The sequence below is a fragment of the Pleurodeles waltl genome, chromosome 4_2, assembly GCF_031143425.1.
Source record: "Pleurodeles waltl isolate 20211129_DDA chromosome 4_2, aPleWal1.hap1.20221129, whole genome shotgun sequence".
Classification (NCBI taxonomy): Eukaryota; Metazoa; Chordata; class Amphibia; order Caudata; family Salamandridae; genus Pleurodeles; species Pleurodeles waltl.
Genome location: NC_090443.1, coordinates 759138369 through 759210457, shown reverse-complemented (window position 1 = coordinate 759210457; position 72089 = coordinate 759138369).

Genomic DNA, 72089 nt, shown 5'->3' with positions numbered 1-72089 from the left:
GGCCACTTTAACCCATAGGGCCCAATGTTAACAAATGAGGAGTTGCACTGCAGTTTTCAACCACCTCCCGGAGAGGTGCACAATGTCTGTGGAATTACCTCATTTCCACATGTCCTGAAGAATTGAACAGGTGTTCCGAAATCGAAAGACCTTTCACTCTATGAATGTGCAGCTAGTGTGCCTGGCGGACCAGTACATCTCCCATGTCAATGCTAAGTATCCTGGGTCTGTGCATGATGCCTTTATCCCGAAGAATAGCAGCATCCCATATGTGGTGGCTCAACTCCAGAGGCACAGGGTGTGGCTAATAGGTGAGCCCTGGTTCCCACCCAGTGGATGTTGGTGTATGGGTATGGTGTGGGCCCTAAGGGTGAGTGTGTGGCTAACAGTTGTCCCTCAATATTTGGAGGTGACTTTGGTTACCCCAACCTCTCATGGCTACTGACCCCTGTGAGGAATGTCAGGACAAGGGCAGAAGAATGTTACAATGAAGCACATGGGTGAAGAAGAAGAATCATAGAGAGGACATTTGGCCTCCTGAAGGCTAGGTTTCATTGCCTTTATCTGAAAGGTGGTTCCCAGTGCTACTCACCCAAGAAGGTCTACCAGATCATCGTGGCATGCTGTATGTTACACAACCTTGCCTTACGTCGCCAGTTGCCTTTTCTGCTGGAGGACGAGGCTGGAGATGGCCGTGTGTCAGCAGTGGACCCTGTGGACAGTGAAGATGAGGAGTCAGAGAATGAGGATGAGGACAACAGTAGTGCAATAATTCGACAATACTTCCAATGACACACAGATAAAACAGTATGACTTCACATTTAAATTACTGTTTTGTGTTTGACATTGTCACTGGCAGGCTGATTTTTCCTCTTCTATGGCCACTCACTGTACCCTTTGGCATCTCTATTTTCAGATATTTGTGCCACACTATTGCCCCTGGTGTGTTGACTGCAGCCAACTACAGGTCATTCCTATGTATACATTACTGTACAGCTGTATTGCAGTGTTTATACATTGTTAAACAAATACATCGTTCAATCATTTGACAGACTCCATACTTGTATTTTTTTCAAATGATGTTTATTTAAGTACTAATAAGTAGAGGGGGATGTGCTAAGGGTTGGGCTGATGGTGGAAGAAAGTCCAGGATAGAGTCCAGTCTATGTGGATCAGAGGTGCATTGTCCAAGGGGGCATAGGAAGTGGAGCAATGGCAGTTCAAAGTGGACAGGGTAACAGAGCGGGACACAAGGGTTACAATCAGGAGAGTCTTATTTCCTGGCGTGGGTCTTGGCAATAGTCTCTGGCTTCTGCCTGGATCACAGTGACCGTTTGCAGGGTGGTTCTCCTTCTGCAGGGTGAGGGGTGCTGGTGGACTGTTGGTCCTGTGGTGGGGCATCCTGTCCACTAGCGGCACCGGAGGTGGAGGGATGGTCATCAGTTTGGTTAGTGGTGGGGTGCCACTGCCTCCTTCATAGTGTTGCCCATGTCTGTCAGCACCCCTGCAATGGAGACCAGGGTGGTGTTAATGGACTTCAAGTCCTCCCTTATCCCCAGGTACTGTCCCTCCTGCAGCCGCTGGTTCTCCTACAACTTTTCCAGTATCTGGCCAATCGTCTCCTGGGAATGGTGGCATGCTCCCAGGATCTTGGTGAGTGCCTCCTGGAGAGTCGGTTCCCTGGACCTGTCCTCCCCCTGTTGCACAGCAGTCCTCCCAGCTTCCCTATTGTCCTGTGCTTCTGTCCCCTGAACCGTGTGCCCACTGCCACTCACCCCAGGTCCCTGATTGTCCTGTGTTTGTGGGGTGGACTGGATTCCCTGTAGTGGTGGACACACTGCTGATTGACGTGTCCTGGGGAAAGAGGTATGGGCCCGCTGGGTATGTACTGTGGTGGTGTTTCCTGAGGGGGGAGGCTCTGTGGTGGCATGGGACTGTGCCTGGGTAACCGACTTTACAGAGATCCCTGATGGGCCAGGTTGGTCATCCAGATCCAGAAATCCAGAGCTGCTGTTATCACTGTGGCCCTCTTCTGGGGGGGGACTGGATGTTGCAGGTACCTATTCTCCGGTGTCGTTGGCTGGGGGACCAGAGGGGATGTAAATGCAGTGTTATTGTTTCTGCGTGTGACATTGTGTGTTGCCCTCAAGGGTTGTTATTGCCCTGGCAGCTTTGCCTTGTGTGAGTAGTTATTTGGTGGGCTTGCTGTTTCTCTCTAGTGTGCATACTTTAGTGATAGGTGTCCATGCAGGTCTGTGATGGGGTCCATGCATTGGTGTTGCATGCAGTGCTTGGTATTGGGAGGGGTGAGTTGTGATGGTGGGGTATGCAGGAGGTGGTGGAGTGATGGGAGTGTGGCAAAGAGTGGGGGTTTGTGATGGCATGCAGGTAGGGCTGGTGATAGTAGTAAAGAGTTCACTTACCAGAGTCCATTCCTCCTCCTGCCAGGCCCTCAGGATGCATGACTGCCAAGACTTGCTCCTCCCATGTTGTTAGTTGTGGGGGAGGGGGTTGGGGTCTATCGCCAGTCCTCTGTACAGCTATTTGGTGTCTTGCTGCTGTGGAATGTACCTTCCCCCATAGGTTGTTCCACCTCTTCCTAATGTCATCCCTTGTTCTGGGGTGCTGTCCCATGGCGTTGACCCTGTCCATGATTCTCCGCCATAGCTCTGTCTTCCTAGCAATGGATGCCTGCTGCACCTGTGATCCGAATAGCTGTGGCTCAACCCGGATGACTTCCTCCACCATGACCCTCGGCTTCTCCTCTGTGGTGTTGTTGTGGTGCCATGGGTGTAGTGTAAGTGGTGTGGGTGAGGGTGTGCGGGGTGATGATTGGGGTGTGTGATGTAAGGTGCGTGGATGGTGTACAGGTGATGGTGGTGTGTGGCTGTGGTCTTGTCTGTGGTCTTCCTATCTGTCTTTTGGCACTTGTTTGTATTCGTAAAGGGTTGTGGATTATGTGGGTGTGTGTTTTGTAGTGGTGTGGGTGTGGTGTGTGTATGGGTGTCAGGTGTGTGTAGTTTGAATTGTTCAATTTGGTACTGTTTTGTATGTGTGTGTGTATGTTGAGCGCGGTATGTAGCGCCAATGGTTTACCGCCATTGAATGTCCGCTGCGGTGAATCGTGGGTCATAACGTTGTGGGCGTAGTTCTGTTGGCGTAACAGTGTGGATTTTGCTACCACCACTCTATCACTGACCTTTGGGGTGGAGGACTTGTGTGTGTGGCTGTATAGTGATGGGTTGCTATGTATGTGTGTCATAATATGGGTAGCAGTGATCCGCTGCTACGGCGGTATATTGGAGGCAATCAGAATGGCAGTAAGTGGTACCTACCACCAATGTCATAATAAGGGTCTTGGTGAAGCATGGTCTTTTTGCAATTTGAATTAGTACAGCAAAGCCAGTATTAGTGTAGTTAGTTATGTAGATAATAATAAATCAACCACTTTTAAGCCAAACCACACAACCCTACCAAAAAAGTTAACTTTCAATCATGATAACACATTTTACTGATATAGTTCTATGCTTTATGGCCATCTATTCTAAAGGAGACACCTGGGGAAGTCAGAGAAGTGCATGGCTAAATGAATTAAACTTAACAAATTAATGTTGTTGTGCTCCTATGGCAGACAATGTGGTTCAGTGTGGTCCAGAGAGTTATGGAACAATTAATCATTAAACATGAATGATGCTCATGTGTCTGCTGTGCACCAGAGACAGGTGTCCAGGAATAAGTGGAATTATACCTGAATGCTGTTGTGCAGCTGTGTGCCTATGGTGGATTGATGGATCGATGGATGGATCGACCGATTAATCGAGGCAAAAAGCAAAAATATATATATATAACATAAAAAATAAAAAATATAGAAGTAAAAAATTAAAAACTAGAATAAAAAATAAAAAAGTTAAATACAAAATAAAGAAATGAAAATAAAAACAAAATAAAAATAATAATACATTAAAATATAAAAATGAAAAATAATTTTCATTTGTATGGTAGGATGAGTAGAAACCTATTGTGTGGCAAGGAGGCACAAAATAAAAAAAATCCAACAAATATATGCAATATTATATAAGCACTGTTCATCATATTCATACTATACTTATACTATAATGATCCTCAAGCATATTACTAAACTGATATCACAGCCATCCATGCAAGCCTATGGCAAAGGCACATTGACTAGATGCAGAAAATGGCTGCCAGACACATGGTCAAACAACAACAGCAAACAAGGAGGCATGAGGAACAAAGAACCCATGCAAGTCTACAACAAAGTCACAGCAGCTTGATGCACAAAATGGCCAACAGCCACATGATCAAACAACAACAGTGAGCAAGAAGGCATGGGGAACAAAGAACACATGCAAGTCTATTAGAAAATCATACTGGCTGGCTGCAGGAAATGCTCGTAAGCCACATGGTCAAACAACAACAGCAAGCTAGGAGGAATGGGGAACACAGAATAAATGTAAGCCTATGGCAAAGGCACACTGGCTGGGTATACAAAACAACTGTTAGCCAAAAGGTCAAACAACAACAGCGAGCACAGATGCATGGGGAACTTAAAACACAAGCAAGCTGATGGCAAAGGCACTCTGGCTGGATGCCCAAAATGGCTGCCAGCCACATAGTCAAACAACAACAACGAGCAGGGATCATGGGAAACAAAGAACACATTCATGCCCATAGACACAGAATACAGAAAATGGCCCCTGGCCACATGGCATGGAGAGCAAAAATAAATGAAGGTCGATGACAAACACAAACATGCACACACACACACACAGTCACTGGCCAGAAAAAGGAGGCATGTGGTAACACTGAAGACAATACTACCAAGTTTAGTTATGCAAAACATAAAAATGAACTGAGCTATAAAATGTTCCAACACACACCCTTCTATGGCTTGAAATATTACCCACTTATACAACTGTTGCAGAAAATAATGAAATGCAAACAATAGCCAACATTTTTAATTTAATTGAATTCAATGCTATCCCTGCCCTAAATGAAGTTTTGAAAACATATACCACATAAACATTTCTTTCATGCACTGATGACTACTAGTACTACTGGGCATACTTGCTAGCTGGCCCGTTGGAAGTCTAGGCCGCTTTTTAAAATAAACATATATTGAAACGTAAGCAACATGGAGAAAGGGTACTAAAGTGTGCAACCTTTTTCCTTTACAAAAGCTGAAAAATGAAATGCAAAATAAATAACTAGGCCCTTACTTAAACTCCAGGCCATCCACCACAATGAAATGTAAAACTAAAATAAAAGTACAAAGAAATACTGGTGCATCTCCTATTAAACACACCTTATACAATAGTTTTGTTTAACTGACTTGTGTGAGATCACAAAAATAAAGGCCCTGATTTAGATCTTGGCTGTATTACCACCAAGCTGTGTTGGTGGTGGGCCTGAACACCATCAAGTTGGTGGTTTACCGCATGCCGCATTGAGATGTATTGCGGCTAAGCTGACGCCGCAGCCTCCAATGCCAATGACTAGGTCTTCCGTCACCATCTTGAAGGCGGAATCCCACTAAACCTATTTAGATCACACATTTGTGCTGGCAATATATCAGTGGAGGGCCCATGATGGCAGGAGTCTGTCCTTCAGCCCCGTGCAGTATAGTACCATGGCTGTGGCCGTTGGTTGGATGCAAGTATGCCACACCTGTTGTATATTGGACAATTGAGAACATCTGCAAAACACACTCTGAAACAAATCCCATTCTAGACCTTGATCCTTTACCATTCAACTGCAGCAGATCATTCAGGCACCCTTTATTTCTAACCGGGAGACAGGTTATGGTTTTGTTTTATTTTCCTTTCCCTCTGAGTTTTTTTGTACAATTTTACTTAATTTCATTATGTTAGAAATGGAGTCTTTGGTTGGCAGTCAGATCACCCCCTGTCCAAGCAAGGACCCTCACTCTAGTCAGGGTAAAGGAGAATCACCCTTACTAAGTAGCTTGGCACAAGCAGGCAGGCATAACTTCGGAGTCTACTTGTAAAGTATTTGTACCAACATACACAGTAACTCAGTGAAAACACTACAAAATGACACAACACAGGTTTAAAAAATAAGTAATATTTATCTGAACAAAACACGACTAAATGACAAAAATCCACCATATACAAGTTATAAATTAAAAAGCAAAAAGAGTCTTAAATCCTTAGAAAACGGTGCTAACGCTGTTAACAGGAAAAAGTACCTGGGTTGCATCAAAATAACACCGCATGGGCGAGTGTGCGTTGAAAAAGGCCAGTGATGCGTCAATTTCTCACTTGCAAGCGAGACCGTGCGTCATTTCTCCTCCTGTCAGGTTGTTGAAGTAAGCCTCAGCAAGGCCTACTAGTGCAAGGGGTTCACCTTTCTCTGCACAAAGTCCTCAGACCATGTAGGAAGAAGTTGGCACAGAAACTGGAATAAAAGACAAATGTTTATTAACCTCATGAGGTGGTACTACAGTTCAGACAGCACCCTTGGGTAATGTCTGAAGAAGCACACTGAACTGAGAGAGCATGGTCCTTTTATACCCACACAGGGGCTAAAAGGAGATGGTACAGTTATGGAAGCAAGACTTGTATACATGTAAGGTCATGTGGAAAATGCACAGTCGACAGGTAGGAGGAGCTAACAGTTTCCAAGGACTAACAGCTGCAGACCTTACTGAGCATGTGCGAAAGTAAGAGATGCTAAATATAACTTGTCACTAGGCAGATTTCAAGAGCAGTTAACAGAAAGGTAGGACAGAGCACATGGTGAGCCCATGGCAGCATGTAGCAGAGAAAATGGCTGCGATGAATACAAAATGGATTCCGCAAAATGTTCACAATAGTTACTAAATACAAGATGCCTTCTGCTAATGCTTAATCTAATCACTGCTAAATTACAATAGGGTTGGTGGGCTTTGCGTTGTTTTTCCGCACCAAGCAAAGTTTGCATCGAAAATCCTGCCACACAGTATTAGAAAAACTGCGCTATGTGGGTTGCAACTTTATCAGCCTCCGTCCGGGGGTGCTGCATGTAGTTTCTCCAGCTGCGTGCATCGATCTTCCAGCCGTGATGCAGGTGGAGCATAGATTTCAACCTCAAAGCCGGTGGTGCATTGTTTCTCAGCGGCGTCTCAGAAGCTGCATCAAAATTTGCCCTGCACGGCAGTCTGTGCTTGTATTTTTAGTCTTGGTCTGCGAGCTTCACCCTTCAAGGCCCCAGGAACTGGATAGGACACAACTTGGCAGGGCAGATGGCCCTGAGAATTCTACAACAGGAGGCAAGCTCAGGACAAGCCCTTGGAGATTTCTTCACAAACAAGAATGCACAACAAAGTCCAGTCTGTGTCCCCTTGCACAGGCAGAAGCAGCAGCTGCAGGATAGCTCCACAAAGCACAGTCACAAGCAGGGCAGCACTTCTTCTCAGCTCTTCAGCTCTTCTCCAGGCAGAGGTTCCTCTTGATTTCAGGAAGTGATCCAATTTTTCAGGGGTTTGGGTGTTCTTCCTATACCCATTTTGGCCTTTTAAGTAGGCTTACTTCAAAGGAAAGTCTCTCTTGTTTATGGAATCCTGCCTTGCCCAGGCCAGGCCCCAGACACACACCGGGGGGTTGGAGACTGCATTGTGTGAGGTCAGGCACAGCCCTTTCAGGTTTAAGTGACCATTCCTCCCCTCCCTCCTAGCATAGATGGCTCATCGGGATACGCAGGCTACACCCGAGCTCCCATTGTGTCACTGTATAGAGAGAGGTGCAAACAGCCCAACTGTCAAACTGACCTAGACAGGGAATCCACAAACAGGCAGAGTCACACAATGGCTTAAGCAAGACAATGCTTTACTTTCTAAAAGTGGCATTTTCAAACACACAATCTCAAAACCAACCTCACTAAAAGAAGTATTTTTAAATTGTGAGCTCAGAGACCCCAAACTCCACATGTCTATCTGCCCCCAAAGGGAATCTATGCTTGAATCATATTTAAAGGTACCCCCCATGTTAAACTATGAGAGAGAGAGGCCTTGCAACAGTGAAAAACGAATTTGGCAATATTTCACTGTCAGGACATATAAAACAAATTAGTATATGTCCTATCTTAAACATAGACTGCACCCTACCCATGGGGCTACCTACTGCCTACCGTAGGGGTGTCTTACATGTAAGAAAAGGGACGGTTTAGGCCTGGCAATTTGGTACACTTGCCAAATCGAATAGGCATTTTAAAAACTGCACACACAGACACTGCAGTGGCAGGTCTGAGGCATGATTACAGGGCTACTCATCTGGGTGGCACAACCAGTGCTGCAGGCCCACTAGCAGCATTTGATTTACAGGCCCTGGGCACCTCTTGTCCACTGTACTAGCGACTTACTAGTAAATCAAATATGCCAATCATGGAATGCCAATTACATACACATTTATTTTAGGAACACTTGCCCTTTAGCATTGGATAGCAGTGGTAAAGTGCCCAGAGTAACGAAAACAGAAAAAATAGAGTCCAGCGCATCAACAACCTGGGAAACAGAGGCAAAACATTAGGGGAGAGCACGCCAAGGATGCCAAGTCTAATACACTACACTCATTTAAAAAAAAAAAAAGAAAAACTGCAATAGCAGGGTGAAGGAAGTTGAGTTCTGAGCTGTGATATTAAGCCAAGTCAGTGGATAACAGGTAATACTATGACTTAACTCTGGTTCCCGCAACACCCAGGATTGATTTTCGTCTTGGTCCAGCAGCAGCAGGGGTATCATCGCCATGATTGGGTTCATGTGAGCAGTGAAGAGGAAAAGGTGAGTTTTGTGTTCATATAGCTCCCTATCCACCAACTCAGGTGAGGAGGTTTAGCCGCCACAGTTTTGTCAGCAGGACTGCACATCATTATTGGTTTGGCAGTAAAAGGGTCTATGATGCCGTCAATGCAGGCAGTGAATCATGGCAGTGCAGTGGGCCATCTGTGGTCTTTTGCCTATAAACCCATTGACATCTAAATACGGCGGGTCTGCAATCATGGCAGAGGGTGAGTTTACAGTCTGAAAACCGATGGCAGGACCGTTACAGCCAACTTCTAAATTAGGCCCAAAGTCCTTAAATCTAAGATTATATATCCAGCAGACAAATAGAGTGATCCTTCCACATCGAAATCCAAGTGAAAAGTGACCATAGATGAACAAAGCAGTGGGAGGAGCCTGCTTGACAGAAGCAGGTATTTGGGGTCTCTGGGGTACTTCCTTCCATTGGAAAAGAAAATTCACTTGCAAACATATTTTTGACCAGATTTAACTGCTTCTGGTGTCGAAAATGTATTCGAGGTGCATTGGCACTTGCGAGCAGCACCGTATTAGTTACATCAAATCGGAAGCCATGCAAGGGCGTGTAAAATCTTTTGGTGCTTGCTAGACACCTTAGACTATTGTAGCACTCGCAAGTGAGTGCCAAAAACTAATCTTGAACGCACAAATGGAAAAATAGCTCCACTTCACACCAAATGGTGGAATTTGGGAATTCTATGTATTGATAAGTTCCCGAATTCCCCAAACTCTGCTAGCGAAGTGAAGTTTTGTGCCCAGGACACTTTCACTTTCCCTAACTCAAAGACTTTCAGGACATTTCCTTATCACTTGTCTCTTGTGGTAGGTCTCATACACGCCCTGGTTCCAGTTCATGTTGAGATCATCAGAAGGGAGGCTTGGAGAAAATGGTGGAGTACTGTTTCTTTTTCTTGCTGGTGATCAGGAAGCCAATGGTTCAATATTGAGAGCTACCTCTTGTTCGGTAGGAAGCTCAACCTCCTGTTCTACTCCTAATTCAGGAAGATGTATTGTTGGCTGCATCTCTTTTTGTCTACTTTGCTCAGCTTCCGGTGATGATTGGGTCATTTGCAGCTGAGACAAATCCGATAGAGGTGACTTGCTTGTTGCACTGTGCTACTTTCTGGTAAATAGGCCCCATAAAATTTTGTAGCAAGTGACTGTATAGAGTCATTAAGCCATTGTTGCTGCTTTAAGAGAATTGCTAGATGTATTTAAATTTTAGTGTACATGTAAATTTAACCTGGACCTACTACAAACAATGGTGCTCCCTTCATCTATACTGATTTGTCTCCACTATTTGTGCTCCTTTTGCTCCTTTTGAGATGACTCAGCATAATTTCCTCTAGCAGTGCATTTTACAAATATAGAATTTGTAGCTCAGTCCCAGACCCCTCTTGTTTATGTCCCATACTTTAACCAAATGTTGTCAGAGTTCCCACTCTATCTCTTCTTCAGAATAGTGGACTTTTGAACATTAATTAGTGTTGGAAACCTGGCGAGCAGGTGATGTAGGAAGGGAATGGATGGGAGCAGGATGATTCTTAGTTCTATGGATGCCAGAGAAGAGTTCAGTTTGTGTTCACTTAATCTGATGAGTTGGCCTCCCCGCAAAACAGGCTTCAGGTAAAAGTAGCATAACAGTGACATATTTAGCAATTCGTTTTTGTGCTTTGAAAACTTTCTGTGTCCCTGTATGTCACAAATGAGGTGAGTTAGGCGACTCTTGGAGTTAATTGTTGTCCTTCTTCTGGTCTTCTCAGGGCCACTAGTGATGTGATTTTACTTTTTGAGGATGCCATCCATATAAATAGTGGCAGCTTATGGGTGGGCAAGAGTACATTGTCAACACAAAACATGTTTGTTGAGTTCCTTTCTCCTTCTTATGCTAGTGTTTTTCCTGCCTAGTGAAACATTCCTGAAGGGAGGCCTGGTATCAGCACCCTTTGTGTGTGCACTGTTGAGTGCCATTAGAAATGCAAGCTGAGCAGGTTCCAGCTCCACCTCACCCATCCTGGCAACATAGTCCAGTTCCCTTAACACCCAGCAGCACTGTCTAGTACAAATATAATTTCAAGGTTGACTGAAAATCATACCCCAGGTCCAGCAGGAATGTTACAGCCAGGCTCCTGAAAGCTTATGCTGCACATTGTCAGTTGTTCTAAAGGTGTCATTTTCATGCTGATAAATTACATTTCAAATTTTGCATTATGGCAGATGTAGCATTATTATCGAAAAAGTTCAATAAGCATCCGTTTTGAAATTCCATGACTGGTTTTAACAATCATCATGATTAATGAAGTTAATAACTACCACCAGAGACCTACAAATACTTAGCCAGAATCATCCACACCCCATCACTCACCTATCACAACACACAGACCATCAACCAATCACCCACCCAAAGAACTCCATCAATCAACCATCCAAACCCACAACCTCACCCAAGCACAAAACATCAAACTACCCTCACCCAAACCCACACCCTCATTCAAACCCAAAGTTCCACCCAAAACCACAAACCTCAACCACAATAGTCCAGGGAATAGAACTCTGCTCTGCTGGTAGAGTTTTCAGAATTCAGGCCCTTCACCATACGTGGGGTAGAGCAGAGTTCCAAAAGTCCACACTATGGAACAGAGCAGAGATTGTTCGTGCTCATTGTTGGAAAATGGGTTATTGGACAGAGCAGGTAAGTACCTACACTTAGCAACAGGCCACTAACCTCCACTTAGGTCTCAATAAATTAAACCTAGCTCAACCCTTGGTAGCTTGGCAACGATCGACAAGGCTTAACTTAGGAGACGTGTAAAGTATTTACAAATCACAAAACAGTAAATAACTAAAACACAAAACTCAATAAAAATCCAACACCAATTTATCAAAACAAATAATATTTTTCTTTTTAAAATGACACCAAAACAAATAAAATCGGATAAGGGGAACCGGAGATATGAATTTTTAAACAATTAATGTTTTTTAGCGCTTAGAAACTAATTACGCCAATCTGGTCATCTGATCGCAACTTGACCGGGGCAAAATCAAAGTTTGAGACCTACCGCCATGGAGCTCTGCTTGGCTACAGCTCACGGAAGGCCTCGGTCAAAAGTTTACTTTCGGACTTAGTCATTTTTCTGGAGATTTTGTTCAGCGGGACCAAGTCGCCAGCCCAATTCGACCTCCTTCGGACTTAGTCATTTTTTCAAGATGAAAATCCAGAAGCCTGAAGCTTGCCCTGTTCGGACACACTGCCTGGGAGGTCCCGGTCAACTTCCTACGTTCAGACTTAGTCACTTGTTTGGAGATTTTCTTCACCGGGACGAACCTGCAAGTCAGGCCTGGTCACGGTTGCGGCAAGCTGACTAGAGTTGCCGTGGCAGGTCGGTCCCTATAGGGAGCTTTTTTTTTCCAAAAGTTCCCCAAACTTCTCCAAACTTCTGGATCTTCCTCTAGATGTTCCTTGAAGGATCCTTTGAGGTCCACAGCTCACACCAAGGTTCCAGAAGGTCTGAATGCTCCTTGAGGGTGCGGACTACAACTCCTAGAATGCACCTGATGCAAACTTCTTTTTGGCCACTGGACAGTATTCAGCTGTTCAGTTTCTTCAGGAGTCAGTGCAGGGGACTCTGGTTAGCACGTTTTCACCTGTAGCAAACAGGGAGACCCACCTTCAACCAGTTGAAGCCAGGAAAAGTCCTTTTTGTGGTGAAGCCCAAGAGTGCAGCTGGTGCAGTTCTCCAGAGAGCAATGTCCAGGTGCAGGTCAGGGGTCCAGCATGGCAGTCCTTCTTCTGTAGTTCTTCCTTGTTGGAATCTGGTAGAAATCTGAGGTGTGGGTACAGGTCTGATAGTTTGTGAAAAACTGTTTATCCAATCAGGTGCAGGGTCCTTCCCCCTGTGATCATCACTTCCTGGGAAGTGCGGGAAAAATCAATCCCAGGGAGCAACATTCCTCAAAAATCCATCATGGCTTAAAGTGATTTTTAGGGGTCACATCTGGCTGATCCCACCCACTTGTTTGGCTATAAATCTTAAACACACTCTTCTCCTAATCTAATCAGGGGGGCACCTAAATGTCTGGTTTTGCAGGATGTGAGGGAGGTGCTGGGTTGCTCCAAATGTCTCTCCCTGCCTTTGAAGACCAGTTTGGCAGGCCTCCCACTTCTTGCTACCCCATCTGCTGAGGGAAGGTCTCCTCCCCCAGGCACACCTCGTTGTGTTGAGCCAGGCAACTTCACACCTCATCAAGGCAGCCTGGTTAGGCTGTCAGAGGCTGACCAATCAGAGCAAAGCAGAAAACCATTGCAGGACTGAAGTTGGCAACTTTTCAGGTAAAGTTTAAAACTCTTTACCTGAACAAGTTATATTAAATTCAACAATTGTAAGTTGTGGGACTTCTTATAACAATTAATTTGATACCAGACTCAAGATATCTGTCAATTGAGGGGACTTCATAAATTAAAATAAAGCCTCCCCATTCTAGCCTATGTAGGCCATTCACTACAATGAGGGAAAACTAAATTGGCTGTTTTACCTCACCAGGGATTATAAAATCTTATTTATAAGGTCCCTGCTTATAGCTATATGGAACCCAACCCTAGGGGCACATAGGGCACATCTTAGGGGTGACATATGTAAAAATAAGGCAGTTTAAGACGGAACTACTTTTAATTAAGTTGAATTTGCATGTAACTTTAATTTAAAAGCAGCCTGCAAGGCAGGCCTTCTTTTAATATGACACAGGGCACCTTAAAAGGGCACCTAGGGGGGCACCACCTATGCTGGGATCCCTAAACCCACATGCCCTACCATATGCTGGAACTTATAGGTAGGTTGACTTAACCAATTCTAATTAGCCTAATTTGCATACTCATTTATTACAAAGCACAGGCCCAGGGACTGGTTAGCAGTACCCAGGGCACAATCAGAGTCAGGAAAACCCCAGCAAACAAAGTGAAAAATGGGGGCAAAAAGTCAGAGGGCCTCTGCAAAGAGCCCTGATTTCTCACACAAGTCCCCCAGCCCACACGGCCAGGAGACTCAGTCCAACCCTGGGAGAGTCTTCCTGGCTTGTTAGGCAAGGAAGAAAGTGAAGAAAACTGGCTGTCCCTTTGCAGGGCCTACTCTGCCTAACATCCTCCTGTCATGGTCATGAACCCAACCCAACAGTGGAAGGACCCATTCTAAACTGAAACTACCCTCTCGGGGGGTCTTCCTCCTCTCTCTCTTCCAACTTGGGTAGTGAGGTGCCCACCTCCCCTATCCCTAACTTTCTTAGGGTGACACCTAGCTTAAGCAAAGAGGTCACCCAACACCTGAGCAACCTCACCATGACCATCAGGGTCAGGGGGCCTACTTTGCTTTTGGTCCTGGGGTCTGCCTCTGAGGCCAAGTGCAGTGATGCCATGAAGGCCAACACCCAGCAGAGGTTACTGACAGATCTCAGGACCCAGAACCACACCCTAAGCTTTGCACTGACAGGTGGCTGAGCTGCTTTAGGGGCAACTGAGGGATCCTGTTACCCCTCTTGCTGAATAGAGTGGGGGGCTATCACCTCCTGTGGCAGAAACCTTCCTTCCACTCTCCCTTCTGTCAGTGCAGGGGCAACACCATGCAGCTGGACAGCTGCCTGACTACTCAGGACTTCCTTGGGGTCAGGTGAGGCCTCACCAGTGCCAACTCTGGGCTCTTCCCCTACTGGGGCAAGTGGTCTTTGGCACCCTGGAACTCTCTTTAAGAGTGGCCTTCCCTTCCTTTTCTTCTTTCCTTTTCCTGGAGACCCCTGTCTCTTAACTATAGGGACTAGCTCCCCAGGACTTTGGGTTAACGACGCCCTAGGCGACCACCCCGTCTGGGTCCAGACTCACCTCTGGGAGGTCATTGCCCAGGATACAATCTAGTAGGAGGTCAGCACTGACTACCGCCCTAAACCAGTCAAGGGTACACTCCCCCTCTAGGGGCACTATGGCTACAGGTTTGGAGGTGACCTCCCCTGTGGCTATCCTGACTTTCCTGGTCTCGGCTGGGATTTACATGTCTGGGGTCCCCAGCCGGTCACTCACTATGGTGTGACTGGCATAGATGTGTCTCAAGCCAGTGTTAGGGATCCCATTCACCTGATTGGGGTGAAAGTGCCTACTCCCACTCTCAGAGATCACCAGCATACCATCTGGTCCTGTCTCCAAGCCCAGTGCTATGAGGACTTCATCATCTGAGGAGTCCTCCTCCATGGCTACACTGGACAGCCCAGTACTAACCACTTTCCTTGGACAGGCTGCATCGCCCCCGAAGTGACCTGTCTGTTGGCAGTGAAAGCAAGTCCAAGAGCTTTTTTAACCCTGGGTCTCCCTGCCTCTGCTTGTCAGAGTGGGAGTGGGATTTACTCCCCTCCTTCTTAGCATTCTGGGGTACAGAGGGAGTCTCTGTGGTGGGTTTACCACTTCCCTCCTTAGGCTTTTGGGGACCTGACTCCCCCTTCTTGGAGTCTTCCCCCTGGGACATGAAAACCACCCTGGTTCTTAACCTCTCATCAGCTGCCTCCCCCAGCTCCCTGGGGTTGGTCAACTTAGAATCCACTAGACGCTGGCATAACCTTCCTTGCATACAATTGGTCAAGATGTGCTCTCTCTCATGATCAAATTGTATAACCCCTCATTAGGTTTTACTTTGTTATCTTGAATCCAGCACTGTAGTGCCTTAAGTGTGGTGTCTACAAAATCAGCCCAAGACTGTGTAGTGACCTTTTGGGTGTCCCTGAACTTCATCCTATACTTCTCTGGGGTCAGACCAAATTTCTTGGTTAAGCACCTCTTCATACTAGGGTAAGAATCTGCCTCCTCCCCACTTAAAGTCAGAAGCCTATCCCTCCCAGAACTGGGGACCAACTCCCATAGAAGTAAACCCCAGTATTAAGGCTTAACCTTTCTCATCTGGAGGGCCCTCTTGAAGGCCCCTGGACACTTGTCTATGTCATCCCCCTCTACATAAGCAGGAACCACCCCCTTGGGTAGTCTGGGACAACCTCCAGACCCATCAACACCTCAACTTCTCTGTTGCTACCACCATCTCTCTGTTCAATTCTTGCCCACTTTTCCTCCTCCTGGTCTGATACCATAGACCCTCCCCTCCCACTAGCTATGGATGGGGCCCTAGCTGCTGAGATAACTGTGAGGCAATCATCCTCCTCCTCCTGGAGGTCGGAGAGGATGTCTTCACTCTCCCTTCCTAACTCTGAAGCTTTCTCTGTCTCTTTCAGCGCTACCCAGGCTTCAAGGAAATTGACCATCAGAGCCTTCCAAAGGATGTTAGCAGCAGGCAATACCCTCTTTCTGCACAACACCCTAAGCTCAGCTGCAATAAGTGTAGGTAGGCTAGCCAGATCAAGCTCCATGGTCTCCCTTAAGTTTTGTGTCACTTAAAAACAAAAAATTGGCACCAATTGATCAGTACAATTTAGTAAAATAGAAAATGAAGTAATTTAAAATTAGTCCAAATTTGAAAAATCAAAAATACTTTTGCTCTAGGTCAATTTAAAGGATGTTTAACTTATTTCACTTAAAACTGTACTGTGTCTTTAAACACAAGTTCTGGATCCCACCACTGCGCACCAAAAATGTTGGAAAATTGGTTATTGGTAACAGCAAGTAAGTACCTACACATAGCAACAGGCCACTAACCTGCACTTAGGTCCAGTTTGATCTCAATAAATTAAACCCAGCTCAACCCTTGGGAGCTTGGCAACAAGCGACAAGGCTTAACTTAGGAGACATGTGAGTAAACCATTTAAAAATCACAAAAGAGTAAATAAGTAAAACACAAAACACAGCAAAAATCCAACACCAATTTATAAAAACAGATTATATTTTTATCTTTAAAATGGCACCAGAAAGGATAAAATCAGATAAGGGGATTTGGAGACATGAATTTTCAAATAATTAATGTTTTTTAGCGTTTAGAAATCTGGTCATCTGGTCCCACCTCGCCCTGGGCAAAATCAAAGTTTGAGGCCCACCATGATAGGGCCCTGCTTGGCTACAGCTCGCGGGAGGCCTCATCAAAAGTTTACCTTTAGACTTAGTTGTTTTTCTGGAGATTTTCTTCAGCTGGACCAAGTCGCCCGTACAGTTCGACCTCCTGGAACTCTTCCTCGGATACGCATCGAGGTAGCCCTCTGTGAAGATTTTTACCTTCGGACTTTGTCATTTTTTTTAGAGGAAAATCCTTTGACTGGGCCAAACCTGAATCTTGATCCGACTGAGCCCTCTTTGGATACACTGCCTGGGAGGTCCCGGTCAACCTCCTACGTTCTGACATAGTCACTTTTTCGGAGATTTTCTTCACCGGGACGAACCTGCAAGTCAAGCTGGGTTTCAGTTGAGGCAAGCCGGCTAGAGTTGCCGTGGCGGGTCCGTCCCTTTATGGAGCTTTTTTATGAATGTTCTCCAAACGTCTGGATCTTTTTTGACATGTTCCTTTAAGGTTCTTTGGAGGTTCACAACTCACCCCAAGTTTCCAGAAGCTCTGAGATTCTCTTTGAGGGTGCTGAGTACAACTTTCAGAATGCACCTGGCGTAAACTCCTTTTTGGCCTCTGGACAGTGGTCAGCTGGTCAGTTTCTTCAGGAGTTGGTACAGGGACCTCTGGATAGCATGTTTTAATCTGTAGAAAACAGGGAGTCTCTCCTTGAACCAGTTTAAGCCAGGCAAAGTCCTTCTTGTGGTGAAGCCCAAGTGTGCAACTGGAGCAACCCTCCAGAGTTTAGTATCCAGGTGCAGGTCAGGGGTCCAGCAGGGCAGTCCTTCTTCTTCTCTCATTCTTCCTTGTTGGAATCTGGTAGGGATCTGAGGTGTGGGTGCAGGTCTTACAGTTTTATCCTTGCTCCTGGATGAAAAACAGGGGGGTCCTGGTTCTCCATTCAGGTGCAGGGTCCTTCCCCCTGTGATGACCACTTCCTGGGAGGTGTTGGGTTGCTTCAAATGTCCTTCCCTGCCTTTGAAGACCAGTTTGGCAGCCCCTCCCCCTTCTGCTGACAGAAGAGCTCCTCAGAACAGACCAGCTACTTTAGTTACCAAACACATACCTACACAAAGTACTCCGGTTTTGTTTCTCTCTTTTTTCTTCAATAGCAGTGTACTTCACATGTCTACCTTGCTCGGTCTGGGATTGAGATAGAATTACTCAGAATCTGGAGGTGGAGGATGGAAGGACTCAGGGCAGGACTCCCTCAACAGCTGGTAGAAAACGTTATCGACTTCAAAGAGAAACCAAGATGATGGAGGAGACTCTGAGGCCTGAGTATATGATATCTGCATTACTGCCTCTAATGCAAAACTCCTCTCTTATATTCTTAGTCTGCATCTGGGTCTTCTTGGAACACTCCTGACTGCTCATGAAGCTTACCCTGCTTCCTTTTCTCCTTCTCCTTTGCTATATAATGCAGCTACTGTTTTTTTCAATATGCAGGCCTTCTCATAGTCCTCTCCTGCATGAACAAAACTTGGGGAAAGCGCAAGACTCCAGCTTACCTACAGGACAGGTTCAGACAGGCACCCAGGAGTTCCAGACATTCCAAGAAGAATGGAGATGCATCATCCAATTAGACAATACAGTATCATTTTCCTTTTTACAGTCATCATTTTTAGAACAGGGTGGGTTGAATTCAATCTTCATCAATTTGTATATTTCAAAACTAGAAGACATAACATTTAGGCTATACTATCTGGGGTCTCTCCGGGGCAGAATGACTGTTTGCAACGCGTTTAACTAAATTGTGTCATACTTATCCCTTCATTTATTTCCTCAACAGATTGAAGATGCTGTGCTACTCAGCGCCCCAATTAATTTTGCTATGGTTTCTTATGTGTAGTGTTTGTCTTTGTCACACCTTTCCCCAAATCCCCTTTCCCATCCATTCATTGAGACCCTAGCCCTTTTTAACTAGGCTGTGTGACTTATGGAGGTGTGACTTCATTTTATACCATAAACTTGCTGGGACGGATGCAGTGAAAGTGACATCAACTCACTGCATGACCTTCTATTTCCTAAGCAACCTAATCACCATTCCACACCAGCCCTATTACCATCAGCATTTCTGTATTGTGTGAGTGTTCTGTAAACCCTTAACCTTGTCCAACCACTCTTGAGTCTGAGCCCACATCTCCCGACTCCATGATTTCACTTCCTAAGTTTACTTTTATAGCTCCTCGCTATTGCTCAGAAGAAATTGATGTTGCTAGATTTTATTGTCATCGCAGTTATTCTTTGTTGTATGTCTAATGCTGTCATTGTGGTAGTCCGGTCTCAGTCATCCTAATGTTATGATGATATATGACCCACTAACTCTTTGTTTTCTTTCAATTCAATCTGCTGCTAGAATTTCCATAGGTGAAAGTAGCATCTTCAGTCTTCAGTGTTATTATGCTAGCCTGCTATTACTACTACCTACCAAACCCTTAAGATGCCACCTTAGGAAAAGCCCTGCAGTAAGAAGACTCTCCCTCTTCATTTATTCATGTAATAGAAGAACTATGGATTGAAGTGAACTTATTTAGTTAGTAAATAACTCCTACAGAAGAATATGTCTGCCTGTACTAGGTTTTTGTAGACAAAACAGGCAATGGCAGTCATCAATTAGTGGTCAATATATAATTGCAGAGGGCAATAGAGCAAGGGGCTATGCAAATATCATACACTATTTTGGCAGATTAAAAAACAGGCTACACTAAAAAACAGCAGTGCAAACTAAAAGACCAAAATAAAGATTTGAGGTGCAAATGAAGTAAAACAAAATATCCCCTTTAATTGTTTATAAAGAGAAAATCCTTCCTCTCCACCCACAACAGTCTCACAGCTTTCCCTATACAAATAATAACCCCATGCCCAAAAACTCCTCTGAAAAGTCCAAAGTCCATCCCAACTCTCTCCCCACCCTATCAACCCAAAACAAGTCCCTCCCACCAAAACATTATTATTAGAAAAGGGCTTAGAAGAGGCACTGTTAATAAGGGTCCAGAGCTGGTCCAAACTCTATTCACTGCTGATGAGCCGGCTCTCCATGCCATTCATTCACTGCTGTATGCGGTTCAGCAATGCCCTGTTGGACCAGAAGAGTGCAGCAGCAGGTGCAGACAGGTACCATTTCTGCTGACAACAGCACTGGTGATGTACTGGCCAAAAGGCTGGGGCTGCCATGCTGCTCTGCTGGGTCTTGAGTCTGTCTGTTTCGGCCTCTAACTCCTCTTTGACCACCAGACGCCAATATTCGGGCTGGAAGTACTCCAGCCTCTGCTGCCACAGATAGGCTACTATCTCTTGACTGGTTGGTGGTGGTTGTTGGGCAAGAGTAGCTATATTGCGAAAAAGAAGAATTGATAAGTTAAATTGTAAATAATGCTCTGAACAAACACTTCTTCAAAAGTAGGCAGTGGTGGCACAGTACTACTACATTGTCGGTCTCCTGGGTACATTGGAATTTGATGTGATTATGATTAGAAGATTCATTGGGCCAATTTTATTTGTTTACCTACACATGCCTCACATAAAAAACACTGTCTGTCTGGTAAAAAAAAAAATCAGACAGAATAACTCTAAATTAAAAAACTGTGATTTCAATTATTTTTTTTAAAGGCTTTTCTAGTAAATAAACAGACAAAATTAGTGGAAAAAATGAATTGTCTCTCATTTAAGAGGTGTAAGGCATTATGCACTATGGAATACAAGTTGCTGTGCCAAATTATTGGAGGCAATATAGCCAGCGCTTTGAATACTTTGCTACTGTCTGTAGGTGATGCAGCTGTAACTGATAAATATCTATCTTTAAATCCAATAGTCCTGCTTTTCCCCATATGCCTTTCACTGCGTTTCTACCCTGGCTCCAAAGAGGCAGATGAATAAATATGATACGTCATACATGTCATGTATACAATGTGGATATATTTATCCTGTCTGCCGTAAGTAGATGGTTGGGATAATGATACACTGCACTACAGGGAAAGGAATGGGCTATATAGATTGTATTTGGTACTTTCATAAGAGAGTATCCCTTACGCCAAACTTGAAATCAAATTGAGAATTTACTAGTCCCACTTTACTCCCTGGCCTTTAATCATTGGGCAGTAAGGAAAGGAAACTTGACTTATTCTACTGCAGAGTAAGGCAGAAGGATTAGGCAGGTAGGTAGAATGTTTGCTATAGAAAAATACAGGGATGTCACTGATCAGCGATTCATCATGTGCCTAAGATTTGGCTTATTCAGTCACTATATAGCGAAAGTCTAAAGATAAAACTCTGAACAGTTGTAAAATGAATCTGTTATGGGAATACTGCACTGCACTGCACTGCACTTCTTTGTTCATGGGTAGCAAAATGCCATGGGTAGGTAGGATGTTGATGAATCATTATTGGATACATATCTGCCTTATCTAACAAATAGAGTGAGTCAAGGGATTAGAGAACATGTTTAAAATACACCCCACTTTTAACCAAAGCTTTGATAACCATAAATAATAACACACAAAGTAAGCGAAGGATGTGATCATCATGACTCTCTACTGAAGAGTTCCCCTCTTTATTCATGCAAGCAATTATTCAATCAACTTTTCATTCTTCCTACTATATTCCCCCATAGCCACCATGATTTAAGCTTTACTTTCTCTCGCCCAGTCTTTCACCCAAATTCACAATCCTTTATCCATCCATTCAGTACCCAATATCCACCCTTTCTTTCAATCATCATTTCACCCATCCATCTATTTACCCAGTACTCACTCACACATCCTTTATCATCCACCCATGCATCCTTTCTTTTCACTGATCCTTTCTTTTAATCTTCTGTCATTTCACATTTCCATCAAGCCTTCATTTTTAGCATATATTATGTGTGCTTTTGCTAAATTGAAGATAGAAGAGGCCATAAGTAACCCAACCACTGATGTAGCTGTAATGCGGGGAGTTCATGAATCCGATCATGACAACACCCTTTTAGCTAGTGAATAATAGTAATTGTCAATAAGCAAGCATTGTGACTTACCATCTCCCGTCCCTGCAGCCACTTCTCCAACTGCTCCTGCTCCTGTAGAACTTGAACCACCTCTACTGGTCACACTGGTCAGTGTAGCTAGAAAAAAACACTTTAGAGTTTTTAGATGCCAGGTACACCTCCCCTTCTTAATTTTATTTAATCAAACAAATGCAACCACAATACCTTGTTACAATTTGGTTAGCACTGCAGTATCTTCTATCAAAAATATCAGTCTGTGCATTTTTTCGGACTCTTAGAAAAGCCAGGTTGTCAAGACAACCAAAAGCTTTGCAAAATGGAGGTACAGAGCTATAGCCTATGGCAATGATGACTCTGAATCACTGAAGAACAAGGAAGGGGTGGAATAAAAAAATGGTAATTGAAAGACTGATAATGCAGGGATAACAAGAATCAATTAAAACCTGGAAAAGGAAGTTGGAAAAAAGGGAGGCAGTATGAAAAGGGAACAAGGCAAAATGAAATCTAGTAATAAAGTGAGGAGAGGTAAAGGTTAGGGAAATAATAATAATAATAATAATAATATATAATAGGACATACTGGGATGAGCAGAGCCATCAGCATCGACACTGGTGGTCGGCTCGTCCCCAGCTCCTGCTGGACCCACCTGTGTAGTGCCCCTTTTCTTGCCCTCGGGTGCTGATGTAAGATATAAAAAAGATGAAAAAAAAACATTAGTGGTACCATTAATCTCCACAAAATTATTATATGATAGGCAATTGCAATGGCATTGTACTTAAATCTGATCACATATGGTACTAGTTTAATCGACTATAGTTGAGGTGGCTATATTCCTGAAATCTCTATTCCAAATTCCCTTAACAAAAACTACATTTGGAACTAATGCATTGCAATGAATGATCTTTGATCCTATTCTCATTTCTCACCCCTCTTAATGGACCAACCCAGTCTCCCTCCTTTGTAATGCAAATATGAATACTTGCATCACTGTGAAATTGTTTGGGACTGTAAGAGCTACATAAAGCCACAAAAAATGTTAACTCACTGATGTCACTAATTCACTCTGGAGACAGGAGGACAGAGGCATCTGCATTACAATGGCTTCTTAAATAATCAGCCAAAAAGAGTGCCTACCTGTAGCGTCAAGCACTTCCTTAGCTCTAACTGGATCACATACTAAATAATATTCCTAGCATGAACTAAATATAAGTGACCTCTTAGTGCAAGCTACATGCCATTCGGAAAAAAAGTTAGCATTGTAGAACACAAGCACAAAAATATAATGCTCTCCAAGCCCTTGAATCTCAACACCTGTCAGGTGAAGCAGGTACTGCTCACGGTTGATTATATCCTCCCAGGGGTGCGTCAGCTGCTGGGTGGTGCCCTGGGTCTGGAAGGTGGCCCTGACACACTGGCGCACCCTAGTCTGACTCAGCCGATGCTCCTGCAGGGTGTAACCTCTGGCAGTCCTGCTGCCCTATGCCAGCATTGAGGGGAAGTGGTGCTGCAAATAAAGATCAGTGCTGCCACCTCCACCTCAGAAAAGATTGGCCAGGGCTGCACCCCTTGGCAGTGGCACTACTGCCAACCACAAGGTAGGCAGCTCCTGGCTGTCCAGGGGGTGCTGCTCTTCCCCTGATCACTGGCACCGCTGTGCTCTGCCGTGAGACTGGATGAAGAAGAAAAAAATGTATAGGGAGAAGGAAGGAAGAAAAGGGAAAAATAATCAAAAATACAAAATGTTGAAAAAAACAAATACAGCGGCACAAAAATAGATGCTAATAAAATAAATAAGAATGAGGGGTATTTAAGAGGGTGGAGGATCACAAAGATAAATTTGGGATGAAAAAACAGGCCAAGCACCATAAACAGAGTGAAAAACAAGAAGGCTGCTCCCATGCAAACCACGTGGTGCCATTCACGTGGGATTTTGAACACGATTATACACTTCACATTGCGTTTGATATCACATGCAACGTGAACGGGTGTGAAAGAGAACTCTACCCGCTCGCGGAACTCCATGGAGTTTTTTTCTACTTCGTGGAGTTCTATGTGCGACTATGCGCACTCTGCCCAGGCCTAACTCAAACCCAAAGACTCATCCCATACCACCACCACACCTGAACCCACCATACAATACACACACTTACCCCAACATACACAACCGTTCCAAAATACCACACCCATCCCAGCACCTTCCAAACACCCACTTCACCCACCCAATCTCTCCTTACACCTTCCTCACAGACATCCACTTCTTTAATCAAACCCCTCATAAAAGATGCTACCTATAATTCTTAGAAGTACCTGATTTACAACAGCTCTTGGAGTGACAAAAGCCCCTTTAGGAGAAGGGACCTTTCGTACAAAGATTAGGAGGTTGGAGGTGTTTTTTTTTGCAGTACAAAACTTTTCTTTATTATAAAATTTAAGATTTAAAACATTGATATAAACATTCAAATTTAAATATTTGTTTATGTAAAAGAAGGAAAGATATAGGGCCTGATTTAGGTCTTTGTGGAGGGAATACTCTGTCATAAACATGATGGATATTCCATCCACCCTATTAAGATCCCCATAAAAGACAATGGGATCATAACAGGATTGAATTGGAGGGATGTTGGTCACTCTTTATTACAATTGTAACATGGAGTTCAGTGCAAATTTCACCAACCACCAAATCTTTGAGTTTCTATTTGTGTGAGCGACAATTAGAGTCCCCTACTGTGATTTTCGGGGGCTAGGATGGCACCCAATGAGATTTTCGAACCGTGGCCAGTTGCAGGCAGACGCACCGATTCGTGCTGGGAAGCAGCCGATCGAGTGGAAAATCTATTTGAGTAAAACCAATTCAAGAAGAAGCACCCTCTGGCACACCACATTGTGCCATTTACACTGATTTTGCAGTGCGGAACGAGTTCCCAGCACTAACAAATCAGAGTGAGCAGTGTGATGTGCAATTTCTGCTCATTCGCGGAACTCTGAAGAATCTAGTGCACTTTTCAAGAAACTCTGTGAAATTCTGCAGAGTGAAACTCCCCGAGTTCTGCCCACCCCTGGTAACAATTTAAAATCACTATATGAAATTGACAGTATAATTAGATCTTTTATTTTTAATTGGTTTAAATTTTTTGATGAATGATTTTTTCCAAATTGATTTTTGTTTCCAATTTCTGTATTTTAGCTATTTAGGAACATGGAGGTGGATCTGTCTGCCATGGAGAGTCTTATCATCATAGAGCTGAGGCACATGTGCAAGCCGAGTTGGGTAAAGCTGAGCAGGAAATCTAAGAAGAATGATTTTTACAAAGCACTTAAGGACTAGCAAGAGGTCCACCATCTACAGGTCACCTCAAAGGAGAATGAGGAGGTGGAGGAAACCCAAAAAGAGGTAGAGGTAAAGGCAGGAGAAATCCTGCCTCAAAATGGACTCTCTTGTGCACTTCCAGGACTGGGAATGATGCAGATGCTAACAAACTAAGCCCTTCTGAGCTGGCCATCCACCAGACAGACTACACAGACAAGCAGTCAGAGAGGAAAATTCAGGCCAAACTGGCAGTTCTTGCCATTCATAAAAAGAAGTTGGAACTGGAGGAACAGAAGGACAGATTGAGACTTGTACAGGTCAATATGATGACAGCAGCAGAGGTTAGGAGTCTACAGTGAGGGATGCACACATCTATCATTTGCCAAAATAGAGGGTACCTAGCTTTCTATAAGGTGATGACATTGATAAATGGTACACTCTCATCGGGTATACAAAAAGCACTGCCACCCCAGCATATGCAGAAATAAATTAGGCAAGAATGACCAGTTCCTGCACATTAAGTCCTCCTCCTCCTCAGTTCTTGAATTCTGCAAGAAACTGAAGACCTTGCTCTTCTCCTCGCCCTGACCCTGGCTTAGCCCACAAAGTTCCTTCTTCATCACCAGGATACCCTCTGGGATGAGTTGTGCACCATACAAATACAAATAACATAGCACGACATAGTGCCTCTATATGGTATCAAAATACTCCTGACTCTGGAAAAAAAGGTAATTGGTTCATACACCCTAATGAAGGATGCACAAAGTCTGACATTTTGTTTCACTCCAGAAGAATACCACAAGTATGTAACACATACACAACAGGCCCAAAAAATCTTTGGTTGATTTTGTATGTATGCCACGGAAAACATTGCTAGGCTGGGTAAATAGCAATACAGTGAACACTTATGATGGGTTATACAGTTTGGTTATGCAGGAGCATATCTTGAGTAATTATTCTTCAGAGTTCCACCAGCATCTAGTGGATTCCAATCTTAATGACACCAGACAGCTTTGAAAGGCAGCTGATTTGTGGGTGTGCACTAGGATGTCTAAAATGTCCCAGGACGGTGATCCCAAGAAAAGGGGGGGGGGTTAAGCCTTTCCCAGGGAAAAGAGGAGAGAAGCAAGAAAGAGAATACAAAGAAAGAGTTCTTTCAAGAGCCATATAAGTCTGAAGAAGAGGGAAACCACATACCATCCCTAACCACTGTATGGTAGGTATACAGGGAAAGGTATTGATCCACCAAAGGCGGTGCTGTTCTATGACTAAACAACCAGGTCACAAGAAGGGAGACTTTGTATTTTTGGAGAAGCTCAATACTGGTGGGCAGTTTCAAGGCACTGCCAGTGTAGGGACTGAGGTGTAAATTTGTCCAGGGGTAAACAAGGGTTGAACTGAACCCACATTATTCTCTGTGAGTGGGATGGAAATTGAAATAATGGGCACCCTGCCTCTCAGCTTGGTGAAGAGGAAATACAAGATGTGGAAATGATTAGTCAACAACCTCTACTGGCCCATGATGCACAAAAAGGTAAGGGAGTTCTGTTGTTCCTGCTGCACCTGCTAAGCAATTGGCAAGACAGGTGAACAGCTCAAAGCTTCCCTTATACAGCCACCAGTGGAGAGACATAGCATGAGAGGGTTAATATTGCTGAGGTCCAAGTCCCCATTACAGACTCAGGAAATAGGTTCATCCTTGTCATAGTGGATCATGCAACTAGGTACCCTGAATCCATACCTCTTCGACCCAAAAATGTGGTAGGTAGGGCTCTACTTGGTATCTTTACCAAATTAGGGCTCACCAAAGAGGTCATTTTAGATGGCAGAACATAACCAATTACTTCAGTGGGGTCTCATCCAGTGGCTATCTGGCTTTGAGAGAACTTTGGTGAATGCAGCTTACAACCCTCACTCAGCTGGAGGATTTCCATTTCTATTTCAATGGCTAAGTCAGAAAGTAAAATATTTGGCTTAAATAACTCTGCTTGCCGAATCGCTGAATCTGACACACTTCACCGAAGTCTGGCTGAAATTGCACCTAGGTTGTGGTTAACTGGTAGTAGTAACTACAGTTTGACACTTTACTATTTCTTGGCATGTTTTGCCTTTATTTCTTTAAACATTCATATTGTTGGTTTCTCTTGTTGGATTTTATGGTGTTGTGTTTTACTTTATAACTGTTGTGTTACTGCTAGATGCTTCACACAGTTTCTTAAGTTGAGCCAGTGTGACCTGTGCCATAGCAACATTATAGAAACTGTGTCTTATCGTAACAAGTTATGGCCTTATTCTTTGTGGTAGAATTCCATTCACCCCAATTAATAATCCACTTTCTTATGTTCTACTAGTTGTATACTGGTAGCTGTGAATTTTCAATTGAAATGTAAAATTGTCTCAGCATAGAATAATTTATTTTACATAACTGAGTGCTTCTTAAAGAAAACCTTCAGAAAATGGAATCACAATTAAAAAGAAAACAGTCAGGAATTCCATTGTAATACATTTTTGGAGGTAGGGACCCATTTTTTAATTAAAAAATACCATGTGTGACTATAAAATCAGGGTTAAAGAAATTTAGAGTCAGTCTCAGTGAGACACAGACCACACAGGGTGTTTATGTGGATAACAATGCATCCACAAGTAATAGTTCAAAACATATTGCATTTACATATATCAGATAATAAAATTATTAAACTAAGAATTCTTATCCATAGTTTAATATTTTGCAATTATCAATAATACTACAGAAAAAGAGTGTTGAGACATCTGGTTATCTAACAAACCTAAACCAAAAGAACTTTGACATTGCTGGAAACATATTTTTGTTATGAATTAGATTAAGGAAATGAGGAGGTAATGCAGATCTGCATTAGAAAATGTCAGTAACAAAGCTGGAAACTCAATAAAACCCACAAGTGAACTACTGAAGAAATGTAGTATTCATTTACCACAACCTATAGCAACCCAAGCTCAGCCAATGCAAAATATGGAAACAATAGTGAACTGCAAACACCAAATACTTATTACTTACCAGCAGTTTCTAAAACACATTTATCAATAAGTATATTAGGCAGTCGGGAATTAACATATAACGAAGTTACGATGAGTGCAATTCAAAGAGCAAGCAGCAAATAGCGTACCACAAGGTTTTTTACGCATGATGCAGAAACTGAACATTTTGAGATCCATGTGCAGAGCAACTATTACACAGAAAATGACGGGAAACTAAAATCTAATTTAGACTGTTATACAAATATCTTGGTTGGACATTAGCAAAGCCTTGTTGCAGATATCCACCGAGTTTTTAACACCTTAATGGACCCGTCACTAGAACAACATTCAATGGGAATCCAAAACAAACAATGCAGTTTAAGGATGGCACAGTTCATTCCATGCCGCCATTGGAAAGAAGACTCCAACTGCACTATGCACAGGTGATTTGTAGTATCCTGATCCTGAAGGTTTACACATTATAAACATAATTCTTTAAACATTAAGGGTTGTACTATCTAACAGTGCTAGATTGTGCACTGGCATAGTATATTAATTAAATCAAGTAAAAACACCCTCAACATGCTCTGCAAAACCAAACATTAAGAAACGCACAACTAAAAACTATTTTAATTTACCATAATTAAAATTGACAAATTCATAAATATTTTGCAAAATTCAGAAGATGCCGAAATGCATTCTTAGTGCTTTGTCATTTGGTACGCCTTGATTTGTGCTATTGAAACATTCAATAAGCAAAATAAATGCAAATGTTACCTCTTAGAGTAAAAGAGCAAAGAGCAATGCAGGAACGTAAATGAAAGTGTGTTGTAGCCAGGGAGGAAACCATATCCTTTAGTGGGATTGATAAGCCCATATTTACACCAAAAATGGACCGTGTCAAATAGGGAAGTTTTAGAACATTCCTTTCTGATGATTCTTTGGTCACTTTATAATTTTACTTCGATAAAGAGGTGGTCCTATAAAACACAGTACTGTTTCTATCAGGTGAAATACCACCTCATTGACCGGCCATTGCAGGTATCAGGTCTTGAAAGTGGAATATGCAGGACGCTAGATTTCATTGCCAAAACAACACGTTTTCCACAAATCATTTTCCACTTACAAATTCCATCTGTCTTGAGCAGGTGGAGTTTTTTGATCCGAAAATCAAGTGGTAACATTGGACGTCGTATTACTGGCTACTCTAACACAACCTTCAGTGCCATTCCCATTAACACCTGCACGGATACAGACTGGTAACGAAATACTACCCCTCACTTCCTGCACTATTAAATCAATTATCATACAATTTATTTTTAGGAGAGCAACAAGCATGAAACTACAATTTAAGTTTCTGACACTGAATAAAAATGCTTAAAAAAACAAAACAAAAAACAGATATACAGTTTTTAAAACCAGCAAGGTAAACACTTTCCTCACCCATTTAAAGTTATTTTGCTGATTTGGTTTTCTAAATTTATGAATGTAACCGTGAACACCTAATTCAATTCTCTCTAAAGTGAATGTCATAAAATGGAAGAAGCTCAAGTAGTTTATTTCGGACCCTACAATACAATACAGGACAGTTGTAAAGTTTAATCTCTTCAATAGCTCTTAAAACGTCTAGCGTATTCTGCGTTATGATGATGTCGGCATTGTGTGTGAATGCTTAAATAACTGGTATTTCTGAACAATTTTATTGAGGAACAGTAATCTTAAGATTCAACATCACTGACAACCTTTATTGTTTTACAACCTCAGATTGGCTTTTATGTGTGTATTGTTAAGGAAAGGTTGATAAATGGAGCACTACAGATATTCTAGAAACTGTTTTTTGTTGAGAAGGTCTTTGGTGTGTTTATGCTGTAGAAAAAAAACATGCCTCATGATGGACCCTACATTTCGAGCTGTGCTGGTGGCTGAAAATTACATTCTGGCCACATTGTTGAATCAACATTACAAAGTCGGCCTTCAATCCATGCTTCCCTTAGGTGTAGACTTTAATGCATAATAAGGAAGCACTAATCAAGGAAGTGCCCGGAGGAACAGATAGCTAATAATACAGCTCCGATGCCTGCTGGTTCTGATACCACTGCTTTTACATCCTATCCCAAATAAGATTTTGGACACGGTCGCGCCACATAAATATTGCATGTTGAGTTTTTTAGGCTTACTTAGGCTCAAGTTTCTGAGACTTGAACAGTTTAAAACATAGCAGTGAAAATTATATTTTTGGAGAACATTATTTCTCGCACCAGCTGGAAGGTTAAACACATCACATGGAAAAAACAGAAAAAAAAAGCAAGTTTAAGTTGGATGTATGATGCACTGGAATAAATTGAACGAAACGCAATAATTCTTGTCAGAAATAACTATTTTGACTTGCTTATGACACATGTAAGCATATTTTAATTCAATGTAGGGCCTGATCAATTTTTATTAACTGCTAACTAATTGCAAACTGGTTTATGACTGCAAAAATACTCTGTTCTATAAGTGACAACCACAGTTAGTAGAAATGTTAGCTATTTGGAAATCTAGACATATTTTCTATTTGCGAATCAGAAAATACGATTCACAGTCCATATGTACTATAGATTTGCAACTTGGGAATTGGAAAACTGGCATTTAGCCCTCACAAATTATCACCAAATTGAAGCAGAGGTTAATTCATGAAGGAACTCTCCAACCCTAGCTCCAGCACCAACGACATCGCACATTCACAAGACCTCTGCGACTCCCTTTCCACCTTCTTTCACAGCAGGAACACAGACATCCACAACAGCTTCAACAACAAGACCCCAAAAGCAGCTACCAAAAATTCCGACTCACCACCCCCCAAACACACCAACCTCCTGCTCTCCTGGACACACGTAAACAACGCTGACACCACCTAAGTAATGAACACCATTCATTCCGTCTCTCCATCTGACCCCTGCCTGCACTACATCTACAACAGAGTGAGCTCCATCATCGCCCCCCAACTCTGTATGATCATCAATAGCTCCTTCGAGACTGCCACCTTCCAAGAAAGCTGGAAGCACGCCGAGATCAACGCCTTACTCAAGAAACCCAACACGGACCCTAAGGACCTCAAAAACTACTGGCGCATTTCCCTGCTTCCGTTTCTGGTGAAGGTTCTCAAGAAGATCGTCAACAGGTAACTGACCCACACCCTGGAGAAAAACAACACTCTGGACCTGTCCCAATCCGGCTTTTGCAGCAATCACTGCACCGAGACCACCCTCATCGCTGCCACCGGCGACATCCGGACCCTCCTGGACAAAGGTGAAACTGCAGCCCTCATCCTCCTTGACCTCTCGGCCGCCTTTGACACCGTCTGCCACCACACCTGCGCACATGCCTCCATGACGCAGGGATCCGCAACAAGGCCCTGGACTGGATCACCTCCTTCCTCTCCGACAGAACACAGAGAGTCCGCCTCCCTCCATTCCTATCCGAAGCCACCAAGACCATCTGCGGCGTATCACAGGGCTGCTCCCTCAGTCCGACACTCTTCAACGTCTACATGGCACCGCTCACCAAAATTGTCCAATCTCACAACCTCAACATTGTCTCTTACGCCGACGATACCCAGCTGATCCTCTCCCTCACCAAGGACCCCGCCACCACCAAAACCAACCTCCATGAAGGTATGAAGGCCGTTGCCAACTGGATGAAGAACAGTCGCCTAAAACTAAACTCAGATAAGACATAGGTCCTCATCCTCGGCCCCACCCCCTCCGCTTGGGACACCTCCTGGTGGCCGCCCACGCTGGGAGCCACACCAATGCCCACCAACCATACCCGCAACCTGGGTTTCATCATTGACTCATCGATCTCCATGACCCAACAAGTCAACGCCGTCTTATCCTCCTGCTTCAACACCCTCCGCATGTTCCGCAAAATCTGCAGGTGGATCCCTACCAAAACCAGAAGGACAGTTACCCATGCCCTCTTCAGCAGCAGACTGCACTATGGCAACACTTTCTACGCGGGAACCATGGCCGCTGTCCAGAAAAGACTGCAACAGATACAGAACTCCTCCGCACGCCTCATCCTCAACATCCCCCGCCACAGCCACATTACAGCCCATCTGAGAGACCTACACTGGCTCCACATCAACAAAAGGATCACATGCAAACTTCTAACCCACACCCACAAAAAATTCCATATTGCCTGACCAGCATACCTCACTGATTGTCTCACCTTCTACCCCAAACCGTCAGCTCCATTCTACCGACCTCACCCTCACCACCGTCCCACGCATCCACAGTACAATAACCAGCGGCAGATCTTTCTCCTACCTCTCAGTCAAGACCTTGAACACCCTCCCCATTCACCTACATCAGACCAATGACTTACTGACCTTCAGGAGACTCCTCAAGACCTGGCTGTTCGAGCAGTAGCAGCTCCCCCCCTCAAGCGCCTTGAGACTCTCACAGGTGAGTAACACACTCTACAAATGCAATGATTGATTGATTGATTGCATAGGACTACTGTTGACCCCGGGGTGATTCATTCCTGAAGCAGCCAATAGAGCTAGCGCTTGCTGCACTTCCTGTGAAACCAATTTCCTAATACAGTGGTTCCCAACCTGTGGTCGGTGGACTCCCAGGGGTCCGTGACACATTTCCAAGGGGTCCGCAGGCCTGGGCTGGGAGGAAGGCAATTCTCCAGTTGGGGGCCTCTGACAAACACGTGCGTGCTGTTTTCATTTTTATTACTTCCTTTGTTGAGCAGTTTTAAACGCACTGCAAAGCTTCTTGTACTGCAAAAATAAAAGCGTCAAGCTAACTCAAGTGATTAATGTATCTGCTGGAGAGTTTGAACTCAAAGGTAGTGCAGATGGCTACTATGCCTGCAGTAAAGCATGTGTATCATGGAAAAAACAGTATTTTATGTGCATGGCACAGTGGGTTACTGCTTTTGTCACAGAGATTCTTTTGTTACTATGCAGTTCATAATCGTAATCTAGCACAGTGAGCTGTGAACTTCCATTAAAGATCTGCATGCAAACAGCATGGCACAGATTAGAAAGTTGTTTTTTTCCTAGTCTTTCATTTTCCTTATACTGCTAAAAAAGGTTTGTTGTGTAGAAATACATTCTTATTGCTAACGCAGTGCTTAATTTGTGCTTGTTGTTTCCGGTGCTGAGCACCAGCACTTATTTTTGAGGGCCGAGGCTTATTCTTCTGCCTCAAGAATTTGCTGCGAGCAAAAGACACATATGGGAAAGACGGAGGAAGGGAAAAACGAAAAAGCATCACAAAGGGAGAAAGTAGAAAGCTGCTAGTGAGCAGAAGTGGCAGGGAGTGGCTTTATATGGATTGAAGGGGCCCGAGATGGCTTCAGGATTACGCCGCCTCAGTATTCCATGTACCCACATTTAATTGCAGCAGACACGCGTTTAAGAGGAGGGCTTTGGGCACCAGCACCTTTTTATTTACAAATTAAGCACTGTGCTAACGTCATCGCTAAACACTGTGCAGTGTTCTGAATCCTAAGTTTGTGCTTCTCCGGACCAAGCACTCCTCGAAAATGCCTACCAGTGTGGATGACATGTAAATCCTACACCTTGTAGTCCCCTGTAAAGTGCCCTGACACCCTACAGTGGTATGAGAGGTGCTACAAAACAAATGAAGTACATGTGACAGAGAGGCTAGGGCGAGATGAGAGGCCTTTATGGTTTACTTCCTTTCCCATTCACTTATTTATTTGAAAAAGCTTTCTCAGATCTTGCATACCTAAAAAATAAAAACAGAAATCGCTCCGTAAATGTAGAATCTGACCTGAGGATTCACCTTTCCTAAATAAAACCAAACATTGAAAAGGTAGTTGCCGAGATGCAGCGCCAACCTTCCCAAGAGAGTGTTTTAATTTTTGCATATTTTTTCAATACAAAAGAATTTTATCTTTAGTAATTTGAGTATTTGTTTGGTGTGTACTTGTTATATTTTTTGCGAATTACTGTTTGAATGTTTGAAAATTAAATCGCACAAATTGCTGGGGGTCCCCGGCTTCCAGTAATGATTCATTGGGGGTCCACAGGAGTCAAAAGGTTGGGAACCACTGTCCTAATCAATTCCTCTTGGGAATTCTGAGCACCTTCGATCTCTGACATATTATAGTCTATCAAACAAAATAACTTTAATCAGTAAATCATAGGTATTTCTTCAAACGCATTTTGTAATCAAGCAATTTCCTAAATTAATATTTGCTGTTGCCAAATATTTTTTGCTCAAGAAAGTGCTTCTCTGAATTTGTTAACCTTGGACAAAATCACCTTGATCATTGCTAAAAACGCAGCTGTTCAGGACGCAACCTATGCAATTCTGAAATATCCACAATACAAGCCCTATATCCTGAAAACGCAGAGCATCGGATGCAGTCTGACAGTACGCATTAGCCTCAAGAATGATGGTTCCACTGAGATGATGCTGAAATACCCATAATACAAGCCTTACATCTTGAAGAAAAAGGGGTGTCGGATACGCACAGCATCAGCCTCATGAAAGGTGGCTGTGCACATACTGAACTAGTGCGCAACTGAACATGCCTGCACTCGAATGCTGATTTTAGCTTGTGTGATCAAAATATTGGTAGGTAGGCCTGAATTTTAAAAAACTGTCATTCAAAAACACTGGCCAAAATATTACTTACCTAAACATATCTGGAATACTTTAAAAAGCGGCAATTATGCACATTTGGTTATGAACAAAACACTTCTTTACATGAATTAATCCCTTATCAATATAAAAAAACAGATGTACCACATACAATTATTCCCTCAAAGAAAACACCTGTAAATTGAGTTTATCTTGAAAACAACATCCTAAGGAATAACAACATTAAATCTAAGCATGTAATAATTAAACAATTAAGAAAAAATACATATTTACAAAAAGAAAATTAACATCAGGATACTTATCTGCTCAGAAGCAGCAAACAAAAGAGGGAGAGTATGGAATGCAGTGTCTTTATAAAGACTGGAGTGTTCTGTTTTGATTTGTGGTGTCATTGTGTTCTAATATTGGACCTTTAAAAGGTTGCTTTTCAGAAGGAGTGAATAAATGTATTAATCCATAATGCTAACCTACTGTCTTGCCCTACAATTTAACTCAAAATAAATATTTGAACAGTAATGATATATATCAGAGCATCTGGTAAATGTATTCAAAATTTTCTTTAACAGTGATTATTTTATTTTTATCATATACAATCAATCATCAAAATATATCACAAATACACACATCACCAAAGAAAGATCAAGCTGCCTGAAAGTCAATAAAGGGTGCAATCATATATTCACATCCTCCTTCGAAGGTGTACAACACTGGACAATTAAAACAGGCAATATACTTTTTGGTGGAACAAAATCCTTTACATGGTCACACCTTTATCAGGACTGTCCACAATAACAAAATATGTCACAAAAGATTAACTTTAATTCCATGTATTTCTTGTACAAAAATCCGAATGAGCTGATCTCAGTGGGGCCTTTCACATAAGGAGTCAGTCGACATCATAAGCTTAGGAACATCAGGGAATAATAACACATACCACTCCTACGGAGTCTGGCAACAATATCTGCTCAGACAAATTATATAAAATGTATTTTTCTTGAACATAATTTTTTTTCTTTTTTGAAAGGTGAAAGATTAACAATATCAAATCCAGCAGTGCTTTCATCAAAATGATATTTGCTTAAAAACACGCAAACAAACATTAAATGCTATAGTTGCATGTATTTATTTAATGATGACTACTGTAGTTACTCCATTGACCTCTTCCCCCCTCTGCCCATTCACTCTTGCCCATAGAGTAGTAGTGGCAGCCGTAGTTCCATGCTCCTCTGAAATGTGTCTCCTAGTACTAAGGGCCACATGTACAAAGATAAAAATTTGAGAGTCGGAAATTGCGATTTCATGTGAATCGCAATTACCGACTCGCAAATCAGAATGTACGAACAAATAGCAGACCAATTTTGCGATTCAGTGCCGAGTCACATCTCAATTTGTAAAATTGCAAATTGTGATTACCTAAATTGCACATGGGGGTATAACTGAATTGGAATTTGCGACCCGGAATCGCAAATTGCCACTGAGTCGCAATTGGCAAACGGGTGCAAAGGGACCGAGAAATTACAATTGCTGGATGATGACCTCAGAACCAGAAAGTGGCTCCCATGGAAGTGGGAGGAGTCTAGCCAGGACTTACAGCAGAGCCACATCCAGCTGAGAGGAGCAACTGCAGCCATGGCAAGACAAACAAAGGAGGCAAACACTGCAGGGAGGAAGAGAAATCTCAAATTCTCAGGCAAAGAGTTGGAGGTCCTCCTTGAGGGTAGTGCTGCCTACACCATGAGGTCCTGTTTGGGAAGGCAGTAATGAGTGTCCCTGACTCACAAAAAAATAAAATCTGGCTGAACATGCATGGTAAGATCAATGCCATTGGGGGCAGTCACGACTCCATCAAGGAAGTGTGCAAAAGATGGTATGATCTCAGGTCAAGAACCAAGGAAAGGTTTGCAGAGCGGATGAAGGAGGCGCATGGAGCAAGTGGGGGACCATCCACAGTACCACCACGCACAGACATTGAACCATGGTGGAGACCACACTGGAGCCAGAGGCTGTTGTTGGAATTTGGGACAGTTCAGCACCAAATAGTTCCATGCCTATATGCCCACCTCATGTTCAGTGCATTGTGGGTAATTCCATACATTAGTCCATATTTTGAGGAATTATTATTTTGATAAGCCACACATCTGAGAGGCACTGACAGTGTAGCCCCTGTATCCCACAGGTCTCCCTCAGGTATCCACTGTTGACCCCAGTGTGGAGGGAGGTGATGAGGCCACCATGGCAGCAGACGAGAATGTCAGCATTTCCGCAGAGGAGTGCAACATAACACCAATTGTTCCCCATGCACGTGAAACAACAGAGGACACAGATGTGGACAATGAGCCAGTAAACCTGACTCCCGTGCCACAGATGGGTGAGAACCAGCCACTGAGATCAGCAGGGTGTGGGCATAGAAGGCGTGGTCTGACGCATGATGCAGGTGAGGAGGAGTTCAGTACACAACTATTCCTGGGACTGGAGGCATCCCTACTCAGCAGTCAGCACCTGCAAAACAAACTCTTGTGGTTTATGAACCAGAATCTACTCCAAATACAACAGACTCTCACACAGGGATTTGGTAATGTTGAATCACAATTATCCACCATGAACACCAACATGGTCAACCTCACAACTGTCCTTATTGACCTATGTAGGGAAATGGTCGCAGATCGGGCCCATGTAAGGCGCAATGAGCACAACACAGCTGCACAGTTGGACTGGCTCAGTCAGTCCATTGGCTGCCTACCCACGACAACCACATGCCTGTCAAGGCGCACTGTCACGCTCCAGGTTGAACTAGGACATTTTGCTGGAGATGTGGCAAGGTGACTGGGCCGCATTACTGCTGCTGTGGACCTTATTCATATCTCCCAGCCAGCAAGAGGCACTGGTGACACCCCTCAGGACAGTGAGAACTTATCGAGTGTGAGCAGCATTTCTGCCTCAGATACCCGCATCCTGCATAGTAGCAGTGTCTGCCAGACATCTGTGGACCAACCAGGCACAGGCCATGGTGGTCAATGCTGTAGGAGGGTGTGATGTTTTGTCACTAGGTTTATCTTAAGGCACATGAGTGGAATGTGTTAGGTTTTGTTACAAAATACTTGTTTACTGCTTGGTATACACCACAATTTACATAATGCACTTCTGACATTAAAGGATATTTTTGTTTTGCACAACCTGGCTATGTGTGTCTTATAGTTGTGAGTGATGTTACAGTTGGCACATACCTGCCAAAGTAATGAGTTGCTATGTGATCCAGTCTCCGTCTGCCCTCCATTGCGATGCTACCATCACGAGGCTGTCATAGTGGTGGCACCTGCCCCTCATCCTCAGAATCTATGTCATCTAGGGTGAGATGTAGCCCACATCTGGTTGCTATGTTGTGTAGGATGGCACATGTCGCCACAATCATGCATGCAGTCTTTGGGGCATACTGGAGTGCACCTTCACTTTTGTGCGGGCATCTAAAACGTGACTCCAACATTCCAAAGGTCCTTTCAATGATGATTCTGGTGCACCGATGTCCAATGTTGTAGCGCCTCTCATTCTGATTAACAGGTGTTAGGTATGGAGTGAGTATCCATGGATTCGGAGCATATGCACTGTCACATGTGTAACAAAGCAGCAGATATGAGCCTGGCTTCACATGGTTTTGCAGTGACACGTATTTATGACATTGGTAGGTACTACACAGTGCCTAATAAATATTCATCATCAATCTCCCCACGTTCTAGGCGTTGGTGTATCCCACTGTGCCTGAAAATGTATGCATCATGTGTGCTCCCTGGAAATTTTGCCACTATATTGGTTATGACAGTATGGGCATCACATATCACCTGGATGTTGAGTGAGTGAGTACATTTCCTATTGCAGAACAGATATTCCAGAGTTGCAGGAGGACATGTGGTATATGTGTTCTGTGCACACACCCTATTACATGGGAAAAGTTTGCCATTCTGTAGATGTCAAATTTTGGGTTGTGTATTTCCTCCGTATTCCTGGGAAGGTAAATGTATCTAGACATGTGTGCGAGTATGGCATCTAAGAACTGTGTAAAGAATTGTGACAGGGCACTTTGGTCAGCCCACCGGCAACAGCAATCACCCCCTGGTAGCTACTTGAGGCCAAGAGGTGCAGTGAGCAAAGCACTTGCACATGTGTGGGGATGGAGCTGCTGCGCAGGGTTTGGCTTTCTAGCTGAGGTTTTAGCAGTTCAATGATCTCTAAGATGAGTGTGCTGCTCAATCTATATTTTTCATATATTTCCTCCTCAGTCTGTTGAAATATGGTCTGCCTGGTTCTGTATATCCTCTCCTGTCTCTGTCTCCTCCTCCTCTGTTGGGCAGCCTTGACTCGCCTCCTCCATGAAATAAAATAGAGTGCAGCCATTTTGAAAAACCCAGATACCTTCTGGGTCTGCTTTTATACTTTGGATCTGCTTACCACCTGTTTGGAATCAGGGCTAATCCGGGTGTGCAAAATGGCCTATTTGCGAATAATCACAATTTGCGACTGCCATGTACATTCGGTTTGCGAGTCGCAAATTGTGATTTCCTATTTTCGAGTCCCAAAATCCAGTCGCAAATGTTTGCGATTCGGTAATTGGTCGCATTGCTAATTGGGACTCGGTAATGGTATTTGTACACACCATTATACGTTTTGGACGGTTGCAAATAGCACTGCGACCAATTTGTGAGTCGCAAAACATACGTACATGTGGCTCTAAGTGCTGTAGACATTTCATGGACAATACCACTACTGAGGACACCTCAATCTCTGCAACATTAACTCACTCTGTGGTTGTAGCATGGCCAGTTAGCAATTTCTCAAGAACTGATGTGAACTGTACCAGACCCTTTGAAGCATCCCCATTGAAATGCGTCAAAGGGTCAAAAAGTGACACAAATCCAGCGCTAAAAAGTATAAATACGGGCCTTAATATCAACAAAACAGTAAATAAGTAAAACACAACACACAATAAAAATCTGATACCATTTTATAAAAATAGGAAATATTTTCATCTTTATAATAACAATAAAACAACAGCAATCGTAAGTAGGGAACTAGCGACATTATGTTTTAAATATTAAAAGTAAAACTAGCACTTAGAAGCAAATAGCTTTCAAAGGGTTAAAAAAGGTTGCGCAGGAAAAGGGACAAAGTCCAGAGTTAAGGCCACCCATGATGTAACACTGTTAACTTACGTTCAGAAGTGTTTCTTGATTCAGGAAAGTGCTCCAGAGCATCCGCCAAGGGTTTAGAGGCTCTGGTTTGCCTCTTGGGGTCTGGGACTACAGCTCTCACAATGCACCTCTTCAACTTATTCAGCTTTTTACAACAGTTGCTCCAAACATCTCCAAACATCTGGATCTTCTTCCAGAGGTCCTTTTTTGATCCTTGAAGTGTGCACAAACTTGGTCCAAGGTTCCAGAAGCTCAAAATTGTTCCTTGGGAGTTGGAACGACAATTCCCAGAATACAACTGGTCAGAATCCTCAAATGGCCACTGGATCCTGGTTAGCTGGGCTGTTCGTGCAGGACTTGATGCAGGATACTCTGGGCAGCTCCTTTGTACATGTAGCTTACAGGGAGTCCACTCCATGAGCTGCAGAAACAAGGCAAAGTCCTTTTCTTGGTGTAGCCCAAAATGTGTAGCATGTGCAGTCCCTGTGAGTGCAGTTCTTCAGCTTCAAGGTCCAACATGGCAGTCCTTCTTCTCCAGAATCTTTTCCCAGCAGTTATCTGAATTGTGGGGCAGCTCTGCCATATTTATCCTTGTTCCTGGGTTGGGAGTTGGGGGGTTTCCTGTCCAATGGGGTGCAGGCCACCACCCTCTGGGGTGACCACTTCCTGTGACGTATGGCAAAAATCAATACCAAAAAGAAACATTCTCTAAAGATCCAAAATACAGAAAATTCCTCCCTGGGGCATAGATCTGGCTTAGTCCACCCACTGGTGTGACTAATTCTCCCTAACACACCCCTTTTAGCCCCCTTCTAATCTGATTATTGGGGCTCACATTTGTCTGGGGGAGCAGGAAATGGGGAAGGTCCAGTTTCTGTCCCAAGTGGCTTTCCCTCCCTTGAAGACTAGTTTGGTTACTTTTCCTTTGTTCTGTTCAGCCGTTTGCTGCAGCAGTTCTTCTCTCACCAGATGCTCCCTTTGTATTAGCCCAGGCCACTTCACACCTCATTAAGGTAGCTTGGCTCAGGCCAGAGGCTGACCAATCAGGAAAGGGCACTACAGGGCTGAATTTGGTAAAATTCAAAAAGAGTTCTAAAACTCTTTCTCCGTTCTAGTTATAATACATTCCACCTTGGTAAGTTGTTGGATTTATTATAACATTTAATGTGATACCAAATTTGATATATGTAGCTCCTCTCTGTCAGAAATAAGCCTTTATTATTTTAAAATAAAGCTCCCAATGGCAGCCTATGGAGCCCATTGCCTAAATGGGAAAAAACAATTGTAGCTGTTTTTCCCTAACCAGGGCTTATAAAATATCTTTTATAAAGTCCCTGCTTATATTTACAGTGCACCCAACCCTTGGGGGCACCTAGAGCAGACCTTATATGCAAAAATAAAGGCCCATATTTATACTTTTTGACGCAAAACTGCGCCGGCGCAATTTTGCGTAAAAAATATTACTGCCGGCTAACGCCATTTTGGTGCGCCGTGCAGGAGTCATATTTATACTTTGACGCACGGTGCCGCAAACCACAGGTGGGAGTCATTATTTTTGACCCACACCGCAGCGTCAAGTCGTAAAGCAAAACGACGTTAACGCAGCGGAAATGACTGTGGGTCGATTTACGACCCCGCAAACCGGATATGCGCTGTTTTTTGATGCAATAGCATTAAAAAAAAACGTGAACACTGCCATCTCACCAGAGGAGAGCCAAAATGGATCCCAGATGCCACTACAGACCCCAGGAAGATGACAGCAGACCAGGAACCAGCCAGGAGGACCCACACAAGAACCAGGACACTTTTAAGAAGAAAAGAAAGTGTCGCTTTAGTGCAGAGGAGCAGGAAATTCTGGTTAAAGAGGTGACGGAACACCAGCACCAACTGTTTGTCACCTCAAAGTTGCCAGTCAGTAGTAGAGAGGCTATATGGCAACAAATTGTTGACAAGATTAACAGTGTGGCTGAAGTACGCAGAACTGTCATTGAGTGCAAGAAATGCTGGCATGACTGCAAGCGCAGGACCAAGGAAAAGATGGCCAGGAACAGGAAGGCAGCACTGCAGACTGGAGGGGGTAGTCCAGCACACCACGAGGCCCTGGACCACATGGAAGAGGTGGGCGCAGCCGTCATCCCTGAGGAGATCGTCACAGGGATTCAAGGGCAGGACAGCGCAGACTACCAGGAGACAACGCACATGCAGGGTAAGTCGCATGGGGAATTATAATGCAATAATGTCAACTGTGAGCAGGGGGGGATACCGACCACAAAATGCATGGAAGTCATCTTATACATGGAGTGGCATGGGTAAAGGGGCACGGCAGGGGGGCATGGCCCATTCTGAGAAGACCTGGGGCACACTATTACACAACACCAACAACAGTCCCATGGGGGCATGCTGTTATGCCAACGATGGAGCAAAGGGAAAGCCACGCCAGGAGGGAAGGCCACAACGTCAAACTGACATCCCGGCACACGTCAGCCACCATACCCCTACATTAACTAGCACCCTCTTAACAACCTCTAGCCATACCGACAACTGGAATGTAACTGCGACTACAGTTGCCACTACCACCTCTGCTCTGTGTGCAGCTCAAGTAGCCAATGGCAGTAACCTCCCCATGGATCATACACACCTAAATTAGGGGGTGAGGATGACAACTTCAAAAATCCCCAGAAACAAGACAAAGGCCCCAGTACTGTCAAATGTCAATGCCCATAGTTGTCGCAAACATCAGCCAATGTAAACAACAATAGGAGCTACACAGTACTAAGGACACACCCATGCTGCATATGTCTGTGCCTGGGTAACAATGTAACATCCCAAATGTCATCCTGCTCAGACAACAGCATTGAGGGGGGCAACACATGTAACTGGTCACTGAAATACACCTGCACAGTCAGGGGAGGAAATAGGACACTGATACGATTATCAGGGCAATCCAATGTAACACACATTCCCCAACATCAGCAGGACACATTACCAATGTCAACATCCATATCAGGTCATAACATTGCCATGCATACGATATGCCACATGTCAATTACATTTAAGTGGATGTGAAAGATCAGAGATTGGGGCAGGTCCAGATTGTTAAGTGTGCTGCCAGGGCCATCAGTACACCCACAGCCAGTGAAAGGTCTCACCATGAGAATGGATGTAGACGGAGGGTTGAGTATGAAAAGAAGGTGGCAATTCTCTATTTGGCATAAACTAACACCTAGAGGCGATGAGGCTGACAAGTCGGATAACTCAATAACATACATGTGACATGGAGGTGGGCCATAGGCCTGGAAGAATGCCCATCTGAAGGACTGGAGAAATTAACACAAAACAAGATCACAAAGTGAATTCATCAAAAAACAGGCACGTCACATCAAAATTGCCACAACACAGACACACTAATTGTACCCGGTTTCATTGCAGAGGAAGATGGATCTCCTGTGGATATGCCTGTCCCAGATTTCCCTGATGACATGGATGACGAGCCGATAAACATTCCCCAGGAGACTATCCAAAAGGTCCTTGAAACCCTCCAGACCCCACCTTCAGTCACAAGGAGGTGCACAGAACAAGCAGCCATCGCAGAGGATCCACCCACCACCCCAATTGTAAGACCTGCAAGCTCCAATACAGCTGAGGACTCAGACGACACTGGCACTAGCTTTGAGAGAACTGTAGTTGGAGTACAGCTGGAGCTGGCCAAGGAGGTGCGGGTGGGGATGCAAACTATGGCAGCCAGCCTTTAGGGGGTGCGTTTGTGCATGATGTCATCTGCAGATCAGGCAGCAGCTATGCAAGCCCTAACATCCATCCTGCAAGGACTACAAGAAACTGTCAAGGAATTCACCACTGCAATAAGGGAGTTGCCACATCACCTCGCACCCCAAACCTTCCACTGCATGCACGAATGCAATCATGACCCCCTCAGGGCCGACCTGGCTGCCTACCATCGTGATGTGGCTGCTATTCTCAAGAACCAGCAGATCCTCCTTGCTGCAGTACTGCCTTTAAGACCTTCACAGGGAGCAGCGACCAGGATGTCTGACTCCACATCTTCTAACACTGAGGTGTGTGTTGCCCCTTCACAAACAACAACAACAAGGACAGAGGAGACAACACACACATCAGAAGAAGAAGACATGGAACAGATCACATTCTCAAATGACCCGGAAGCACTAGTCCCTGCCACATAGCCCACATTTACCAAGGTCCTGCGCTTTGTAACTTGCCAGTCTTGCAACAACTTTACTCAAGCACTGTTCTGTAAACCACTGTATATCTTGTCACCTAGCCCAGTGATTGTCTCTCTCCAACTCATTGGCAAATTCTGTCCCTCTGCACTGTCTGAAACATCAACCCCAGTATGTCAAAAGCATTTTGGTAAACCCTTGTGTTGGATCACAATGTAAGATGTCACTATAATGGACTCACAATCATGGACAATGTACAGATAGCACTACAGCACTTTTCAATAAATAGCACTTACACAACAAATCTGTCTCTGGGTAATGTGACATATCAACTGTCCAGTAGATAACTGAAATGTGCCTACTGTCAAATTACGTAGCTTGTCAATACAACTGTCCTGATAATATGTAGTCAGAGAAATCTGCACAGTGCCCATGATTGCATCATACTCTGCCCATCCTGAGGGACAAATCTAATGAAAAGAGAAACCATACACCATCATGCTGTGTTGGACAGAAGAATGCTTCCTCAGGGGATAACTAAATCATCAAATAGTGGCCGCAAAATGTTGTCAACATGCAAAAATAACACAAATAACATGGCACACTAATCTAAGCAAACACTACAAAAACTGCATAAATGAAGATGTCTGAGTTTACATACAAATAGGTAATCATGCTGAACTGTGTCACAAATGATGTATGAGAGTCATGAAGACAAGAATGAAAGATTGCCAATGAGAACTCATCTTATAAGGGTATCCATGATCATCACACTGCAGTCAGACCTAAAACTGTTTCCCCAATACCAAGTCTGGAAGCACTGTTTGTGACTCTCAAAACACACTTATCAACAGAAACACATTGTCATCCATATTAACTGTGATTGGTGGTTGCAACAAAGGGTCAACACTTTGCAAGGTAGCTCTGGGCTAGCTGCCAATCGTACAGCTCATTTGGGATTTGTTTGTAGCATAGGACACAGATGTTATAGTACAAAATTGATGTACACTGAATTCAAACCCACGATCAAGTACCATTCAACACATACTATTAAGGGTTAACCAAATATTTATTAAATGCTAATCACACCCACAACTGTCCCTAACTAACCTAAGCTACACTTACTTATCACATGTAACGAAATGTTCTAAACATCTACTCCCCACCCCCCTTATGAGACGGGACACATGGAGGACAACACATACTAACCTAAACACATACTATACTATCCTATACAAATATATATATATTTTTTGTTTTTTTGTTTGTAATTTTTTTGTTTTGTTTTTAAAACACACAAGAACCCCAACATAGCCCCCAACCCACCCACCAACACACTTAAGAAGTAAATATATAAAGATTGTGGACCCCCCCACCCACTAACACTAACTAAACTAAAAGCCTATACTAACCTAACACTAAGCCCCCTAAGCCCACTAACTATAAGAACAAGGAAAGAGGAGGGAGGGGAGGGAATCATGTCCATCTAAAAATGTCTAGAGGTTGGCCCTCTGGAGGGTCCTCTTAATAGACTTAACACGCCGGTTAATGTGGCACACATCCCGGCTCAGGTGGCTCAACTTGCGCAGCACTCTGTCCATCTTACGTTCCATTTGGTTAAAGGCTGCAGGGTCAACAGAAGGAGCTGTGGCAGTCTGGATACCAGGTGGAAGAGGTCTGTGTGGGTGTGGTGCCAGGCCTAGTGGGCTGTCCTGCATCGGTGGCAATGCTGGGGCTTGGAAGTCCAGCAGATGTCGGACCAACAGTCCCAGCTGTGGGTGGGGCCACCTGGCTCGGATTGGTGGTTGTGCTGGTGGTGGCTGTGGTGGGAAAAGTAGGCCTAACCTGTGGGAAGGCTCTCCATGCCCCAGAGGCCCGTTCATGGCGATATCGCCGGGCCATCCTCCGGAACCCTGACTCCACCAGCAGGATGTGCTGGTATCTCATGGCCTGGCGCTGGAATTCACAGACCTGGTCTGGAGTCATGTTAGCAGCTGTGAAGACAAATGCAGATATTCTACATTAGCAACTGCATTGTGTGAAATGGCACAAGAAGTTGATCAGAAAATACATCTACTGTACTTTTAACAGCTCATATCACAATACAGATCATTGAATGTCCCTGAGGAAGTACATGGCAGGCCAGACTACAAAGGTCACATCACACACAGCACATCCATAGCCTACAAGATGGGTAACAACTGGCTTTGACTTGCAATCTGAGTTCTGCCAGTTATCAGCTAAGAATCATGCTGCATATCCTCCGCCAAGACCTGGGCTACAAATGTCAGTGTACTGAAAGCAAAACTAAAGCCACATTGTCTGCAAGTTGTAACTGGACTTGCCAGTATGGTACCAAGTGCCAAACCTGAGTGTGTATACTAGTTTGCAACCAAACCGTCACTTATTCACATGTATGTGTAACATACTGGTAGCATCAGTACTAGGTACCCCATTCACAAACCAATGCCTGTGTTTGAGGGTGGGGGGGTGGATAAACAACTATAATTTGCCACCAACATGTACACCGAGGAGTGTATAGAAAACTCACACATGTTTGTCTCTACAGACACACCACAGGTAAGGTCTATCAACAATTAGGAGTCAGCAAACCCTAGAGCAATCCATAGGGCCACACATATCAGGAAATGCAGAACTTGGTGCACAACTTATACTTCCATTGAGGCCTGACTTACATCAGACACATAGGTGGTCATTATGACCCTGGCAGTATTACAACCGCAGGGCCAAAACGACGGGAGCACCGCCAACAGGCTGGCAGTGCCTCCCGGCGTATTTTGACTGCGGCGGTAGCGCCGCGGTTGCACCGCCGGGGCCGGCGTTTTTTCCGCCACAATGGTCCCGGCGGATGTAATCCGCCTGGACAGCGCTGCTTGCAGCGCTGCCCAGGGGATTATGAGTCCACGACCGCCAGCCTTTTTCTGGCGGTCTGAACCGCCAGGAAAAGGCTGGCGGTATGGGGAGTCGTGGGGCCCCTGGCATTGGCAGTGCAGGGGCCCCCTGACAGGGCCCCATGCGGCTTTTCACTGTCTGCTGTGCAGACAGTGAAAAGCGCGACGGATGCAACCTCACCCGTCGCACGGCCGCAACACCGCCGGCTCCATTTGGAGCCGGTTCCTATGTTGCGGCTGTGATTCCCACTGGGCCGGCGGGCGGAAACCAGGTTTCCGCCCGCCGGCCCAGCGGGGATCTCCAAATAGCCGCAGCGGGGGTGCAGCCGCATTGGCGGCCGCATGGCAGTCAGATCTTGGCGGGTGGCTGATGCCGCCCGCCAAGGTCGTAATGACCCCCATAGTTGCTAGAACACCCATGATCATGAATTGTATGCACACCTAGGCCATTGCACTCAAGTTCCACATACTTGTAGCACTACATGTGGAAGTACATGCTGCTAGGAGGTTCTACCTACTGTTTCATAATTACGTAGGTAAATAGGGAAGCAGATATCTATTGGAAAGCAATTTGCTGTACCAATCTTGGAGAATGTGGGTCTGACAGGCTGACTAAATCGGAGCTGATTTCCAGTACGACTCTTGGTGATACAAGTGTCATCCACATGACTAACCCCTGTACTCACAGTGGGGCCTACAGGAATGGCCTATAATCCCTACATAATACCATTGGATACGCATTGGCCAACTCAAAACATGTGAGAAACTGAATTCCCACTCATGAAAAAGAGAAAAGCTTGCCCAACGCATCACACCTTGCTATGCGTTCAACTCACACAAGTCCATAACCAACAAACACAACACATAACAGACATATCAACACTTACTGGAGTGGTCTGGGTCCTCAAATGTCGCCACCTCTCCCACAGTGTAGGGTGCCGGTCCACCTGTAAGGTATGGAAGGAAGAAATGTGCTTAAAATCTGTGCACAGCGCTACAATTTCATAAACATATACAATGTGTAGGCTGAATAAGGAAATGGCAGCCATTCAGACATGATGGTACTACATCTGATATATCACGGCCAACTTGTACATAGCATGGGTCTCCTGTGACAGTTACACACATATCTGCACACATACATTGGCCCTAACTATCATGTGGTTGCAAACATGCCCGTAATGGGTGACCAGAGCAAAATATGGAGTGTAAGAGTCTCATCATGTGCATCCAAGAGAGACATCCAAAGCCTGGTTACTTGAGGACTGCATTACCAGTCAAACATGCCTTGTGGCCATGACACATTAATGACACATAGGTACAATGTACAGAGGGAGGGGCAGGGACTTTTGTAAGCCCCCCTGTTGTTACATTTGATTCAATTGATGTGGTCTAGCTATGGTGATTTGCACCAACCATGGAGATGTGAAGCCATGTGCATACACTTGGACTGCCATCCATATTTAGAATGTGGCACAACTAACTCCAACAAACATTCTAAGATGTTAGCTGAGGGCACCTTACACCTTTTCACAATGTTTTCAAATCCAGATCTGACATGTATCCAAAAAGATCAAGCAACACAATAATCCCACACATTCATAGTACTTCCGTGAACGCTTTCCTTCCACACTCACCAGACTCACATGAGACATATGCCTGAGCCACTTTGCTATTATCAATTGACGTGAAGGCAGCACTAATTTTCTGCATCACGTAGTGATTCTAAAGTCAGTCTAGCAATTGCGTCAACAAAATTGGCCTAAATGTTGGTACATCTGTACTTCCCTGTCAATAGTACCCTATATAGACGTGATTGGCTCCTATTTTGTTTGCTTTTCTGGCAAAAAGGCCGCACCAATTTCCTTCATGGAAAAGTATCCTGTAAGTTTGCTGAGCACCTGCTACCTGACAGCTAGCCATTGTGATCCTTGCCATAGTGCATCAATTATCCCTTTATGTTTCCCCAGCATTACACACAGTCAGCAAGTTAGCTGGCAGACATTGTACTAATCTAATATGTCACTACAGAGCATTTAATCATGCACATTAACATGATTCGTACTCACCAACAGTGCCACCATCATGATTCACAGGTGGTCCAAGAGATTCTGCTCCTTGGTGATGAGGTCAGCCCACCGGTGCTTCAGCTGGTGGTCACTCCTCTGGCTGGCATACACATGCTGCCGGTGATGCAGCACCTTTCCCCACCGGATTCTGCGCGCCTCTGTTGGATACCCCTGTATCACCCTGCCTGGATCATGAGTGGCAAGAAATGGCACAGAAGCCAGATGAACCCCCCAACTCATCTTCCCCCATCCTGCCAAGACGTGGCCTACCAGACATACTTGAGAAGTGAAAGGGGTAAAAGAAATAGAAAGGGGAAAAGGGGGAAAGTATGGGTACAAATACAGATGAAAAGTAAACTTAACCACTAAAAGAGCCCAACTATCCCCAAACTACCACTACCCACAACAGACTCCCACAAACAACAAAAACACAAGATAAATGGACAAATGTAGACAAAACACAGTAGTACAGTATACAGCAACAATATTTATTTCACAAATGGACTTTACAGATAGCACACAGGACAAAAAAGCACAAAATCTCAGGACAACACTCTCTACACAGCCACACAGTCTAGAAGGATCATAGACTGCAAAGTGAAAGTGAAAGTACTCCCACTGTACATGATCTGTAAACAGGATATCCTATTACCTCACTTCCTGTATGAAAAGTCCCGCCTTTTTTGCGTTATGCATAATTTTTTGTCTACCAAAACTGTATTTGCGTCATTTTTTTTTTACGCACAGAAGTAAAAATTAGCCCACATCCACATAATAGTACATGGCCTGTACAAATATCTGGATGCGGGCTAAATTTCACTCCTGTGCGTCAAAAAAAATTACGCAAACACAGTTTTGGTAGACAAAAAATGACGCATAATGCTAGGAACGTCCAAATTTCAGTGCATTAACTGGTTTTGGGCAATTTTTCTTGTTTTTTTGTTATGTTACATTTGGGACACATCAGAGATAGGCTGATTGAAGACACTATGGTGTTGATGGTGTATGTTCACATGTGTGACATCATACTGCAGCGCACCATGATCCACTACTCCCTTCACAGTATTTTTACGGTTGGCTGACGCAATAGTTGGTCATAAGTATGGCCTACATATATGTGTTGCAGAAATTTTGCATGTTTGCCATAAGGAGAGGATAGCAATGTGACACACATATGTACAATACCTAAATGCCTTTGGCTCAAAGTGTGTGCTTTGGCAACTAATGTATTTGTTGACCAAGTGTGTGTGTATCACATGAAGCATATTTGTACATATGCATGTATGAATGTGACGTCCATGTGTCCAATCCTTAGATGCAAGTCATTGTGGAAATGAGAGAGGGCATGTGTTAGTCATACATGTAACAACACCCGTTATGTGTACTTTCAAGATTTACGGTCACATAGACACCACATGTGACATAGCATGCACCAGATGGATTGCAGACGCTTGTTCATGTCAATGGTCCACCTTTACTACATCCTATGTCCTAGAGTATTGGTAAGAGCTTCCTAGGAACTAGTTGGTGAATCCCACAGTGAGTCATACACATGCATTGAGGAAGTGGGTACCATGTTGTTTGCACAGACAGACAAGGGTGAGTCTCAAATGTATGATGACACCACAGTTAAGGCCATAGAAGTGAGCCCCAACTATCAAGTGGCTGTGGTGGACCAGCATACAAGACAGCACGTGTCCACATATTTCCAGTGATCAATTGCACATAGGTGTCTTGTTCATGTGTGTGGTCCAATGATGATCCTGTATATTGTTTGGGGTGTAATTTGTCACAGTTCGTTCCAGGACTCATCATGATTCAGTGGCAGCTATTCCTGTATCTACTGAGTATCCTTGGTTGATCAATGTGAGTAAAGTGGATGTGGACATGTGAACCAACATGTGGATGGTCCCACCCTGTCACTAAAGACGTGTAATGAGACAGTCAACAGGGCAACCTTGGTGTGCTGAGTGAGATAATGTCTCAGGTGTCATGTTCCAGCAGGTGTCATTACAACATTTGTACACAGGTTAGCCTCTGCAATTCCCACTGCATCTGGGAACATCATAGCCTCTGTGCTGATTATTCTCGCAGCTATTCACCACACACGGCCCATCACTATGTTGTGAGCACTGTGATTCTGTGTGTGAACTGTCATGGTCCTGACATTTGTGTATTTTTCATGGACATTATCAGAGGTTGCTGGTTGTGCTGAAAGCCCCATACCCAATCCCTGCCTACGGCCCTGGGACATTGTCACACTTTGTCATTCATGCATAAATGCAACCCAGACAAGGGATGGGCCATGAATTTTGCTTTTCCAAGAGGATGTAACTCAAATGGTACAGTTAAAAGGCAGATGATGCTATACAATGTATTTGTACAATGAAGACGCCCATGCCCAATACCCCCTGATGAATGAGAGGTTTGCTAACACAAGTGTGGTACATATGTAGACACAGGGATACTTTAGTATGACGCACACACAGTTGCCAGTCAGGCTGACAGAATGCAAGGTGATTCAGGATCCAGCTACTTCACAAGTTACATAATCAGTGGTCTGACTAAGACTGTTTGGAGGACAAACTAGAGAGCTGACATGTCAAACTATGTTTGTCCTGTGTTTTTGAAGGTGACAAATGAACCCAGTGGCTGTGTTACACGGCTTAATTAGTATCAATGCTTAACAGTGTATTTGACATAATGGCAACTCCTATGCTGTTCCAGGCATCAGCAGGGGCAGTGCTTTTTGAAATGGGTGGTGGGCATGGAGGTGATCACAGGTGTGGGCTGCATCTGTTTCTCACCAGTCCTGTAGGTGAGACTTGCATTCTAAGGACCAACAGACATTTTCACACAGGAAGCAATCTACAGGTGCTAACATGGCTTTGAAACTAGAAGACAGTGTATAAATTAACCTGACGTCCATGCAGTCAGATGTTCTATGACAATGGCATACCATAGGAAAGGGTGTAGCACACTGGTTTGCTAATGATGGTCTGTGTGTGTAGAGGAGGGAATATCAGGGTACACGTCTTAGTATTCCAGTGATCTCTTCCGACAGGTGGGTTGTGACCAGGTGCATGGGTGTGTCAGGAGTTAGGAAATGGGCTGACATGTACATGGAATGTCATGTGTGCAATGCTGCTCATATGTGTGGCACTTGTGCTGTCTATGTTCTGCTTCTATGGGACTCTAGTCACAGATAGTCCTTGCAAATATTGGATGCAGTTGGACTTACTGCTGTCAAGGGTCTGGTCAGGCATTCCTGTTACTGATGCCAAAGCACATTGACTGCCTCATGTATGAGGCTTGTTTTCCCCTTATTGAGTGAAGGTGTCTTAGTTGTGTGCCGCATGCTTCGTTGGACCATGTTTCAACATGTATGTGTGAAATAGTTGTGGTCCTCTGCTATTGTCCTTCAAAGGAGAAATGTACATGATATATGTCATTAACAGTGTGTGTGTATGTGACCATTGTATGTTAGGCATCACATTAGCTCTGGGATGTTCAGTGTCCTACTCAGTATATCAGCAATGCTCCATGAGACAACACTCTTATTCTGATAAGTAGAGATGAAGGTGTGCAAAAAGGAATAGCCAGACCATTATATGGTGACTATAATAGGTGTTTATTTAAATTTGTTAATTAAGGTGGTGAAGGTGATCATATTCAAAAGAAATTGTTGACGATCTGTTGCCGCCTGCGTATACCAGTGGCCGTGTTCTGTAGTTCCCCCTCATGTTGCAGGCCAGCATCCTCCTCTTCCTCCTCTTCAAGCATGTGTGGCTCTGGTTCCAGGAGGGGAATGTTCCTTTTGATGCAAATGTTGTGCAATAGTGCACATGTTAGGATGATCCTACAGACCATCTCCGGGGAATATAGGAGGCTACCACCAGTGATGTCGAGGCACCGGAACCTTGACTTGAGGATGCCAAAGGTCCTCTCGACAATGCTGCGTGTCCTCCTATGTGCGTCACTGTAGGCACGCTCTGCAGAGGTACTTGGGTTGCCAAATGGTGTCATAAGCCATGGCTGGATGCCATACCCCTGATCAGCTGCAAGAGAAAATGATTGGGATCATGTTGATGTAGCTGGCCCTATTGAAATGACCTTTCATGGCAGTAGTTGTCTTGTGTTGTCTGTGACTCTTTTGTGTAATAATGTATCATCCTAGGCTTGTAGGATGTACCATCTGCATTGTGTTGTTTCCTTGGCTGAACAAGTGTTTGTCTGCTAACCGTTTGTTGTCAGCAGTATGTTTTGGGATTTGCAGTACAGTGTGCCCTCCCTAGCATTGTGACTTGTGATACAGGTTTCCGTGTGTCTTCACTGGGGGTGAGATGATAGTTCCATACACAGTTAAAATTGCCATTGTTGTTATCACGTTCATATCAATGTACCCTGGACATCCCATACCTTTAGACTTAGGCAATGGATTAATGTAAAGGTCATTGAGACACTTACATTTTGCAATGTGACATTTGGCCAACCCACTTCACACGTTGTGATCTTTGACGTCTTAACATTAGGTGTACAGTAATTTCCAATGTGTGACAGGTTCAATGGTGACCTAAGAAACATGGCTAGCAATGTCACGACCTCAGTGTGTTCCTGTTCACATGTTGCTGTTGTGGTGTATGTGTTGTGTGTCCTAGAGGGTTGCTGTGCAGTGTGTATATAAGTAGGTTTTTGTACTTACCAACAAGTAGTCCATTGCCATACCGTCCATCATGGAAGTGTTCATTGATGGTGCAGTGACGGAAGATGAATGAGTAATGGACACTCCCAGGATATTTAGCCACGATATTGGTGATCAATCCCTGGTGATCGACTATGGCCTGCAAGTTGATGGAATGTGTGTGCTTCCTGTTGCGGTAGAGGTGTTCAGTTGCAGCAGGTGGCACAAGGCGTACATGTGTGCAGTCGATTGCACCAAGGATGTGTGGGTAGCCACTGATGAGGTAGAACCCCTGTTTTGTTTCCTGCTGCTTCTGCAGTGTGTTAGGGAAGCAGATGTGGCGGGTGTCAGTACAATGATGGCATCCAGTACTTTGGGAAAAAAGGCGGAGAATCATGGTTGTGATATTCCGCCAACCAGGGTACCAGTTGTTTGGAAAGAGCCACTTGCCACCATATGAAGTATGGCAAGCAGCTTGGTTTCTGTTGGGATGGTGCAGAGTGTCAGCAAAGTGGGGGCCAACTGCGGTTCAATGTTGCACAGTAGCTGCTGAATGGCCTGCCAGTTCAACCGGTACCTCTGTATGATGTTGTGTTCCCTGAGGCCCTGAAGGGTGGTTCTGGGGCAGAATATCCTCTCCTGCCTTCTGCGCTGCCTTTGGGGTCCCTGCTGGTGTTGTTGTAGCTGCTGTTGTTGCTGCTGGGCTCTGCGTCTGCGTGCACGCTGGATTAGAATCACCTCCATGGCTCCCTGTTGCTGCTCTGCTGCTCTGCTGTTTGTTCTGTGTGTTCTGATTAAATACAGGTGTGTTTGCCCCATTTTAACGCCTGCCCTGACCCAGGCGTTAATTTTTGACGCAAATCAGGCTGTGCGTCATTTCCCAGCTCCGCCTTTCGGCCGTGCGTCATTTTTGCCCGAAAGCATAAATACGACGCACGGCCGTTTAAGGCATTTTTGGGACGGCAACGCCTACCTTGCATATGATTAACGCAAGGCGGGTTGCCGCATCCAAAAAATGATGCACACGGCGGAATTTTGACGTCCGCGGGCTCGTGCATCAAAGTTTAAATATGGGGCAAAATTTTTGACGCACAATCGCCGCAGACAGAGTATAAATATGCCCCAAAGTAGTTCGAGACTTTGGAAGTATGTTGAATTCCAAAGTCGAATTTGGGGTTAATTTTAACTTAAACGCAGCCAGCAAGGCAAGCCTGCCTTTACAATGATACTGGACACCACAGCACTCCACCTATGGGTGCACTAACTATACTGGGAACCCTCAACGTTCACACCCTACCATGTACTATGGACCTATAGGTAGTTTGTCAGAGAATATTATAATTATGCCTAATTTGCATATACCATTTTAAACAGACCACTGGCCCTGGGACTGGTTAGCAGTGCCCAGGGCACAGTCAGAGACAGGAAACACCAGTATCAGCTACAAATGGGGGCAAAATGTGAGGAGGCTTCTCCAAACAGCCCGGTTTTCCCTCTTACCAATTTGTAATGGAAAGTGAGTATAACTTTAAAACTCATTAGTAAATATGAAGAAGCAGATCACAAACAGTGGTTTTGAGTTCTACCAGCCATATTGCTATACAACCAATGCACTTATAGGTTACACTACAAAATGTCTATTTTTGGGGTGTCACAAACATTCTGCTTAATGAATAATAAATAGTCAAGTGGTTATTTAGATCCTCCTCTGATTAGCTATGAACACGGGGCTGATGGCTTGTAAATGACTGCAGACCTTCATACCTTGAAGGAAAATAGGCAGTTAAAAAAAATAAAATGGGGCACACTTCCAAGGAACTAGTGCATAGGATCCGATGCATCAGTTTCCTTGAGTTGCCCTGCATCCCCCTAGCGACACCATGGTAACGCAGTATTTAGAATACAGTGCACCATGAATACGTTAGCACAATAGCGTCAATGCTAGGCCAGGGTAAGAACACCCGAACCCCTTAGCTCTGGTGTTAGTGTCCAGAGACACCCTGCCTTGGCAAAAAAGCCCTGTTTTTAAAATGTTTGCCATGAACTTCCAGTGCTCCCACAAAATTGAGGCAATTAAAAAAAATAAAAAATACAGGTTCCCACGTTAATTTTTTAAAGGCCACGGGTGTGCCGGGGACATATTAAAAAATTAGGAGGGGGTATGTGGGCCCCCCTCCTGGGCTTACTAGTGGCCCAGGAACAACCACCTTCCCAGGGCTTTACTAAAATATAACGTGGGGGGTTCGCACCCTCCCGTGCAGGGGCATGAATGATAGTTACCTTAGGGAACAAGTTATAGTTATTTGAGATAACTGTAACTATAACAGGTGAATTTCTATGGTTTTGTAAATTTAAAATGTGAGCCTAACTATAATGTCCCTGTAGTCATAGGTATTTTAATTGAATATATATATATATATATATATATATATATATATATATATATATATATATATATATATATATATATATATATATATGTGTGTGTGTGTGTGTGTATGTGTGTGTATGTGTGCGTGTGTATGTGTGTGTTTGTAATTGCACGTATATATACTTTGGCCCTCATTACAACCCTGGCGGTCAGTGATAAAGCTGCGGTAATACCGCCAACAGCACTGAAGAAAAAAAATGGAATCACAACCATGGCGGAAACCTCCAACATAGACAGCCACTTTAACACTCCGACCGCCACGGCGGTAGAAACAAACACCGTGGCGGTCACCACCAACAGACAGGCGGAGGACAAAGTACCGCTCACACTATTACAAGAGGCCTTTCCGCCACCTTTTCCGGGGCGGTACCAATGCTATCAAAAGCATGGCGGAAACAGTACACAGAAGAGAAACCACTCACCTCTCGACACCCAACGAGGAACCAGGACGCCATGGAGCCCGAACTACACATCCTGCCCATGCTGGTCTTCCTCCTTCTGTATCAGTAGCAGGAAAGATGCTGTCGCCGACCACGGTAAGTACTGCACCTACAACACAGGGGAGGGCGGGAGGGAAAAGAGAGTGATACACACATGCAACACGCAATACCCCCACCCTCACCCACAACACCATACACACAAATACATGCAGCAACATTACATCTATACCCTCTCACCCCCTGGAAGAACGCAAGGACAAAAGGGAAATGATTGTAAAAATTGTAATCAATAAAAATCAGATAGTGCAAGTTCAAAAATCAGTATATACAAATATGTACACCACCAACACAAGTCCAGATATTACTCAAACATCGTCCGTGGATCAGTGTCCCAAAATGCATGGGCAAAGCCCACACAAGATAACTGACTCGAAATGGAGAGAACACTGCAGGGGCATCAGATCAAAATGAAACAGGCACATCAGGGGGAGGAGGGCACCTCAGCCGGATGAACGCATGACGCCACTGCTCCATGAGGGGGACCCATGCCCACTGCTGTATCCTGGGGAGTGCAAAGCCACAGTCTCACAAATCTTTCAGTGGGTGGTTTGCCCATCGCTGTATCCTGGGGAGTGCAAAGCCACAGTCTCACAAGTCTTTCCAGTGGGTAGTTTGCCCTCTGCTTTATCCTGGGGAGTGCAAAGCCACAGTCTCACAAGTGGATGACAGTCTCCACTGGTTCTGGAGGGGGCTTTGTGCCCAGAGTGCTTCATTCTGCCAAGGACTGCAGAAGTGGATGTGATTCTACACTGGTTCTGGAGGGGGCTTTGTACCCAGAGTGCTTCATCCTGTCAAGAACTGAGGAAGTGGATGTGATTCTCCACTGGTTCTGGAGGGGGCTTTGTGCCCAGAGTGCTTCATCCTGCCAAGGACTGAGGTAGTGGATGTATCTCTCCACTGGTTCTGGAGGGGGCTTTGTGCCCAGAGTGCTTCACATGCAGTGTGGCAGGTCCCATTACCTCACATGGGTGTGTGTGCCACGAGATTGCCTGGGAACAGGTAACATGATACGCCATGGAGGCAGAGACACACTCCACCCTACTGTGACTTCGCCTGACACCTACAGGTACAAACAGTGCTGAGAGTCATGCCTCATGGACGCTGGGCAGGGTCCAGGACGTCTCCTGCAGCCTCGGACGGCTGACCACTGGGGATAATTGCCATGTCAGCTGTGGTGGCACTGTCTGAGCACGTCACAGGGCTGGTGGCGGTGCTTGCAGCGGTGTCTGTGGCGGAGGTGCTGGCGGAGGTGCATGTGTCTGCACCTGTTGAGGGACACAGCAGGGCGTCTCCTGCAGCTTCGGACGGCTGCCCACCGAGGATGATGCTGGGGACTGCTGCTGAGGCAGCAGACATGCAGGTGGTGGTGCTAGTGGCGATGCTGGTGGCGGTGCAGCTGGCGGTGTCCACCGCCGTACAGGTTGGGGTAGTGGTTGACAGAAGGGGTGACCAGGGTCCCTCAGTTGGAACCACTGTGCCCTGTCCTGCCCTGCTCTTCAGTTTGTGTCCCTTCTCCACCTTGCTTGCTGGTAGGTGCGGCTTCTACCTCTGGCATGTGGGCACCTTCTTCACCTTGGCAGGTAGCAGAATGGCCTGCTCTTTGGCCTCGCTAGGTGGCACACTGGCAGCCCTGATGGGTGGCGCTCGCGATGAGACCTGGGTTGCTGGTACCACTGTGCTTGGGGATTAGGTGGCTGATGTGCTGGGCGAAGGCCTGGAAAGCCTGGCCCTAGGGGAAGGATGGGTGGGAGGTGTAAGGAAGAGGTCAATGTTAGCCAGGAAAAGTTTCTTAGACACACTGGGACGGGAAGATGGAGTGTGTTTGGGAGTGGAGGAAGAGGTAGTGGTTGTAGGAGGTGTACGTTTGCTGAATTTGGGTGAAGGTGCATGGGCCGGAGGCTGTTGTGAGGTGGATGGCTGTTGGGTGGGTGTGTGCCTGCGTTTGTGTACTTTGGGAGGTGGGCTCACAGACACACTGGGAGAGGACACAGGGGATGTGTGAATGGTAGTGGGGGTGGTGAGTGCACATGAGCGGTGTGTGGTGATGGGCATGCTGGTGATGGAGGTAGTGGATGAAGAAGTAGTGCATGCAGGTGTGAGTGGAGACGAGACAGGGAGGGAGGAGGAGGACGTGGATGAGGGGGACACATGGAGGCAGTGGATGTTGCTGTGTCTGCAAGGTGATGGTACTTGTGTGAGTGCTTGTGGAATGTGTGGTGCTTATGTTTGCCATGTCCACTCTTGTGTGTTGATGAGTGTGCATGCTGGTCTGATGGTGTGCTTGGGATAGGCTGAGGTACAGGGGACTGGGTCTGGGTGGAGGAAAATGGAGGGAGGAGGCTGGACACAGGTACAATGGCTGCCATCAGTGCTGAGGCCAAAGCCTAAAATGCTATCTGTTGGGCCACCTGCCCAGAATGAATGCCCTCCAGGTATGCATTTGTTTGCTGCAAATGCCTCTTAACTCCCTGGATGGCATTCAAACTGGTAGATTGCCCAACAGTGAGGGATCTCAGGAGGTCAATAGCCTCCTCACTGAGGGCAGCAGGGCTGACTGGGGCAGGGGCTGAGGTGCCTGGGGCAAAGGAGATGCCCACCCTCCTGGGTGAGCGGGCACAGGACACAAGCTGAGGGGCTGCTAGGAGGGCGGTGCTAGTAGGGGGTGGCGGCTGTACCTGTTGATGCGGTGGGCACAGAGGTGCCCGCCACCGCAAGGGATCTCCCATGAGAGGAGGAGTTGCTGTCACTGGTGTATGCTCCTCTCCCCGTCGTGGAGCTCCCCTCGCCCTCCGTCCCACTGGTGCCTTCAAACTCCGTTACTTCACCCTCCAGGGCCATGTGGGATGCAGCTCCCTTGTGCTCCGGTGCCACTGCTCCTCCACCAGATGACGCTAATGCACGCAAGAACAGGGTGACAAAACAAAAAGTGGGGGGAAAGACAGAAGAGACACACGGTCAGTGCATGCAACACCACTACCGTTGGTGGACACAACACACAGGGAGCAGCCCTATGGACTAAGCCATGCACTAACAGTGCAGGGGAAAAGCACATGCCCAATGGTGACTCTGCCTAGACCCATTTCATGCACAGCTGGCACCCAGGGGAGCCTGACTAAGTGTACAGGACAAATACCACCTTTGGGGTTGGACTGGGAATGAGGCTGCAAAACAATGGATCTACCTTTGCACGTATGCCTTTGCCTAGGGGAACCCACAGGCCACCACCCCCACCCAGACACCTCGTCAAGCGTGCAGAGTCAGCTGAATGAGAGTGTACTCACCCCCTTGTGGCTGCTGTGATGCCCTCAAGTGCCCATCCAACTCCGGATATGCCACCGCCAGGATCCAGTACATCAGGGGGGACATGGTGCGACTAGCACCCCTTCCACGTTGGGAGGCCATCCCCAGCTGGGCCTCCGCCGTCTTCTTGGTCCATCAGCGCAGGTCCTCCCATCTTTTCCGGCATTGGGTGCTGCATTTATGGTAGACCCCCAGGGTCCGCACTTCCTTGGTGATGGCATGCCAAATACCCTTCTTCTGGTGGGCGCTGACCAAGAGGAAAAGTGAAGTGAGAATGGATGTTGCTATCCCATACAGTTCTTTTCATGCATTGCCTAAAAACCGCCCACCCTGACATACATACACACACACTATCCTCACATGCTGGCCTGACCCCCTCCCCTCCCTCTTCCAACCAAGACTCTCCATACAATCATGTGCCATCCACCATGCTCACAGTGTACTCGCCTGTTTGTCTGGAGGACCGTACAGTTGTGTGTAGTGGGAGAGGACCCCACCCACTAGTTTCTCCAACTCCTCCGAAGTGAAGGCAGGGGCCCTTTCCCCAGACACTGTAGCCATTGTTGCTTCCAGACACAGGTCACAGCAGCACTTGCAGTGTAGGTCCTCTCTTGTTGAAGGTCAGGTATCAAGTGAGTGAACAGTTAGAAAATGGCGGCCACGTTCGCGGTGGTGCGTACCGTCATCACCGGCGTACATCGTCATTGCCTACTGGAACCCATAGGGGCCAATGTTAACCAATGCTGAATTGCGCTGCGTTCTTCGACCGCCTACCGCGATGGTGTACAACGCCAGCGAAGTTACCTCATTTCCCCTTGTCCCACCTTACAGGTCATGCAGCCGCCATTTCAGGGGGCCACATGGCAGGCCAAATAACTGCGTCACACCTATTTCGGCCAGGAATATGGACAGACAGAGGCACATGGAGAAATTTTTAAAAATTTTGCCAAAAAACATTGTGATACCTAAGTGTTGTATGACCCTCTGCTCACCGTTCTCCTCCATAGGGCACGTCCGCTGGGGCAGGTGATGAGATGGCGGCATCGTCCGGTGTACAGACCCCTGGTGGACCAGTCAAAAATGGAAGAGAGACACATAATTATCACTTACAGACTTGATTGTGCAACAATCCAGGAACTGTGTGCCCAATTGTAGCCAGACCTGATTCCAGCTATCCGCTATCCCACAGGAATCCCCCCTCTAATGCAGGTCCAGTCTGTGAAAGGAGACTTTTATGCCCTGGGACATATCCCCAACATCATTGGTGCCATTGACGGTACACATGTGGCATTTGTCCCCCCCCCCCGCAGGAATGAACAGGTAAACAGAAACCAGAAAAGCTACCATTCTATGAATGTGCAGATGGTGTGTTTGGCAGACCAGTACATCTCCCATGTGAATGCCAAATTCCCTGGCTCAGTACATGACACTTACATCCTGCAGAATAGCAGCATCCCTTATGTGATGGGGCAACTACAGAGGCACCGGGTGTGGCTAGTAGGTGAGCCTAAAGTCCCCACACAGTTTCATTTGGTGCCTGTGTATGGGAGATTCCCTAATGTTTGGAGGATGTCTAACAGTTGTCCCTCGATATTTGCAGGTGACTCTGGTTACCCCAACCAATCATGGCTACTGACACCAGTGAGGAATCCCAGGACAAGGGCAGAGGAACGCTACAGTGAGGCACATGGGTGAACTAGAAGGATAATCGAGCGCACCTTCGGCCTCCTGAAGGCCAGATTCCGGTGCCTCCATCTTACAGGTGGATCCCTGTGCTACTCACCGAAGAAGGTGTGCCAGATCACCGTGGCCTGCTGTATGTTGCAGAACCTGGCTTTGCGACACCAGGTGCTTTTCTGCAGGAACATAGGCCTGATGTTGGTCTTGCGGCAGCTGTGGAGCCTGTGGACAGTGAAGAAGAGGAGGCAGAAGAAGAAGATGTAGACAACCAAAACAACATCATCATGCAATACTTCCAGTGAGACACAGGTAAGAAGATGGAACTGCTTCCCACATCTCATACTATTGTAGGAGCTAGCATGTCTGCCTTTTTCACTCTGTGTATCGACCCTGACTTGTCACTTTGCCTTTCCATTTCACAGATCTGGGTCCCAATTTGTGCCCTCTGCTATGTTTACTCCTGGCCTACAGATGTGTAACATTGGTATGTGAACAAGTAGATTGACATTGCTATATTCCAGAGAGTTTGCAATTACACATTTGTGAAAGCACAGACTGACTCCAGATTATTTTGTGATTCAAGGGTGTTTGTTTCTGTGCAAATAAGTGGAGGGGTGTGTGAAATGGGCTGGGGTGATGGTAGAGGAATGTCCATGGCAGAGTCCAGTCTCTTGGTCTCACAGGAGCATTGTCCAATGGGGTATAGGAAGTGGAGCTATGGCAGTTTAAGGTGGACAGGATGACAAAGTGGGACAGAAGGGTGATATTCAGGAGGGTCTTATTTCTTGGTGGGGGTCTTGGTAATGTTCTCTGACTTGTTCCTGGATCTCTGGGACCATTTGTGGGGTGGTTCTCCTTCTGCAGGGGGTGGGGTGCAATGGTGACCAGGGTGGTGTTAATGGACTTCAAGTTCTCCCTGATCCCAAGGTAGTGTTCCTCCTGCAGCCGCTGGGTCTCCTGAAACTTGGCCAGTACCGTGCCCAGGGTCTCCTGGGAATGGTGGTATGCTCCCATGATGTTGGAGAGTGCCTCGTGGAGAGTGGGTTCCCTGGGCCTGTCCTCCCCCTGTCGCACAGCAGTCCTCCCAGCTTCCCTGTTATCCTGTGCCTCTGTCCCCTGAACCATGTGCCCACTGCCACTGACCCCAGGTCCCTGATTGTCTTGGGTTGGTGGGTTTGCCTGGGGTCCCTGTAGAGGTGGACACACTGCTGATTGATGTGTCCTGGGGACAGAGGCATGGGACTGTGTCAGGGGAACCGACTGTCCCGAGGTCTCTGATGGGGCGGGCTGGTCATCTTGATCCAGGTGTGCAGAGCTGCTGTCATCACTGTGGGCCTCTTCTGTGGGGGGACTGGATATGTCTGATAACCTCCTGTCCGGTGACGTTGGGTATGGGTCCTGTTGGGGTGTAAATGCATAATTTTAGTATCTGTGTGTGCCATCTTGTGCATTGGGTGAGGTACCCTCTACTCCTGTGCTTGCGTCCTTGTGTTAGCCCTTTTGTGATAGTTGGTTTGGGGTCTCTGTGGGTTTCTGTACTGGACATTCTTTGGTGACGGTGGTCCATGCATAGGTGTTGCATGCAGGGCCTTGGTATTGAGATGTGTGGGTTGTGATAGTGGGACATATGGAGTTGATGGTGTGATGGGGTGAGGGTAAGAGTAGGTGTATGTGATGGCATGCAGGTGGGGTGAGGGGGATATAGTAGTAAAGATATTACTTACCAGAGTCCAGTCCTCCTGCTACTCCTGCAAGGCCCTCAGGATGCATTATTGCCAAGACTTGCTCCTCCCATGTTGTTAGTTGTGGGGGAGGAGGTGGGGGTCCACTGCCAGTCCTCTGTACAGCAATCTGGTGTCTGGATACCACGGAACGTACCTTCCCCCGTAGGTCGTTCCACCTCTTCCTGATGTCATCCCGTGTTCTTGGATGCTGTCCCACTGCGTTGACCCTGTCAACAATTCTCCACCATAGCTCTATCTTCCTTGCAATGGATCTCTGCTGCACCTGTGATCCGAATAGCTGTGGCTCTACCCAGATGATTTCCTCCACCATGACCCTGACCTCCTCCTCAGAAAACCTGTGGTGTCTTTGAGGAGCAATGATGTGGTGTGGGTGATGTGTGAGGTGCTGACTGTTGTGATGTGTGAGGGGATGTGTTGGTGTGTGTTGTTTGAGTTGCCTGTGTTGTAGTTTAGCAGCGATTAGATTAAGCATTAGCAAAAGACATCTTGTATTTAGTAACTATTGTGAACATTTCGCGGAATCCATTTTGTATTCATGGCAGCCATTTTCTCTCTGCACATGCTGCCATGTGCTCACCATGTGCTCTGTCCTACCTTTCTGTTAACTACTCTTGAAAATCTACCTAGTGACAAGTTATATTTAGCATCTCCCACTTTCGCACATGCTCTGTAAGGTCTGCAGCTGTTAGTCCTTGAAAACTGTTAGCTCCTCCTACCTGTCGACTGTGCATTTTGCACATGACCTTACATGTATGCAAGTCTTGCTTCTATAACTGTACCACCCCCTTTTAGCCCCTGAGTGGGTATAAAAGGACCATGCTCTCTCAGTTCAGTTTGCAACTTCAAACATTACCGAAGGGTGCTGTTTGAACTGTAGTACCACCTCATGAGGTTAATAAACTTTGTCTTTTATTTCAGTTTCTGTGCCAACTTCTTCCTACATGGTCTGAGGACTTTGTGCAGAGAAAGGTGAACCCCTTGCACTAATAGGCCTTGCTGAGGCTTACTTCAACAAATTGGTGCCCGAACAGGGACTCATCGGCGACTCGGATGCCCAACGGATTGGTCGCGACGAAGGATTGGGATCTCGCTGCGGACGATCAATGCCTGAGGAGACACGAGTCTTGGCAACCACAGCGTTTTTCCCTTCCTTCTGACTTGACCATGCAGGTGGCGCCGGTCCTCGACTGAGATCCTTTTTGTTAATTCGTCATGCAGTGACCAATTGGTCGATTTTAGAACTTGGCAGTTGGAACCTGGACACCCTGTGATTGGTAAGAGCCGTTTTACGGCATTTGCTGTGGGTTTTGATGCCTTTGTTTGTAATGTAGTTTAGCACTACTTACTGTAGCTCTCGTGTTTTGGGTGACTAGTCAATTTGTGTCCTTTGAATTGATATATAAATTGCAATTTATATAGGCAGGTAATGAGGAGAATTTTCTCCAATTTAATTTTGATTTGAACGGCACCCTAAGTGCTACTTTGATTATAATATTGCATATTCAGCACTATTTTTTGGCATGCCTGTTTTTAGCGCACTTCGTAGAATGTGTTGCTTTTGTAATGGTACCAAATTGAGACTGGAAGAATCGCAACCAACTCCCCCAGAGGGGACGCCCAATTGAGGTATGTATGTTAAATATGGTCTTTCTTCTATAATGTACAGCACATTATGGAATAAATACACTCGTGCGGATCCTGAGTTATGTTGGCCTATGCATGGGTCATTTGATTTGCAAAAGATTGAGTATGTGGAACAATGTATGTGTAAGCGAAAGTCTAGGCAAGATATGTTTGACTGTGTACGAATGTCTGAGAAAGAAGTGCGTGGGCGAGTGAAGCGTGAGCAAGCCTTCCTTGAGAAAGAGCAGCGGAAGAATGTATATGTGAAGGCATTGGAAATGAGAAAGAAAGAAATAAATGACTTAAAGGAGCTAGAAGAGAAAGAACGTAAATTACAGGTAACTGGCCAATACACTTTTAGGCAACCTCTCTATCCTATTCTTAATAAACCGCACAATGATTTTTTATTACTAGATCGCCCTCTACCTCCGTATGTCGTTCCTTCTGCCACTCATGAGTTAGCTGAGGTCTCCGGTTCAGAGCAACAGAAGATACGAGACAGTCGCTCTATGTTGCCTGCTGACAATGCGTCTGAGCTTAGATCTATTGCTCGTAAAACAATTTGTAGCGATATCTCTGCTTCTGAACTTTTAGATAAAATGAAAGGGTGGACGGAAAAGGAGCAGCTATATTTTACTGAGGCATTTGGCACAGAAGTTATTGAACTATTTCGGAAATATTCTGATGAGTTAGAGCCCGATGATGTTGCAGCTGATCATAAGCAAATGCGTGATGGTCTTTTTGTCTTCTCCCAGGTGGCTGATGCAATCAGGCGTTTGGTGAAATTATGTGTTGCAGCAGACCGTTTGTGAGAGGAGAAAAGGGCAGTGGACGTAGTTGCACGGACATCTCAGACTGGCAGGGTACAAGCTTCCATCTTTGGAACAGATAAGATTATGATAGTTCACGCGAAACCAATGCGGGAGGCCGCACCTTTGTATGTTCCTCCTAAAGGATTGGGTACAAGTGATGATAAAACTTCTGTTGATGCTAAGGGTTATTTTATTTATAATTGGGTGTAAACTCCTTGGAATAGGGCAGATGTAATGGCACTTAAAACAGCATTACCTGACCCGCGGAAAAATACAGCCGCCTTTTATGAGGAAGTTGAGGGAGCAATTAGTTCTTGTACTATGACTTTGGACACCTTGATTCTTTTGTTTTGCCTGAAGGTGTGGCTCTCATACAATATGTCGATGATATTTTGTTGGCAGCTGAGACCCCTGAGCAATGTGAAAAGTGCACTTTGTCCTTACTTTCTTTTCTTGCTTCACACCATAATAAAGTGTCACGAAAGAAATTGCAATATTGTAGACCAAAGGTAACCTAGTTAGGTCACCTTTTGTCTAAGGAGGTCCGTGCACTTACATCAGATCGTATTCAAGCAATTTTAGACACACCAGTACCCTCTACTCAGAAAGATGTTCGTGCATTCCTTGGTCTCACTTCTTTCTGTAGGCAATGGATATTATGGTTTTCACACATTGTCAAACCTTTGCTATCACTTTTGACTAAAGATACTCCAATGCCCCTCCCTGGGTGTTTTCGGTCAGTTGCGGCAAAGGTGTGTCAATACGTCAGAGTGAAGGGATAGTTTTGTCACATAAGCTGTTGGTGTTAGTACCCCATGCAGTTGATGCTCTTTTAAATCAAACAAAGACACAACATTTAACTAGCGCTCGTATAACAGGATATGAGTTGACATTGCTGGCTCCTCACATTACACTGAAGAGATGTGCAACACGAAATCCAGCCACTTTGTTGCCATATCCGGTGACTCAGCCTCAGTCACAAGAAACACATGATTGTATATTACTTACCGAAGAACAGACAAATGGTCGTATTGATTTACAAGATACGCCCCTTCCAGATGAAGATGGGGAATTGTGGGTTGATGGGTCTTGTTTGAAGTTGCCAGATGGTACGACCTCAGCTGCATATGCAATCACCACAATACACACAGTAGTGGAGACAGCTCGTATACCACAGAAGTCAGCTCAAGCAGCTGAACTAATAGCGTTGACACAAGCATGTGAGCTTAGTACTTACTTATGTGTGAACATTTATACAGACAGCCGCTATGCTTTTGGAGTGGCTCATGATTTTGGTTTGCTTTGGAAGGAGAGAGGCTTTCTCACATCCCACGGGATGCAGATAATGCATGGAGAATTAGTGCATAACCTCTTGACTGCATTGACATATCCAAAGAAACTAGCTATTGTAAAATGTAGTGCACACAAGAAAGTGACCGATAAGATAGGGCAAGGTAATGCTCTTGCGGACCGCGTAGCACGTGAGACTGCGATGCAGCGAAGTACTACTTCTATGTATGTAGTGAAGTCACAAGCTGAACGTTGGCATAATGCTAGACAAGACGTATTAGATATACAGAAATCTGCTTCTGTGAAAGAACGTGAGCAATGGTCTGAATATGGAGAATTGGATGATGAGGGCTTTTGGCGGAATAAGCAGATGGATAAATGGAAATTGTCTATAGCTTCTGTACAACCTATTGTTCAGATGGCACATGGGCTGGCACATGTTGGAGCTTCAACTATAACAAAGTTGCTTACGCAAGTTTGGGAGCATCCAGAAATTTCCAGTACAGCTAAGAGAGTAGTACAGTCTTGTTTGATCTGTTTACAATACAATCCTGGAAAAGGGACACGTACTCCTGTGGGAGAGTTTGCTACACCAACTGCACCTTTTGAAGTTCTACAAATGGATTATATTCAGCTTGAACGCTGCAACAATTTAAAGTATGTCTTGGTGGTGGTATGTGCTTTCAGTAAATGGATAGAGGCGTACCCAACAGAGGATAATACTGCCATTACCACAGCGAAGGTGCTTTTGAAATAATTTTTCCCTAGGTTTGGTGTTTGCAGACTTTCATGGAATGATAACGGACCTCATTTTGTTGGGGAAGTTATTAAGTATGTCCTGAAAGGATTAGGGATCAAACAGAAGTTCCATGCGGTTTTCCACCCACAATCAGCAGGGTTGGTGGAAAGGTATAATGCTACTTTGAAGCTGAAGTTAGCGAAGATACAGGCTTTCACATCCTTAACTTGGCCGGATGCATTACCGTTGGCATTATTGTCTATTAGGTCAGTGCCACACTCTCCAACAGGCCTGACCCCCTATGAAATAGTATTCGGAAGGCCAATGAATATTTGGGGAGTTCCTAAGCCAAATTCTGTATATGATGTACTGTGTGTCCTGATGAATGATTATTTGGCACAGTTAACCAACAATTTGGTTTCTATTCATCAACAGGTTCGAGAAGCACTTCCTGACAGATCTAGAGGTGAAGGCCATGAACTCCGACCTGGTGACCAGGTGATGATTAAGTCCTTTGAAAGATCAAGCAGCTTGGAACCAAGGTGGTGAGGCCCAGAACAGGTGCTCCTTGCGACAAGGACAGCAGTTCGAGTGACGAACCGAAAGAATTGGGTCCATAGTACTCACTGCAAGAGAGTGCTACCTACCTTGGTGGAACCTGCTGTGCTGACCGATCATCGAGAGATTTTGACTACGGCGAAAGGCCGTGCTATATCACCAGACGAATCTGCAGAGGTCTTCCCGGACCATACGACTTCTGGAGTGTCGCAATATCATTTGAGACCGAGGAAAGAATCTGAAAATGTTTTGAAAAAAACTGGTTGAGCTACTGCCCTGGGTTAGTGAAACGGAGAGCCACTGTGGCAAGGGGGGGGGGATCAGCCATGCATTAGAGTAGTGACACCCGACTTGGCCCGTGGTGAAGAAATCAGCAGCTGCCCAGGGATAAGAGCTCCAACAATTGTTTTTAATTCATTTCTGAAAGGGTCGATTATCACTGTTGCTAAAATGAATAACAAACTGATCATTAGTACTATGGGGTTTGTTGTTGTTTTGGTGGTTATAGCAATAATCACCTGGTTTGTTGAAAAGAAGTCTCCTGCTCGTGAGTTTTTTTGTTGCCACCACTCCAGTACCAAAGGATCACTATTACTTTACGCTTCCCTATCAGGATCAGAAGCACCGTCAATCATACTTCAATAATACTTTCATTCAGATGTTGCATCATACTCATAATGCTACAAATACCACTAACTGTTGGGTATGTGGAATGATACCTGCGCATCAAAAGAAAGGAGGAACACCTTTCATTCCTCTTCCTTTTTCACACAATGGTTCTTGTCAAGCTTGGTACACGCTTTTGTTTGCATCTGGAAAACGTACAGAGGGCGGACTTCTTTTTCGCCTTAATAAAGTATGCTACCAAGACAAAGATGGGTATCCCCAAGCCAAAGGACCTAAATGGGGATGGGAAGAGTATCAACCGGACAATGTTTCAGTACCATATGTCTTCACAAATATAAGAGACTCTGACAAGAAAGAACAATTTGTGATTTCTGTTACAAAAACTAAAGCAGATTTATGTATACATAGCATTGGGCGAAGTCCATTAGGGATAAGCGATTGTACCTTGATTTTAACTATTGAGGGTGTTAATAATAGTAGTTTTACAGCTTCACATAATACATATTTTGTTTGTGGTAACTATGGATATTACCAACTACCTGTTGGAAGGTCAGGTGTGTGTAATGATTGCAATATTTTTCACATGCTATTTCTGTATTCAGTGTGGTCCAATGTTCTGCTCCATGTGTATTACTGCTTGTATGCCTACCAAAAGAAATATTACAGAAATGAAAGCACAACATATGTTAGATAAGGAAATAGCTGAAATGATGAGCATAAATATACAAGATGAATATTTAGATTATCCCAGAAAGACGAATGTCTTCAGCTAATGCTGAAAGGGTCATCTGTTGTAGTTTAGCAGCGATTAGATTAAGCATTAGCAGAAGACATCTTGTATTTAGTAACTATTGTGAACATTTCGCGGAATCCATTTTGTATTCATGGCAGCCATTTTCTCTGCCACATGCTGCCATGTGCTCACCATGTGCTCTGTCCTACCTTTCTGTTAACTACTCTTGAAAATCTGCCTAGTGACAAGTTATATTTAGCATCTCCCACTTTCGCACATGCTCTGTAAGGTCTGCAGCTGTTAGTCCTTGAAAACTGTTAGCTCCTCCTACCTGTCGACTGTGCATTTTCCACATGACCTTACATGTATGCAAGTCTTGCTTCTATAACTGTACCACCTCCTTTTAGCCCCTGCGTGGGTATAAATGGACCATGCTCTCTCAGTTCAGTGTGCTACTTCAAACATTACCGAAGGGTGCTGTTTGAACTGTAGTACCACCTCATGAGGTTAATAAACTTTGGCCCTCATTCTGTCCTTGGCGGGCGGCAGAGGCCGCCCGCCAAAGTCCCGCCGTCAGGTTACCGTTCCGCGGTCGAAAGACCGCAGCGGTAATTCTGACTTTCCCGCTGGGCTGGCGGGCGGTCGCCTTCAGGCCGCCCGCCAGCCCAGCGGGAAAGAGGCTTCCACGATGAAGCCGGCTCGGAATCGAGCCGGCGGAGTGGAATCTGTGCAACAGACAGTGAAATACATTTAGGGGCCCTCTTACGGGGGCCCCTGCAATGCCCATGCCAGTGGCATGGGCACTGCAGGGGCCCCCAGGGGCCCCGCGACCCCCCCCTACCGCCGGGATCTGGATGGCGGTAGGGGGGGTCGGAATCCCCTTGGAGGATTCAATGGGGCGGCGGTACACTGGCGGGAGCCCGCCAGTGTTGCCGGTCCGACCGCGGCTTTACCGCCGCGGTCGGAATCCCCATTGGAGCACCGCCGGCCTGTCGGCGGTGCTCCCGCGGTCCTCCGCCCTGGCGGTCTTTGACCGCCAGGGTCAGAATGACCGCCTTTGTCTTTTATTACAGTTTCTGTGCCAACTTCTTCCTACATGGTCTGAGTGAGTCTTTGTGCAGAGAAAGGTGAACCCCTTGCACTGGTAGGCCTTGCTGAGGCTTACTTCAACACCTGATGGTGTGTGTGTCTGTGGATGCTGGTGTAGTGTTAGCTAATCTCTCTCTCTAGCCTTCTTTAAAATTTTGGGTTGTGAGGGTTTGTGGGTAATGTGGGTGTGAGCTTTATACTAGATTGGGTGTGTGGGTGTGGTGTGTGTATATGTATCAGGTGTGTGCATTTTGATTTGTCCAATGTGGTGTTGTTTTGTAAATGTGTGTGTATTTTGAGCGCAGCGGTGTGTACTGCTAATGGATTACCGCAGTTGAAAGACCGCCCCGTTGATTCGTGGGTCGTGATAGTGTGGGCGTATTCTTGTTGGCGTGACGGTGTGGGTTTTGGTATCACCAGTTTATCACTGATCTTTGGTGTGGCGGACTTGTGTGGGTGTCTGTATTGTGGCGGATTCCGAGCTGTGGATCGTAATACCCGTAGCGGATTTCCGCCACCGCAACGGTATGCTGGCGGTCTTCAGCACGGCGGAAAGCAGAATTTACCGCCAGGGTTGTGATGAGGGCCTTTGTTTTTATTAAATATATATTTCCAAGCATAATCCCTAATGTGACTGAAATTAAGTACGAAGAGATTATTTACAATCCTCAATGTCAAGCAGCTTCAGCGATCTGTTTTAGATTAGAGTGAGAATAGTAAATCTACACCCCTCCGAAGTCTAACACATTAACAAATGTGACTGAGATTGGATTGGGAATAGTAAATCTATATTCTTCAAAATCAAAAAATTTCTCCTGTATGATTCAGATTATAGTTGCAATGGATATTCTAAGTTTCTTAAAATTCTATTTTTTTCTATGTTGCCGTTTTTAATTGTGTGCATACAACAAATGTACATACCTAAAATTATAACATTTTTTAATACTCAACAGATTTGCAATACACCTATCTATGTCTTTATTGAGCCATTGGATTTTGGATATTGTTAAAAGTGGCATGGACATGATTGAGAGTATTTACGACTGTCGGTAATTTGTACAGTCTTTAAATATTCTGGGAAATTGCTTTTATAATGTCACACAAACTGGAGTTGAAGAATTAAAATGTCTACACATGTAAGCAAATGATCTAGATTATAATTTGTTGGTTAGAGGAGAGT